Here is a 72,089-nt window from a genome sequence, read left to right as displayed (position 1 = left end):
CCTCCTCCATTATATATTTATATGCCCCTTCTAGGCTCTGACACACTCATCCCTCTAAGGCCATGATTATCATGGGCACATGCTTGGTCATCCACAGTGCGTGCGAGCGATGCAGAGCCGCCTTGGACCTCAGTGCAGGGATTGCTGCATACCCCAGCATCTGTCACCCACAAACAATACACACACTAATACTCCCCACAATACACACTATAATACCTCCTCAATACTAATCTCTCCAATAATATTATAGCTCCAAACACAATATACACAACACCCTTACACAAGATACACAATCTAGTACTCTCCTCTGCACCTCTACACACAATATAATACTCCCACACACACAATATACACACTACCCTCCTACCCCCATAAAATACAACCAATAATACACACACACTTTGTGGATGTTGGGACCAGCTCCCGGCATGCACCAGTGAAAGAGAGAGGCCAGCAGAAGCTCGGAAGAACTCCCTCTCTCCATCCGTGCCTCCCTCCGTTTCCCATCTTCTCCCTGTCTCTCTCCCTCCCTTTCCTTGCATCTCCCTGCGTCTTTACGTATACCCAGTCAGTGACGGCTCTGGTCACGTGATGCCTTAATATGGGCTTATCCATATATGTTCATCCACGTCACTAATGTGATGCCCGCACTGTTGCGGAGCTGGTACTTACGACGCGCACTTATTGTTTTATCAGTACTGCGTACCTGACTCTACCGGCCTACTTTCAACACTAGTACAATAAGTGCTTCACTACGAGTGAGTGGGGAATATTGGCATCACACAGTCACTGTTGAATATGCCATTCAATCCATTTTGAAAATAGTAATGCAATGTGGTTTTGTTTTGTTTGCTTTTTGCAGTAATGAAGAATGGATAAGTTATATTAAAATTAAATTGGAGGGGAACTGGATTCAGCATTTCATCATGAACTCTGCACTTGTGAGAATTTACCTTCTTGAATGCCCTGACAGGTACACGCAACTTTAAGACTATAATCTGCTGTGCAAGCTTTCGTGCTATACCTCCCCCTCAGGTTTTGATTTATACATTTGCTCCCTCAAGTCATGTCCTCTAATATTTGAAAGCTCTCTCCTAGCATTTTCTCTCTACCACAGAACGTCATCCCAATGTAACCTCTCTCTTGTTCTCTCTGCTTGCTGTTTCCTCACTCCTCTGTTAAACTTTTCTAATTTCTCTAACTTCCACACTCCTGCTTTTATCCACATGTTCTCCTCTTTCCTTCCCCTACCTTTGCATGTGTCTACACACTGCACCATTTGTACAGACCTCTATTGCAGCTATTTCTGCACTGCTCAATGAAAAGCACTCATGTACATCCTATTCTCTGCGCCCCCTCTCTCTGCGCCCCCTCTCTCTCTGCACCCCTCTCTCTCTGCGCCCCCTCTCTCTCTGCGCCCCCTCTCTCTCTGCGCCCCCTCTCTCTCTGCGCCCCCTCTCTCTCTGCGCCCCCTCTCTCTCTGCGCCCCCTCTCTCTCTGCGCCCCCTCTTTCTGCGCCCCCTCTCTCTGCGCCCCCTCTCTCTGCGCCTATCTGTCTCATTCTCTCTACGTCCCTCTCTCTCTACATAGAGCTATCTCTGGCTCTCTCTACACCTATCTCTGTGTCTCCTTCTATGTTTGCTGATGTGTGGGATATCTCTTATAATCTTGAACCTGCTCATATACACATCGGGTCTCCCTGCCTCTGCCTCCCTGCTAAGAGTGTTAACCTATCTAATGTAATCCACATTCCTTTCCTTACTTTTCTCTTCCCTTCTCCTATGCCCTCTGGAATGTCCGTTCTCTGACTAACAAGGCTCTAGTTGTACATGACCTCTTCTGCTCTCATCATTCACAATCAGTCATTCCCCTCACCCCATCTTACCTGTCCCACTGATTTTCCTCTGCTTAATTAAACTCTCCTCTGACATCTACTCTAACCTCTCTGCTCTCTCTCTCTCTCTTTCTGCTTAAACTGACAATCTTATTAACTCTTACAATGCTATCCTCTATATGCCCCTTCAAGCTCTGACACACTCGTCCCTCTAACCCACACCCTTGGCTAAATTCCCAAACATGTTCATCACACTTCCACTCGCTGTTCTTAATGCCTATGAAGGAAATCTCACACTTGATGTTTGATTTTTCTACAGTAAAAATGTCTCCAGTCCTGTATAAAGCTGCTCTCTGGGGCCAAACCACACTACTTTTTTTCCCACATTCATCAACACACAAATTTAATTTACGCTGTCTTTTTTCCCCTGTATTTGACTCCCTCCACTAACCTTCTTCTCACACTTGCCATCCTTCCTTCACTTCTCCTCAAGCATTTGACTACTTCAGAGGCAAGGTGGATGCCACCCACAAGGAGATTCCTTCTGTCCCTTCCCCCTTCTCTCCTTCTACCTAATTCTCCTTCTGCATTTGACTCCTTTTCTTCTCTTACAGAGCTGGAAGCTAATCATCTTCTCTTCTCCCTCTACCACATGCCCTCTAGATCGTATCCCCTCACACCTTACTGCATCTCTTAGTCCCCACTCTCACCCACATCTTCAAGTCCTCCCTATTCTCTGGCTCTTTACCCTCTTACTTTAAGCCTGTAGTGGTCACCCTTTTCTCAGAAACAACCTACACCCTATGTGCCTTACTAACTACCGCCCTATATCCCTCCTGCTGTTTGTCTCCTAATTGCTAGAATGTCAACATTCTTAAATCACATGCCCTCCTGGATCCTTTACAACCTGCCTTTCGTACAGCTCGTTCTACAGACTGTGCTTAAAGCAAATTCCCAAGGTCACTTTTCCCTACTAATCCTACTTGATCTATCTGCTGCGTTTGATGCTCTCAATCACTCTCCTCCTTCATATTCTAAACTCTCTCTTGGTATCCGTAACACAGTTCTATCCTGGTTTTCATCATAACTTTCCTGTCACACATTCTCCATCTCTGTTGCTAACATGTCTTCGTCTTCTATTGATCTGTCTGTGGGTATACATCAGGGCTCTGTTCTGAGATCTCTCTTTCTCTCTACATACTATCATTTGGTGACCTCATCAACTCTTTGTGACAATCCTATAAATAACAAATACAAATATCAGGTCATGGGAATAAGTGATTTGGACATAAAAGTAACATTTCGGAAGTGTGGACAACTAATACATCTTGTAGATTGCCTTTACAGTGTGATGTCATTGATTCAGTAGATTGTGTGCAGACCAGGACTGCAGTACAGTGTCACTCACATGGATGACTTGCGTGGTAGAAGCTCAAGAACAAGGATGTCAAACTCCAGTCCTCGAGGGCAGCAAACAGGCCAGGTTTTCAGGATATCCCTACTGAAAACCTGGCCTGTTTGGGACCCTCGAGGACTGGAGTTTGACATGCATGCTCTAGAAGGAGCACAGCTGTGGGTGGGAGGTGGATTTGCTTTGCATCAAATGGTTTGGAGCAAGGTTTATTGTATGTATTATCATAATAACAATGCAATGCTTAACTTTTATTTCAGGAGGGATGACTGCAGAACAGAAGTGAATATTGAAGCCATGTGTTCCTTTTCTTGCAAAAGAGAAAATTTGAAGGACAGTTGAAGAGAAGGAAAATTACTACACAGAGACAGATAAGCAATGTGTATATTTCTCATTTACCATTTAGTATTTGTCGTTTTATTGACTCCACACAATCCGGCTGCTACGGGTTTCACATTGAATATTTTCATCTCTACTCTACCCCTTCCTGTGATCTGAACCATGCAAGTTTTCGTTGATTCAATACATCATGAGTAGAGGGTGGCTACAGTATGAAGTAAAGACCCAAGGACCACATCTACTACCATTCATAACAAGAACATGTGCAGTAGCGCACAGCTGCAGTTCTATGTGATTGTTATGAAAGGTTGAGGTGGTTCAATTCTATGAATCTGGAGTGGGATGGATCCTGTTTGCATCATATGGTTTCATCTAGGCCAGTAGATTATATAACTCTCAGTACAGGTTACACATGGCATCAGTATTAGTGATTTAAAGAGGAGGAAAGCTTCAATGTGGAGAACAAAGCCAAGTAATGTTGAAGTTACTCCTTTTACCATTTACTTGGTCAGTCTGTACTGTCTACTCTCCACACAGCTGCTAAGGATCTTCCATTTTAAATACTTTCACCTCCTATTCTGCACTGCTTTGCTGCCCATTATTCAGAGATGCGTTCCAGTCATGTTTAGCACTCTGAATCTCTCTGCAGTCATTGGTTCAGCACATCATGGGTAGAGCATGGCTACAGATACAGCAAGCTATTATTATTTTACCGGCTGATCACCCATAATATTGCATTAAAACATAGAATATCACTTAATTTCCAAAAGATTCAGTGATGCTGATAATGCAGAATCTCACAACATTTCCCATCATAATGCCATAATGCACAAGTGGGAGAAATAATCCTTGCTATATCTGTACATTGTGTGACGTATTACCTCAATGACCAATGAGAGCAAGTACATCTTCTGTATAGAGCGGCTGTGTTATGATGCAGTTATTGATCATCATTGACATAATCACAAGAATCTTATGCAAAGGGAAATTGTCCGCAGCGAAGTGAGATTTCAGCCCCCAAACGTCTGTAATATTAATGCAATGTCTTACTTTTGTTGCAGTGAACACTGAAGAGACGGATCTACTACAACACTGTACAGAATGAGCATACGCTACAAGCAGCAAAATGATCTTGCAGTTGACAGTATGTTGTTCTGGTAATGTGCACAATTATTATTTATGGGCTACACACCACAGTGCTGGACATATTCTGTTAACTTCAACTCTACTCCTAACATGGAGATGTCTTCCTGGTGTTACTGATTCAGTACATCATATGCACAGTGTGGTTATGATATGATGGATTGATTTAATGAACCCACCAACCAATGATGACATCTGCATCATCTTCTGTAAAGTGCAGCTACAGCATGATATTATCAGCATTTGGTGCGGTATAATCAGAGGTATCTATGTGCTTTTGTGCCTGTTTTAAGTCCTCCAGCTTAACGCCCCTACACCTCCCACTACAAAGGCATACTTACTTATGCATACACTGACATCTGGCATACCTACACACACCCCAGGGCCACTTCCTTCCCCTGATGTCAGGGAGAGGATGGGCATGCAGAGTGCAGTAAGTCTCCACGTTACTCTGGCCAACAGTCTTGGCCTACCTCCAGCATCTGTCACCCACAACATCTGTTCCCTCCTTGTAAAGTGCTGAACTATCTCACCTGGGTCAGTGCTATAGCTGATCACAGTGCCCGATCAGGATGTCACTGTGACAGGCAGCAGTGCAGATTGACCGGTCAATCAATGCAGTGCCGCAACATATGCACTAAATGAGATTTCCGTGCCCCCAGTCCGGTTACTCCCTGGGCAGTGACCCTGCTCACACCCTCCCCTAGTGCCACCTCTGATCACAATTATCTCTCTTGGAGAGTGTAGCAAATTGGAGTTGGGGGAATCTCACCTCTGCCATGCATGGTCACAATCTGGGCACAGGACCCAAATAGTGGGCAATGTGGCACTTCTTACAGTAGAGAATAAGTAACTTTATTCTTTACTTGTGTATTAAGGACCTTATTTGCATTAAATTCAGTCCACATGGGACCAAGACTTTCTGGCTTACTGAACAAAGTGGAATTGTTTCGTAGAGGGTGGAGAATTGTATTTTATCTGAAATTACCCCCTCTGCACAAAATACAAACAATTATACCCATACAAGTACCTTGTGGAAGTTGTTGCCCTCTATCTTCCTGTGGTCTCTCCCTGTTTCTCACCGTGCCTCCTCCCATTTCCTTGCACCTCTGCGTCTCCGCATATATCCCTATACTCAGAGCCGGCTCCGGTCAGTGACATGGGATGCCCAAATATGAGCATACCCATATATGGGCATCCATGCCACTGACCGAAGCCCGCTCTGTTGCGGATATGGAGAGAGACTGGGAGATTTACATCCCCTTATAATTCATATGGTGCATAGTACCGGCACGTATTGTTTTACCGGTACTGTGTACCTTCCTACTTTCACACTGGTACAGTATATGCTGCAGTGGGACTGAGAGGGATATATTGGTAACACATAGTCATTGTTGGGGGAATTCAATCCATTTTGAAAATAGTAATGAAATGTTTTTTACTTTTCTTTTTTTTCAGTAATGAAGAATGAAACATTTCTGTTAAAATTGAATTGGAGGTGAACTGGATTCATCATCAACTCTGCACCAGTGTGAATTGATGTTCTTTAATGTTCTGATAAGGTACATGCAACATCTCTTCCTCAACCCCTGCACCACTCTCTGCCTCTTGCCTCTCTCTCTCCACCTCCCTGCTAAGCGTATTAACCCATCTAATGTAATCCACATTCCATGTCTCACTTTACTCTTCACTTCTCACGTGCCCTCTGGAATGACTGCTCTCTGACTAACAAGGTCTATTTGTACATGACCTCTTCTGCTCTCATCCACCACCTCTCATTCCCCTCACCCCTTTCCTACTCGATACCTCAGCTTAATTGAACTCTCTCCTCTGACATCTACCCTTATCTCTAACCTCTCCTCACTTTCTGCTTAAACTAACTATCTTGTTAACTTTTACAATGCTATCATCTCCTCCTCCTCCCTCCTCCTCCTCCCTCCTCCATCATATATATGCCCCTTCTAGGCTCTGACACACTCATCCCTCTAAGGCCATGATTATCATGGGCACATGCTTGGTCATCCACAGTGTGTGCGAGCGATGCAGAGCCGCCTCGGACCTCAGTGCAGGGATTGCTGCATACCCCCAGCATCTGTCACCCACAAACAATACACACACTAATACTCCCCACAATACACACTATAATACCTCCTCAATACTAATCTCCCCAATAATATTATAGCTCCAAACACAATATACACAACACCCTTACACAAGATACACAATCTAGTACTCTCCTCTGCACCTCTACACACAATATAATACTCCCACACACACAATATACACACTACCCTCCTACCCCCATAAAATACAACCAATAATACACACACACTTTGTGGATGTTGGGACCAGCTCCCGGCATGCACCAGTGAAAGAGAGAGGCCCGCAGAAGCTCGGAAGAACTCCCTCCATCCGTGCCTTCCTCCGTTTCACATCTTCTCCCTGTCTCTCTCCCTCCCTTTCCTTGCATCTCCCTGCGTCTTTACGTATACCCAGTCAGTGACGGCTCTGGTCACGTGATGCCTTAATATGGGCTTATCCATATATGTTCATCCACGTCACTAATGTGATGCCCGCACTGTTGCGGAGCTGGTACTTACGACGGGCACTTATTGTTTTATCAGTACTGCATACCTGACTCTACCGGCCTACTTTCAACACTAGTACAATATGTGCTTCACTACGAGTGAGTGGGGAATATTGGCATCACACAGTCACTGTTGAATATGCCATTCAATCCATTTTGAAAATAGTAATGCAATGTGGTTTTGTTTTGTTTGCTTTTTGCAGTAATGAAGAATGGAAAAGTTATATTAAAATTAAATTGGAGGGGGACTAGATTCAGCATTTCATCATGAACTCTGCACTTGTGAGAATTTAACTTCTTGAATACCCTGACAGGTACACGCAACATTAAGACTATAATCTGCTGTGCAAGCTTTCGTGCTATACCTCCCCCTCAGGTTTTGATTTATACATTTGCTCCCTCAATTCATGTCCTCTAATATTTGAAAGCTCTCTCCTAGCATTTTCTCTTTACCACAGAACGTCATCCCAATGTAACCTCTCTCTTGTTCTTTCTGCTTGCTGTTTCCTCACTCCTCTGTTAAACTTTTCTAATTTCTCTAACTTCCACACTCCTGCTTTTATCCACATGTTCTCCTCTTTCCTTCCCCTACCTTTGCATGTGTCTACACACTGCACCATTTGTACAGACCTCTATTGCAGCTATTTCTGCACTGCTCAATGAAAAGCACTCTTTAATATCCTATTCTCTGTGCCCCCTCTCTCTGCGCCCCCTCTTTTGGCGCCTCCTCTCTCTGCGCCCCCTCTCTCTGCGCCTATCTGTCTCATTCTCTCTACGTCCCTCTCTCTCTACATAGAGCTATCTCTGTCTCTCTCTACACCTATCTCTGTGTCTCCTTCTATGTTTGCTGATGTGTGGGATATCTCTTATAATCTTGAACCTGCTCATATACACATCGGGCCTCCCTGCCTCTGCCTCCCTGCTAAGAGTGTTAACCTATCTAATGTAATCCACATTCCTTTCCTTACTTTTCTCTTCCCTTCTCCTATGCCATCTGGAATGCCCGTTCTCTGACTAACAAGGCTCTAGTTGTACATGACCTCTTCTGCTCTCATCATTCACAATCAGTCATTCCCCTCACCCCATCTTACCTGTCCCACTGATTTTCCTCTGCTTAATTAAACTCTCCTCTGACATCTACTCTAACCTCTCTCTCTCTTTCCGCTTAAACTAACAATCTTATTAACTCTTACAATGCTATCCTCCTATCTATATGCCCCCTCTAGGCTCTGACACACTTGTCCCTCTAGCCCACACCCTTGGCTAAATTCCCAAACATGTTCATCACACTTCCACTCGCTGTTCTTAATGCCTATGAAGGAAATCACACAATTGATATTTGATTTTTCTACAGTAAAAATGTCTCCAGTCCTGTATAAAGCTGCTCTCTGGGGCCAAACCACACTACTTTTTTTTCACATTCATCAACACTCAAATTTAATTTACGCTGTCTTTTTTTCCCTGTATTTGACTCCCTCCACTAACCTTCTCCTCACACTTGCCATCCTTCCTTCACTTCTCCTCAAGCATTTGACTACTTCAGAGGCAAGGTGGATGCCACCCACAAGGAGATTCCTTCTGTCCCTTCCCCCTTCTCTCCTTCTACCTAATTCTCCTTCTGCATTTGACTCCTTTTCTTCTCTTACAGAGCTGGAAGCTAATCATCTTCTCTTCTCCCTCTACCACATGCCCTCTAGATCGTATCCCCTCACACCTTACTGCATCTCTTAGTCCCCACTCTCACCCACATCTTCAATTCCTCCCTATTCTCTGGCTCTTTACCCTCTTACTTTAAGCCTGTAGTGGTCACCCTTTTCTCAGAAACAACCTACACCCTATGTGCCTTACTAACTACCGCCCTGTATCCCTCCTGCTGTTTGTCTCCTAATTGCTAGAATGTCAACATTCTTAAATCACATTCCCTCCTGGATCCTTTACAACCTGCCTTTCGTACAGCTCGTTCTACAGACTGTGCTTAAAGCAAATTCCCAAGGTCACTTTTCCCTACTAATCCTACTTGATCTATCTGCTGCGTTTGATGCTCTCAATCACTCTCCTCCTTCATATTCTAAACTCTCTCTTGGTATCCGTAACACAGTTCTATCCTGGTTTTCATCATAACTTTCCTGTCACACATTCTCCATCTCTGTTGCTAACATGTCTTCGTCTTCTATTGATCTGTCTGTGGGTATACATCAGGGCTCTGTTCTGAGATCTCTCTTTCTCTCTACATACTATCATTTGGTGACCTCATCAACTCTTTGTGACAATCCTATAAATAACAAATACAAATATCAGGTCATGGGAATAAGTGATTTGGACATAAAAGTAACATTTCGGAAGTGTGGACAACTAATACATCTTGTAGATTGCCTTTACAGTGTGATGTCATTGATTCAGTAGATTGTGTGCAGACCAGGACTGCAGTACAGTGTCACTCACATGGATGACTTGCGTGGTAGAAGCTCAAGAACAAGGATGTCAAACTCCAGTCCTCGAGGGCAGCAAACAGGCCAGGTTTTCAGGATATCCCTACTGAAAACCTGGCCTGTTTGGGACCCTCGAGGACTGGAGTTTGACATGCATGCTCTAGAAGGAGCACAGCTGTGGGTGGGAGGTGGATTTGCTTTGCATCAAATGGTTTGGAGCAAGGTTTATTGTATGTATTATCATAATAACAATGCAATGCTTAACTTTTATTTCAGGAGGGATGACTGCAGAACAGAAGTGAATATTGAAGCCATGTGTTCCTTTTCTTGCAAAAGAGAAAATTTGAAGGACAGTTGAAGAGAAGGAAAATTACTACACAGAGACAGATAAGCAATGTGTATATTTCTCATTTACCATTTAGTATTTGTCGTTTTATTGACTCCACACAATCCGGCTGCTACGGGTTTCACATTGAATATTTTCATCTCTACTCTACCCCTTCCTGTGATCTGAACCATGCAAGTTTTCGTTGATTCAATACATCATGAGTAGAGGGTGGCTACAGTATGAAGTAAAGACCCAAGGACCACATCTACTACCATTCATAACAAGAACATGTGCAGTAGCGCACAGCTGCAGTTCTATGTGATTGTTATGAAAGGTTGAGGTGGTTCAATTCTATGAATCTGGAGTGGGATGGATCCTGTTTGCATCATATGGTTTCATCTAGGCCAGTAGATTATATAACTCTCAGTACAGGTTACACATGGCATCAGTATTAGTGATTTAAAGAGGAGGAAAGCTTCAATGTGGAGAACAAAGCCAAGTAATGTTGAAGTTACTCCTTTTACCATTTACTTGGTCAGTCTGTACTGTCTACTCTCCACACAGCTGCTAAGGATCTTCCATTTTAAATACTTTCACCTCCTATTCTGCACTGCTTTGCTGCCCATTATTCAGAGATGCGTTCCAGTCATGTTTAGCACTCTGAATCTCTCTGCAGTCATTGGTTCAGCACATCATGGGTAGAGCATGGCTACAGATACAGCAAGCTATTATTATTTTACCGGCTGATCACCCATAATATTGCATTAAAACATAGAATATCACTTAATTTCCAAAAGATTCAGTGATGCTGATAATGCAGAATCTCACAACATTTCCCATCATAATGCCATAATGCACAAGTGGGAGAAATAATCCTTGCTATATCTGTACATTGTGTGACGTATTACCTCAATGACCAATGAGAGCAAGTACATCTTCTGTATAGAGCGGCTGTGTTATGATGCAGTTATTGATCATCATTGACATAATCACAAGAATCTTATGCAAAGGGAAATTGTCCGCAGCGAAGTGAGATTTCAGCCCCCAAACGTCTGTAATATTAATGCAATGTCTTACTTTTGTTGCAGTGAACACTGAAGAGACGGATCTACTACAACACTGTACAGAATGAGCATACGCTACAAGCAGCAAAATGATCTTGCAGTTGACAGTATGTTGTTCTGGTAATGTGCACAATTATTATTTATGGGCTACACACCACAGTGCTGGACATATTCTGTTAACTTCAACTCTACTCCTAACATGGAGATGTCTTCCTGGTGTTACTGATTCAGTACATCATATGCACAGTGTGGTTATGATATGATGGATTGATTTAATGAACCCACCAACCAATGATGACATCTGCATCATCTTCTGTAAAGTGCAGCTACAGCATGATATTATCAGCATTTGGTGCGGTATAATCAGAGGTATCTATGTGCTTTTGTGCCTGTTTTAAGTCCTCCAGCTTAACGCCCCTACACCTCCCACTACACAGGCATACTTACTTATGCATACACTGACATCTGGCATACCTACACACACCCCAGGGCCACTTCCTTCCCCTGATGTCAGGGAGAGGATGGGCATGCAGAGTGCAGTAAGTCTCCACGTTACTCTGGCCAACAGTCTTGGCCTACCTCCAGCATCTGTCACCCACAACATCTGTTCCCTCCTTGTAAAGTGCTGAACTATCTCACCTGGGTCAGTGCTATAGCTGATCACAGTGCCCGATCAGGATGTCACTGTGACAGGCAGCAGTGCAGATTGACCGGTCAATCAATGCAGTGCCGCAACATATGCACTAAATGAGATTTCCGTGCCCCCAGTCCGGTTACTCCCTGGGCAGTGACCCTGCTCACACCCTCCCCTAGTTCCACCTCTGATCACAATTATCTCTCTTGGAGAGTGTAGCAAATTGGAGTTGGGGGAATCTCACCTCTGCCATGCATGGTCACAATCTGGGCACAGGACCCAAATAGTGGGCAATGTGGCACTTCTTACAGTAGAGAATAAGTAACTTTATTCTTTACTTGTGTATTAAGGACCTTATTTGCATTAAATTCAGTCCACATGGGACCAAGACTTTCTGGCTTACTGAACAAAGTGGAATTGTTTCGTAGAGGGTGGAGAATTGTATTTTATCTGAAATTACCCCCTCTGCACAAAATACAAACAATTATACCCATACAAGTACCTTGTGGAAGTTGTTGCCCTCTATCTTCCTGTGGTCTCTCCCTGTTTCTCACCGTGCCTCCTCCCATTTCCTTGCACCTCTGCGTCTCCGCATATATCCCTATACTCAGAGCCGGCTCCGGTCAGTGACATGGGATGCCCAAATATGAGCATACCCATATATGGGCATCCATGCCACTGACCGGAGCCCGCTCTGTTGCGGATATGGAGAGAGACTGGGAGATTTACATCCCCTTATAATTCATATGGTGCATAGTACCGGCACGTATTGTTTTACCGGTACTGTGTACCTTCCTACTTTCACACTGGTACAGTATATGCTGCAGTGGGACTGAGAGGGATATATTGGTAACACATAGTCATTGTTGGGGGAATTCAATCCATTTTGAAAATAGTAATGAAATGTTTTTTACTTTTCTTTTTTTTCAGTAATGAAGAATGAAACATTTCTGTTAAAATTGAATTGGAGGTGAACTGGATTCATCATCAACTCTGCACCAGTGTGAATTGATGTTCTTTAATGTTCTGATAAGGTACATGCAACATCTCTTCCTCAACCCCTGCACCACTCTCTGCCTCTTGCCTCTCTCTCTCCACCTCCCTGCTAAGCGTATTAACCCATCTAATGTAATCCACATTCCATGTCTCACTTTACTCTTCACTTCTCACGTGCCCTCTGGAATGACTGCTCTCTGACTAACAAGGTCTATTTGTACATGACCTCTTCTGCTCTCATCCACCACCTCTCATTCCCCTCACCCCTTTCCTACTCGATACCTCAGCTTAATTGAACTCTCTCCTCTGACATCTACCCTTATCTCTAACCTCTCCTCACTTTCTGCTTAAACTAACTATCTTGTTAACTTTTACAATGCTATCATCTCCTCCTCCTCCCTCCTCCTCCTCCCTCCTCCATCATATATATGCCCCTTCTAGGCTCTGACACACTCATCCCTCTAAGGCCATGATTATCATGGGCACATGCTTGGTCATCCACAGTGTGTGCGAGCGATGCAGAGCCGCCTCGGACCTCAGTGCAGGGATTGCTGCATACCCCCAGCATCTGTCACCCACAAACAATACACACACTAATACTCCCCACAATACACACTATAATACCTCCTCAATACTAATCTCCCCAATAATATTATAGCTCCAAACACAATATACACAACACCCTTACACAAGATACACAATCTAGTACTCTCCTCTGCACCTCTACACACAATATAATACTCCCACACACACAATATACACACTACCCTCCTACCCCCATAAAATACAACCAATAATACACACACACTTTGTGGATGTTGGGACCAGCTCCCGGCATGCACCAGTGAAAGAGAGAGGCCCGCAGAAGCTCGGAAGAACTCCCTCCATCCGTGCCTTCCTCCGTTTCACATCTTCTCCCTGTCTCTCTCCCTCCCTTTCCTTGCATCTCCCTGCGTCTTTACGTATACCCAGTCAGTGACGGCTCTGGTCACGTGATGCCTTAATATGGGCTTATCCATATATGTTCATCCACGTCACTAATGTGATGCCCGCACTGTTGCGGAGCTGGTACTTACGACGGGCACTTATTGTTTTATCAGTACTGCGTACCTGACTCTACCGGCCTACTTTCAACACTAGTACAATATGTGCTTCACTACGAGTGAGTGGGGAATATTGGCATCACACAGTCACTGTTGAATATGCCATTCAATCCATTTTGAAAATAGTAATGCAATGTGGTTTTGTTTTGTTTGCTTTTTGCAGTAATGAAGAATGGAAAAGTTATATTAAAATTAAATTGGAGGGGGACTAGATTCAGCATTTCATCATGAACTCTGCACTTGTGAGAATTTAACTTCTTGAATACCCTGACAGGTACACGCAACATTAAGACTATAATCTGCTGTGCAAGCTTTCGTGCTATACCTCCCCCTCAGGTTTTGATTTATACATTTGCTCCCTCAATTCATGTCCTCTAATATTTGAAAGCTCTCTCCTAGCATTTTCTCTTTACCACAGAACGTCATCCCAATGTAACCTCTCTCTTGTTCTTTCTGCTTGCTGTTTCCTCACTCCTCTGTTAAACTTTTCTAATTTCTCTAACTTCCACACTCCTGCTTTTATCCACATGTTCTCCTCTTTCCTTCCCCTACCTTTGCATGTGTCTACACACTGCACCATTTGTACAGACCTCTATTGCAGCTATTTCTGCACTGCTCAATGAAAAGCACTCTTTAATATCCTATTCTCTGTGCCCCCTCTCTCTGCGCCCCCTCTTTTGGCGCCTCCTCTCTCTGCGCCCCCTCTCTCTGCGCCTATCTGTCTCATTCTCTCTACGTCCCTCTCTCTCTACATAGAGCTATCTCTGTCTCTCTCTACACCTATCTCTGTGTCTCCTTCTATGTTTGCTGATGTGTGGGATATCTCTTATAATCTTGAACCTGCTCATATACACATCGGGCCTCCCTGCCTCTGCCTCCCTGCTAAGAGTGTTAACCTATCTAATGTAATCCACATTCCTTTCCTTACTTTTCTCTTCCCTTCTCCTATGCCATCTGGAATGCCCGTTCTCTGACTAACAAGGCTCTAGTTGTACATGACCTCTTCTGCTCTCATCATTCACAATCAGTCATTCCCCTCACCCCATCTTACCTGTCCCACTGATTTTCCTCTGCTTAATTAAACTCTCCTCTGACATCTACTCTAACCTCTCTCTCTCTTTCCGCTTAAACTAACAATCTTATTAACTCTTACAATGCTATCCTCCTATCTATATGCCCCCTCTAGGCTCTGACACACTTGTCCCTCTAGCCCACACCCTTGGCTAAATTCCCAAACATGTTCATCACACTTCCACTCGCTGTTCTTAATGCCTATGAAGGAAATCACACAATTGATATTTGATTTTTCTACAGTAAAAATGTCTCCAGTCCTGTATAAAGCTGCTCTCTGGGGCCAAACCACACTACTTTTTTTTCACATTCATCAACACTCAAATTTAATTTACGCTGTCTTTTTTTCCCTGTATTTGACTCCCTCCACTAACCTTCTCCTCACACTTGCCATCCTTCCTTCACTTCTCCTCAAGCATTTGACTACTTCAGAGGCAAGGTGGATGCCACCCACAAGGAGATTCCTTCTGTCCCTTCCCCCTTCTCTCCTTCTACCTAATTCTCCTTCTGCATTTGACTCCTTTTCTTCTCTTACAGAGCTGGAAGCTAATCATCTTCTCTTCTCCCTCTACCACATGCCCTCTAGATCGTATCCCCTCACACCTTACTGCATCTCTTAGTCCCCACTCTCACCCACATCTTCAATTCCTCCCTATTCTCTGGCTCTTTACCCTCTTACTTTAAGCCTGTAGTGGTCACCCTTTTCTCAGAAACAACCTACACCCTATGTGCCTTACTAACTACCGCCCTGTATCCCTCCTGCTGTTTGTCTCCTAATTGCTAGAATGTCAACATTCTTAAATCACATTCCCTCCTGGATCCTTTACAACCTGCCTTTCGTACAGCTCGTTCTACAGACTGTGCTTAAAGCAAATTCCCAAGGTCACTTTTCCCTACTAATCCTACTTGATCTATCTGCTGCGTTTGATGCTCTCAATCACTCTCCTCCTTCATATTCTAAACTCTCTCTTGGTATCCGTAACACAGTTCTATCCTGGTTTTCATCATAACTTTCCTGTCACACATTCTCCATCTCTGTTGCTAACATGTCTTCGTCTTCTATTGATCTGTCTGTGGGTATACATCAGGGCTCTGTTCTGATATCTCTCTTTCTCTCTACATACTATCATTTGGTGACCTCATCAACTCTTTGTGACAATCCTATAAATAACAAATACAAATATCAGGTCATGGGAATAAGTGATTTGGACATAAAAGTAACATTTCGGAAGTGTGGACAACTAATACATCTTGTAGATTGCCTTTACAGTGTGATGTCATTGATTCAGTAGATTGTGTGCAGACCAGGACTGCAGTACAGTGTCACTCACATGGATGACTTGCGTGGTAGAAGCTCAAGAACAAGGATGTCAAACTCCAGTCCTCGAGGGCAGCAAACAGGCCAGGTTTTCAGGATATCCCTACTGAAAACCTGGCCTGTTTGGGACCCTCGAGGACTGGAGTTTGACATGCATGCTCTAGAAGGAGCACCGCTGTGGGTGGGAGGTGGATTTGCTTTGCATCAAATGGTTTGGAGCAAGGTTTATTGTATGTATTATCATAATAACAATGCAATGCTTAACTTTTATTTCAGGAGGGATGACTGCAGAACAGAAGTGAATATTGAAGCCATGTGTTCCTTTTCTTGCAAAAGAGAAAATTTGAAGGACAGTTGAAGAGAAGGAAAATTACTACACCGAGACAGATAAGCAATGTGTATATTTCTCATTTACCATTTAGTATTTGTCGTTTTATTGACTCCACACAATCCGGCTGCTACGGGTTTCACATTGAATATTTTCATCTCTACTCTACCCCTTCCTGTGATCTGAACCATGCAAGTTTTCGTTGATTCAATACATCATGAGTAGAGGGTGGCTACAGTATGAAGTAAAGACCCAAGGACCACATCTACTACCATTCATAACAAGAACATGTGCAGTAGCGCACAGCTGCAGTTCTATGTGATTGTTATGAAAGGTTGAGGTGGTTCAATTCTATGAATCTGGAGTGGGATGGATCCTGTTTGCATCATATGGTTTCATCTAGGCCAGTAGATTATATAACTCTCAGTACAGGTTACACATGGCATCAGTATTAGTGATTTAAAGAGGAGGAAAGCTTCAATGTGGAGAACAAAGCCAAGTAATGTTGAAGTTACTCCTTTTACCATTTACTTGGTCAGTCTGTACTGTCTACTCCCCACACAGCTGCTAAGGGTCTTCCATTTTAAATACTTTCACCTCCTATTCTGCACTGCTTTGCTGCCCATTATTCAGAGATGCGTTCCAGTCATGTTTACCACTCTGAATCTCTCTGCAGTCATTGGTTCAGCACATCATGGGTAGAGCATGGCTACAGATACAGCAAGCTATTATTATTTTACCGGCTGATCATCCATAATATTGCATTAAAACATAGAATATCACTTAATTTCCAAAAGATTCAGTGATGCTGATAATGCAGAATCTCACAACATTTCCCATCATAATGCCATAATGCACCAGAGGAAGAAATAATCCTTGCTATATCTGTACATTGTGTGACGTATTACCTCCATGACCATTGAGAGCAAGTACATCTTCTGTATAGAGCGGCTGTGTTATGATGTAGTTATTGATCATCATTGACATAATCACAAGAATCTTATGCAAAGGGAAATTGTCCGCAGCGAAGTGAGATTTCAGCCCCCAAACGTCTGTAATATTAATGCAATGTCTTACTTTTGTTGCAGTGAACACTGAAGAGATGGATCTACTACAACACTGCACAGGACGAGCATACACTACAAGCAGCAAAATGATCTTGCAGTTGACAGTATGTTGTTCTGGTAATGTGCACAATTATTATTTATGGGCTACACACCACAGTGCTGGACATATTCTGTTAACTTCAACTCTACCCCTAACATGGAGATGTCTTCCTGGTGTTACTGATTCAGTACATCATATGCACAATGTGGCTATGATATGATGGATTGATTTAATGAACCCACCAACAACTGATGACATCTGCATCATCTTCTGTAAAGTGCAGCTACAGCATGATATTATCAGCATTTGGTGCGGTATAATCAGAGGTATCTATGTGCTTTTGTGCCTGGTTTAAGTCCTCCAGATTAACGCCCCTACACCTCCCACTCCACAGGCATACTTACTTATGCATACACTGTCATCTGGCATACCTACACACACCCCAGGGCCACTTCCTTCCCCTGATGTCAGGGAGAGGATGGGCATGCAGAGTGCAGTAAGTCTCCACATTACTCTGGCCAACAGTCTTGGCCTACCCCCAGCATCTGTCACCCACAACATCTGTTCCCTCCTTGTAAAGTGCTGAACTATCTCACCTGGGTCAGTGCTATAGCTGATCACAGTGCCCGATCATGATGTCACTGTGACAGGCAGCAGTGCAGATTGACCGGTCAATCAATGCAGTGCCGCAACATATGCACTAAATGAGATTTCCGTGCCCCCAGTCAGGTAACTCCCTGGGCAGCGACCCTGCTCACCCACTCCCCTAGTTCCACCTCTGATCACAATTATCTCTCTTGGAGAGTGTAGCAAATTGGAGTTGGGGGAATCTCACCTCTGCCATGCATGGTCACAATCTGGGCACAGGACCCAAATAGTGGGCAATGTGGCACTTCTTACAGTAGAGAATAAGTAACTATATTCTTTACTTGTGTATTAAGGACCTTATTTGCATTAAATTCAGTCCACATGGGACCAAGACTTTCTGGCTTACTGAACAAAGTGGAATTGTTTCGTAGAGGGTGGAGAATTGTATTTTATCTGAAATTACCCCCTCTGCACAAAATACAAACAATTATACCCATACAAGTACCTTGTGGAAGTTGTTGCCCTCTATCTTCCTGTGGTCTCTCCCTGTTTCTCACCGTGCCTCCTCCCATTTCCTTGCACCTCTGCGTCTCCGCATATATCCCTATACTCAGAGCCGGCTCCGGTCAGTGACATGGGATGCCCAAATATGAGCATACCCATATATGGGCATCCATGCCACTGACCGGAGCCCGCTCTGTTGCGGATATGGAGAGAGACTGGGAGATTTACATCCCCTTATAATTCATATGGTGCATAGTACCGGCACGTATTGTTTTACCGGTACTGTGTACCTTCCTACTTTCACACTGGTACAGTATATGCTGCAGTGGGACTGAGAGGGATATATTGGTAACACATAGTCATTGTTGGGGGAACTCAATCCATTTTGAAAATAGTAATGCAATGTTTTTTACTTTTCTTTTTTTTCAGTAATGAAGAATGAAAAATTTCTGTTAAAATTGAATTGGAGGTGAACTGGATTCATCATCAACTCTGCACCAGTGTGAATTGATGTTCTTTAATGTTCTGATAAGGTACATGCAACATCTCTTCCTCAACCCCTGCACCACTCTCTGCCTCTTGCCTCTCTCTCTCCACCTCCCTGCTAAGCGTATTAACCCATCTAATGTAATCCACATTCCATGTCTCACTTTACTCTTCACTTCTCACGTGCCCTCTGGAATGTCTGCTCTCTGACTAACAAGGTCTATTTGTACATGACCTCTTCTGCTCTCATCATCCACCACCTCTCATTCCCCTCACCCCTGTCCTACTCGATACCTCAGCTTAATTGAACTCTCTCCTCTGACATCTACCCTTATCTCTAACCTCTCCTCACTTTCTGCTTAAACTAACTATCTTGTTAACTTTTACAATGCTATCATCTCCTCCCTCCTCCATCATATATATGCCCCTTCTAGGCTCTGACACACTCATCCCTCTAAGGCCATGATTATCATGGGCACATGCTTGGTCGTCCACAGTGTGTGCGAGCGATGCAGAGCCGCCTCGGACCTCAGTGCAGGGATTGCTGCATACCCCCAGCATCTGTCACCCACAAACAATACACACACTAATACTCCCCACAATACACACTATAATACCTCCTCAATACTAATCTCCCCAATAATATTATAGCTCCAAACACAATATACACAACACCCTTACACAAGATACACAATCTAGTACTCTCCTCTGCACCTCTACACACAATATAATACTCCCACACACACAATATACACACTACCCTCCTACCCCCATAAAATACAACCAATAATACACACATACTTTGTGGATGTTGGGACCAGCTCCCAGCATGCACCAGTGAAAGAGAGAGGCCCGCAGAAGCTCGGAAGAACTCCCTCTCTCCATCCGTGCCTTCCTCCGTTTCACATCTTCTCCCTGTCTCTCTCCCTCCCTTTCCTTGCATCTCCCTGCGTCTTTACGTATACCCAGTCAGTGACGGCTCTGGTCACGTGATGCCTTAATATGGGCTTATCCATATATGTTCATCCACGTCACTAATGTGATGCCCGCACTGTTGCGGAGCTGGTACTTACGACGGGCACTTATTGTTTTATCAGTACTGCATACCTGACTCTACCGGCCTTCTTTCAACACTAGTACAATATGTGCTTCACTACGAGTGAGTGGGGAATATTGGCATCACACAATCACTGTAGAATATGCCATTCAATCCATTTTGAAAATAGTAATGCAATGTGGTTTTGTTTTGTTTGCTTTTTGCAGTAATGAAGAATGGAAAAGTTATATTAAAATTAAATTGGAGGGGAACTAGATTCAGCATTTCATCATGAACTCTGCACTTGTGAGAATTTAACTTCTTGAATACCCTGACAGGTACACGCAACATTAAGACTATAATCTGCTGTGCAAGCTTTCGTGCTATACCTCCCCCTCAGGTTTTGATTTATACATTTGCTCCCTCAATTCATGTCCTCTAATATATGAAAGCTCTCTCCTAGCATTTTCTCTTTACCACAGAACGTCATCCCAATGTAACCTCTCTCTTGTTCTTTCTGCTTGCTGTTTCCTCACTCCTCTGTTAAACTTTTCTAATTTCTCTAACTTCCACACTCCTGCTTTTATCCACATGTTCTCCTCTTTCCTTCCCCTACCTTTGCATGTGTCTACACACTGCACCATTTGTACAGACCTCTATTGCAGCTATTTCTGCACTGCTCAATGAAAAGCACTCATGTACATCCTATTCTCTGCGCCCCCTCTCTCTGCGCCCCCTCTCTCTCTGCACCCCTCTCTCTCTGCGCCCCCTCTCTCTCTGCGCCCCCTCTCTCTCTGCGCCCCCTCTCTCTCTGCGCCCCCTCTCTCTCTGCGCCCCCTCTCTCTCTGCGCCCCCTCTCTCTCTGCGCCCCCTCTCTCTCTGCGCCCCCTCTCTCTCTGCGCCCCCTCTTTCTGCGCCCCCTCTCTCTGCGCCCCCTCTCTCTGCGCCTATCTGTCTCATTCTCTCTACGTCCCTCTCTCTCTACATAGAGCTATCTCTGGCTCTCTCTACACCTATCTCTGTGTCTCCTTCTATGTTTGCTGATGTGTGGGATATCTCTTATAATCTTGAACCTGCTCATATACACATCGGGTCTCCCTGCCTCTGCCTCCCTGCTAAGAGTGTTAACCTATCTAATGTAATCCACATTCCTTTCCTTACTTTTCTCTTCCCTTCTCCTATGCCCTCTGGAATGTCCGTTCTCTGACTAACAAGGCTCTAGTTGTACATGACCTCTTCTGCTCTCATCATTCACAATCAGTCATTCCCCTCACCCCATCTTACCTGTCCCACTGATTTTCCTCTGCTTAATTAAACTCTCCTCTGACATCTACTCTAACCTCTCTGCTCTCTCTCTCTCTCTTTCTGCTTAAACTGACAATCTTATTAACTCTTACAATGCTATCCTCTATATGCCCCTTCAAGCTCTGACACACTCGTCCCTCTAACCCACACCCTTGGCTAAATTCCCAAACATGTTCATCACACTTCCACTCGCTGTTCTTAATGCCTATGAAGGAAATCTCACACTTGATGTTTGATTTTTCTACAGTAAAAATGTCTCCAGTCCTGTATAAAGCTGCTCTCTGGGGCCAAACCACACTACTTTTTTTTCCACATTCATCAACACACAAATTTAATTTACGCTGTCTTTTTTCCCCTGTATTTGACTCCCTCCACTAACCTTCTTCTCACACTTGCCATCCTTCCTTCACTTCTCCTCAAGCATTTGACTACTTCAGAGGCAAGGTGGATGCCACCCACAAGGAGATTCCTTCTGTCCCTTCCCCCTTCTCTCCTTCTACCTAATTCTCCTTCTGCATTTGACTCCTTTTCTTCTCTTACAGAGCTGGAAGCTAATCATCTTCTCTTCTCCCTCTACCACATGCCCTCTAGATCGTATCCCCTCACACCTTACTGCATCTCTTAGTCCCCACTCTCACCCACATCTTCAAGTCCTCCCTATTCTCTGGCTCTTTACCCTCTTACTTTAAGCCTGTAGTGGTCACCCTTTTCTCAGAAACAACCTACACCCTATGTGCCTTACTAACTACCGCCCTATATCCCTCCTGCTGTTTGTCTCCTAATTGCTAGAATGTCAACATTCTTAAATCACATGCCCTCCTGGATCCTTTACAACCTGCCTTTCGTACAGCTCGTTCTACAGACTGTGCTTAAAGCAAATTCCCAAGGTCACTTTTCCCTACTAATCCTACTTGATCTATCTGCTGCGTTTGATGCTCTCAATCACTCTCCTCCTTCATATTCTAAACTCTCTCTTGGTATCCGTAACACAGTTCTATCCTGGTTTTCATCATAACTTTCCTGTCACACATTCTCCATCTCTGTTGCTAACATGTCTTCGTCTTCTATTGATCTGTCTGTGGGTATACATCAGGGCTCTGTTCTGAGATCTCTCTTTCTCTCTACATACTATCATTTGGTGACCTCATCAACTCTTTGTGACAATCCTATAAATAACAAATACAAATATCAGGTCATGGGAATAAGTGATTTGGACATACACTGGCGACACACTTTATTCGAGCTCGGCTAGTCCCACGAATTCTGGTATACCCGGGTGTATTGAGGTTTGTGACTGTTTTCTGCCCGAGTGCATTGAGGTATTTTCCATGCAGGGATTGAAGCATTTTATTCCCGCTGGCTGCAATACTGCACAGTATATATATATATACTGCATTACAATTCATGAATTTATGCCATCTGGTAGACACGCGAAGCATTGCAGCCTATTAAATCCTAATCATTATCATTTCACAGATCAGCCGCCCGTCAGCCAGGCATGAACCCAGGCTGGGAAGGCAAACGCAACGGGGCTTGTCAGAGGTGAGGAGCGGCGCATTCCAGGTATCTGCCAGGTACATACTGGGTATTTGCTCGAATAAAGTGTGTCGGTGCAGTAAAAGTAACATTTCGGAAGTGTGGACAACTAATACATCTTGTAGATTGCCTTTACAGTGTGATGTCATTGATTCAGTAGATTGTGTGCAGACCAGGACTGCAGTACAGTGTCACTCACATGGATGACTTGCGTGGTAGAAGCTCAAGAACAAGGATGTCAAACTCCAGTCCTCGAGGGCAGCAAACAGGCCAGGTTTTCAGGATATCCCTACTGAAAACCTGGCCTGTTTGGGACCCTCGAGGACTGGAGTTTGACATGCATGCTCTAGAAGGAGCACAGCTGTGGGTGGGAGGTGGATTTGCTTTGCATCAAATGGTTTGGAGCAAGGTTTATTGTATGTATTATCATAATAACAATGCAATGCTTAACTTTTATTTCAGGAGGGATGACTGCAGAACAGAAGTGAATATTGAAGCCATGTGTTCCTTTTCTTGCAAAAGAGAAAATTTGAAGGACAGTTGAAGAGAAGGAAAATTACTACACAGAGACAGATAAGCAATGTGTATATTTCTCATTTACCATTTAGTATTTGTCGTTTTATTGACTCCACACAATCCGGCTGCTACGGGTTTCACATTGAATATTTTCATCTCTACTCTACCCCTTCCTGTGATCTGAACCATGCAAGTTTTCGTTGATTCAATACATCATGAGTAGAGGGTGGCTACAGTATGAAGTAAAGACCCAAGGACCACATCTACTACCATTCATAACAAGAACATGTGCAGTAGCGCACAGCTGCAGTTCTATGTGATTGTTATGAAAGGTTGAGGTGGTTCAATTCTATGAATCTGGAGTGGGATGGATCCTGTTTGCATCATATGGTTTCATCTAGGCCAGTAGATTATATAACTCTCAGTACAGGTTACACATGGCATCAGTATTAGTGATTTAAAGAGGAGGAAAGCTTCAATGTGGAGAACAAAGCCAAGTAATGTTGAAGTTACTCCTTTTTCCATTTACTTGGTCAGTCTGTACTGTCTACTCTCCACACAGCTGCTAAGGATCTTCCATTTTAAATACTTTCACCTCCTATTCTGCACTGCTTTGCTGCCCATTATTCAGAGATGCGTTCCAGTCATGTTTAGCACTCTGAATCTCTCTGCAGTCATTGGTTCAGCACATCATGGGTAGAGCATGGCTACAGATACAGCAAGCTATTATTATTTTACCGGCTGATCACCCATAATATTGCATTAAAACATAGAATATCACTTAATTTCCAAAAGATTCAGTGATGCTGATAATGCAGAATCTCACAACATTTCCCATCATAATGCCATAATGCACAAGTGGGAGAAATAATCCTTGCTATATCTGTACATTGTGTGACGTATTACCTCAATGACCAATGAGAGCAAGTACATCTTCTGTATAGAGCGGCTGTGTTATGATGCAGTTATTGATCATCATTGACATAATCACAAGAATCTTATGCAAAGGGAAATTGTCCGCAGCGAAGTGAGATTTCAGCCCCCAAACGTCTGTAATATTAATGCAATGTCTTACTTTTGTTGCAGTGAACACTGAAGAGACGGATCTACTACAACACTGTACAGAATGAGCATACGCTACAAGCAGAAAAATGATCTTGCAGTTGACAGTATGTTGTTCTGGTAATGTGCACAATTATTATTTATGGGCTACACACCACAGTGCTGGACATATTCTGTTAACTTCAACTCTACTCCTAACATGGAGATGTCTTCCTGGTGTTACTGATTCAGTACATCATATGCACAGTGTGGTTATGATATGATGGATTGATTTAATGAACCCACCAACCAATGATGACATCTGCATCATCTTCTGTAAAGTGCAGCTACAGCATGATATTATCAGCATTTGGTGCGGTATAATCAGAGGTATCTATGTGCTTTTGTGCCTGTTTTAAGTCCTCCAGCTTAACGCCCCTACACCTCCCACTACACAGGCATACTTACTTATGCATACACTGACATCTGGCATACCTACACACACCCCAGGGCCACTTCCTTCCCCTGATGTCAGGGAGAGGATGGGCATGCAGAGTGCAGTAAGTCTCCACGTTACTCTGGCCAACAGTCTTGGCCTACCTCCAGCATCTGTCACCCACAACATCTGTTCCCTCCTTGTAAAGTGCTGAACTATCTCACCTGGGTCAGTGCTATAGCTGATCACAGTGCCCGATCAGGATGTCACTGTGACAGGCAGCAGTGCAGATTGACCGGTCAATCAATGCAGTGCCGCAACATATGCACTAAATGAGATTTCCGTGCCCCCAGTCAGGTTACTCCCTGGGCAGTGACCCTGCTCACACCCTCCCCTAGTTCCACCTCTGATCACAATTATCTCTCTTGGAGAGTGTAGCAAATTGGAGTTGGGGGAATCTCACCTCTGCCATGCATGGTCACAATCTGGGCACAGGACCCAAATAGTGGGCAATGTGGCACTTCTTACAGTAGAGAATAAGTAACTTTATTCTTTACTTGTGTATTAAGGACCTTATTTGCATTAAATTCAGTCCACATGGGACCAAGACTTTCTGGCTTACTGAACAAAGTGGAATTGTTTCGTAGAGGGTGGAGAATTGTATTTTATCTGAAATTACCCCCTCTGCACAAAATACAAACAATTATACCCATACAAGTACCTTGTGGAAGTTGTTGCCCTCTATCTTCCTGTGGTCTCTCCCTGTTTCTCACCGTGCCTCCTCCCATTTCCTTGCACCTCTGCGTCTCCGCATATATCCCTATACTCAGAGCCGGCTCCGGTCAGTGACATGGGATGCCCAAATATGAGCATACCCATATATGGGCATCCATGCCACTGACCGGAGCCCGCTCTGTTGCGGATATGGAGAGAGACTGGGAGATTTACATCCCCTTATAATTCATATGGTGCATAGTACCGGCACGTATTGTTTTACCGGTACTGTGTACCTTCCTACTTTCACACTGGTACAGTATATGCTGCAGTGGGACTGAGAGGGATATATTGGTAACACATAGTCATTGTTGGGGGAATTCAATCCATTTTGAAAATAGTAATGAAATGTTTTTTACTTTTCTTTTTTTTCAGTAATGAAGAATGAAACATTTCTGTTAAAATTGAATTGGAGGTGAACTGGATTCATCATCAACTCTGCACCAGTGTGAATTGATGTTCTTTAATGTTCTGATAAGGTACATGCAACATCTCTTCCTCAACCCCTGCACCACTCTCTGCCTCTTGCCTCTCTCTCTCCACCTCCCTGCTAAGCGTATTAACCCATCTAATGTAATCCACATTCCATGTCTCACTTTACTCTTCACTTCTCACGTGCCCTCTGGAATGACTGCTCTCTGACTAACAAGGTCTATTTGTACATGACCTCTTCTGCTCTCATCCACCACCTCTCATTCCCCTCACCCCTTTCCTACTCGATACCTCAGCTTAATTGAACTCTCTCCTCTGACATCTACCCTTATCTCTAACCTCTCCTCACTTTCTGCTTAAACTAACTATCTTGTTAACTTTTACAATGCTATCATCTCCTCCTCCTCCCTCCTCCTCCTCCCTCCTCCATCATATATATGCCCCTTCTAGGCTCTGACACACTCATCCCTCTAAGGCCATGATTATCATGGGCACATGCTTGGTCATCCACAGTGTGTGCGAGCGATGCAGAGCCGCCTCGGACCTCAGTGCAGGGATTGCTGCATACCCCCAGCATCTGTCACCCACAAACAATACACACACTAATACTCCCCACAATACACACTATAATACCTCCTCAATACTAATCTCCCCAATAATATTATAGCTCCAAACACAATATACACAACACCCTTACACAAGATACACAATCTAGTACTCTCCTCTGCACCTCTACACACAATATAATACTCCCACACACACAATATACACACTACCCTCCTACCCCCATAAAATACAACCAATAATACACACACACTTTGTGGATGTTGGGACCAGCTCCCGGCATGCACCAGTGAAAGAGAGAGGCCCGCAGAAGCTCGGAAGAACTCCCTCCATCCGTGCCTTCCTCCGTTTCACATCTTCTCCCTGTCTCTCTCCCTCCCTTTCCTTGCATCTCCCTGCGTCTTTACGTATACCCAGTCAGTGACGGCTCTGGTCACGTGATGCCTTAATATGGGCTTATCCATATATGTTCATCCACGTCACTAATGTGATGCCCGCACTGTTGCGGAGCTGGTACTTACGACGGGCACTTATTGTTTTATCAATACTGCGTACCTGACTCTACCGGCCTACTTTCAACACTAGTACAATATGTGCTTCACTACGAGTGAGTGGGGAATATTGGCATCACACAGTCACTGTTGAATATGCCATTCAATCCATTTTGAAAATAGTAATGCAATGTGGTTTTGTTTTGTTTGCTTTTTGCAGTAATGAAGAATGGAAAAGTTATATTAAAATTAAATTGGAGGGGGACTAGATTCAGCATTTCATCATGAACTCTGCACTTGTGAGAATTTAACTTCTTGAATACCCTGACAGGTACACGCAACATTAAGACTATAATCTGCTGTGCAAGCTTTCGTGCTATACCTCCCCCTCAGGTTTTGATTTATACATTTGCTCCCTCAATTCATGTCCTCTAATATTTGAAAGCTCTCTCCTAGCATTTTCTCTTTACCACAGAACGTCATCCCAATGTAACCTCTCTCTTGTTCTTTCTGCTTGCTGTTTCCTCACTCCTCTGTTAAACTTTTCTAATTTCTCTAACTTCCACACTCCTGCTTTTATCCACATGTTCTCCTCTTTCCTTCCCCTACCTTTGCATGTGTCTACACACTGCACCATTTGTACAGACCTCTATTGCAGCTATTTCTGCACTGCTCAATGAAAAGCACTCTTTAATATCCTATTCTCTGTGCCCCCTCTCTCTGCGCCCCCTCTTTTGGCGCCTCCTCTCTCTGCGCCCCCTCTCTCTGCGCCTATCTGTCTCATTCTCTCTACGTCCCTCTCTCTCTACATAGAGCTATCTCTGTCTCTCTCTACACCTATCTCTGTGTCTCCTTCTATGTTTGCTGATGTGTGGGATATCTCTTATAATCTTGAACCTGCTCATATACACATCGGGCCTCCCTGCCTCTGCCTCCCTGCTAAGAGTGTTAACCTATCTAATGTAATCCACATTCCTTTCCTTACTTTTCTCTTCCCTTCTCCTATGCCATCTGGAATGCCCGTTCTCTGACTAACAAGGCTCTAGTTGTACATGACCTCTTCTGCTCTCATCATTCACAATCAGTCATTCCCCTCACCCCATCTTACCTGTCCCACTGATTTTCCTCTGCTTAATTAAACTCTCCTCTGACATCTACTCTAACCTCTCTCTCTCTTTCCGCTTAAACTAACAATCTTATTAACTCTTACAATGCTATCCTCCTATCTATATGCCCCCTCTAGGCTCTGACACACTTGTCCCTCTAGCCCACACCCTTGGCTAAATTCCCAAACATGTTCATCACACTTCCACTCGCTGTTCTTAATGCCTATGAAGGAAATCACACAATTGATATTTGATTTTTCTACAGTAAAAATGTCTCCAGTCCTGTATAAAGCTGCTCTTTGGGGCCAAACCACACTACTTTTTTTTCACATTCATCAACACTCAAATTTAATTTACGCTGTCTTTTTTTCCCTGTATTTGACTCCCTCCACTAACCTTCTCCTCACACTTGCCATCCTTCCTTCACTTCTCCTCAAGCATTTGACTACTTCAGAGGCAAGGTGGATGCCACCCACAAGGAGATTCCTTCTGTCCCTTCCCCCTTCTCTCCTTCTACCTAATTCTCCTTCTGCATTTGACTCCTTTTCTTCTCTTACAGAGCTGGAAGCTAATCATCTTCTCTTCTCCCTCTACCACATGCCCTCTAGATCGTATCCCCTCACACCTTACTGCATCTCTTAGTCCCCACTCTCACCCACATCTTCAATTCCTCCTTATTCTCTGGCTCTTTACCCTCTTACTTTAAGCCTGTAGTGGTCACCCTTTTCTCAGAAACAACCTACACCCTATGTGCCTTACTAACTACCGCCCTGTATCCCTCCTGCTGTTTGTCTCCTAATTGCTAGAATGTCAACATTCTTAAATCACATTCCCTCCTGGATCCTTTACAACCTGCCTTTCGTACAGCTCGTTCTACAGACTGTGCTTAAAGCAAATTCCCAAGGTCACTTTTCCCTACTAATCCTACTTGATCTATCTGCTGCGTTTGATGCTCTCAATCACTCTCCTCCTTCATATTCTAAACTCTCTCTTGGTATCCGTAACACAGTTCTATCCTGGTTTTCATCATAACTTTCCTGTCACACATTCTCCATCTCTGTTGCTAACATGTCTTCGTCTTCTATTGATCTGTCTGTGGGTATACATCAGGGCTCTGTTCTGAGATCTCTCTTTCTCTCTACATACTATCATTTGGTGACCTCATCAACTCTTTGTGACAATCCTATAAATAACAAATACAAATATCAGGTCATGGGAATAAGTAATTTGGACATAAAAGTAACATTTCGGAAGTGTGGACAACTAATACATCTTGTAGATTGCCTTTACAGTGTGATGTCATTGATTCAGTAGATTGTGTGCAGACCAGGACTGCAGTACAGTGTCACTCACATGGATGACTTGCGTGGTAGAAGCTCAAGAACAAGGATGTCAAACTCCAGTCCTCGAGGGCAGCAAACAGGCCAGGTTTTCAGGATATCCCTACTGAAAACCTGGCCTGTTTGGGACCCTCGAGGACTGGAGTTTGACATGCATGCTCTAGAAGGAGCACAGCTGTGGGTGGGAGGTGGATTTGCTTTGCATCAAATGGTTTGGAGCAAGGTTTATTGTATGTATTATCATAATAACAATGCAATGCTTAACTTTTATTTCAGGAGGGATGACTGCAGAACAGAAGTGAATATTGAAGCCATGTGTTCCTTTTCTTGCAAAAGAGAAAATTTGAAGGACAGTTGAAGAGAAGGAAAATTACTACACAGAGACAGATAAGCAATGTGTATATTTCTCATTTACCATTTAGTATTTGTCGTTTTATTGACTCCATACAATCCGGCTGCTACGGGTTTCACATTGAATATTTTCATCTCTACTCTACCCCTTCCTGTGATCTGAACCATGCAAGTTTTCGTTGATTCAATACATCATGAGTAGAGGGTGGCTACAGTATGAAGTAAAGACCCAAGGACCACATCTACTACCATTCATAACAAGAACATGTGCAGTAGCGCACAGCTGCAGTTCTATGTGATTGTTATGAAAGGTTGAGGTGGTTCAATTCTATGAATCTGGAGTGGGATGGATCCTGTTTGCATCATATGGTTTCATCTAGGCCAGTAGATTATATAACTCTCAGTACAGGTTACACATGGCATCAGTATTAGTGATTTAAAGAGGAGGAAAGCTTCAATGTGGAGAACAAAGCCAAGTAATGTTGAAGTTACTCCTTTTACCATTTACTTGGTCAGTCTGTACTGTCTACTCTCCACACAGCTGCTAAGGATCTTCCATTTTAAATACTTTCACCTCCTATTCTGCACTGCTTTGCTGCCCATTATTCAGAGATGCGTTCCAGTCATGTTTACCACTCTGAATCTCTCTGCAGTCATTGGTTCAGCACATCATGGGTAGAGCATGGCTACAGATACAGCAAGCTATTATTATTTTACCGGCTGATCACCCATAATATTGCATTAAAACCTAGAATATCACTTAATTTCCAAAAGATTCAGTGATGCTGATAATGCAGAATCTCACAACATTTCCCATCATAATGCCATAATGCACAAGTGGGAGAAATAATCCTTGCTATATCTGTACATTGTGTGACGTATTACCTCAATGACCAATGAGAGCAAGTACATCTTCTGTATAGAGCGGCTGTGTTATGATGCAGTTATTGATCATCATTGACATAATCACAAGAATCTTATGCAAAGGGAAATTGTCCGCAGCGAAGTGAGATTTCAGCCCCCAAACGTCTGTAATATTAATGCAATGTCTTACTTTTGTTGCAGTGAACACTGAAGAGACGGATCTACTACAACACTGTACAGGATGAGCATATGCTACAAGCAGCAAAATGATCTTGCAGTTGACAGTATGTTGTTCTGGTAATGTGCACAATTATTATTTATGGGCTACACACCACAGTGCTGGACATATTCTGTTAACTTCAACTCTACTCCTAACATGGAGATGTCTTCCTGGTGTTACTGATTCAGTACATCATATGCACAGTGTGGTTATGATATGATGGATTGATTTAATGAACCCACCAACCAATGATGACATCTGCATCATCTTCTGTAAAGTGCAGCTACAGCATGATATTATCAGCATTTGGTGCGGTATAATCAGAGGTATCTATGTGCTTTTGTGCCTGTTTTAAGTCCTCCAGCTTAACGCCCCTACACCTCCCACTACACAGGCATACTTACTTATGCATACACTGACATCTGGCATACCTACACACACCCCAGGGCCACTTCCTTCCCCTGATGTCAGGGAGAGGATGGGCATGCAGAGTGCAGTAAGTCTCCACGTTACTCTGGCCAACAGTCTTGGCCTACCTCCAGCATCTGTCACCCACAACATCTGTTCCCTCCTTGTAAAGTGCTGAACTATCTCACCTGGGTCAGTGCTATAGCTGATCACAGTGCCCGATCAGGATGTCACTGTGACAGGCAGCAGTGCAGATTGACCGGTCAATCAATGCAGTGCCGCAACATATGCACTAAATGAGATTTCCGTGCCCCCAGTCAGGTTACTCCCTGGGCAGTGACCCTGCTCACACCCTCCCCTAGTTCCACCTCTGATCACAATTATCTCTCTTGGAGAGTGTAGCAAATTGGAGTTGGGGGAATCTCACCTCTGCCATGCATGGTCACAATCTGGGCACAGGACCCAAATAGTGGGCAATGTGGCACTTCTTACAGTAGAGAATAAGTAACTTTATTCTTTACTTGTGTATTAAGGACCTTATTTGCATTAAATTCAGTCCACATGGGACCAAGACTTTCTGGCTTACTGAACAAAGTGGAATTGTTTCGTAGAGGGTGGAGAATTGTATTTTATCTGAAATTACCCCCTCTGCACAAAATACAAACAATTATACCCATACAAGTACCTTGTGGAAGTTGTTGCCCTCTATCTTCCTGTGGTCTCTCCCTGTTTCTCACCGTGCCTCCTCCCATTTCCTTGCACCTCTGCGTCTCCGCATATATCCCTATACTCAGAGCCGGCTCCGGTCAGTGACATGGGATGCCCAAATATGAGCATACCCATATATGGGCATCCATGCCACTGACCGGAGCCCGCTCTGTTGCGGATATGGAGAGAGACTGGGAGATTTACATCCCCTTATAATTCATATGGTGCATAGTACCGGCACGTATTGTTTTACCGGTACTGTGTACCTTCCTACTTTCACACTGGTACAGTATATGCTGCAGTGGGACTGAGAGGGATATATTGGTAACACATAGTCATTGTTGGGGGAATTCAATCCATTTTGAAAATAGTAATGAAATGTTTTTTACTTTTCTTTTTTTTCAGTAATGAAGAATGAAACATTTCTGTTAAAATTGAATTGGAGGTGAACTGGATTCATCATCAACTCTGCACCAGTGTGAATTGATGTTCTTTAATGTTCTGATAAGGTACATGCAACATCTCTTCCTCAACCCCTGCACCACTCTCTGCCTCTTGCCTCTCTCTCTCCACCTCCCTGCTAAGCGTATTAACCCATCTAATGTAATCCACATTCCATGTCTCACTTTACTCTTCACTTCTCACGTGCCCTCTGGAATGACTGCTCTCTGACTAACAAGGTCTATTTGTACATGACCTCTTCTGCTCTCATCCACCACCTCTCATTCCCCTCACCCCTTTCCTACTCGATACCTCAGCTTAATTGAACTCTCTCCTCTGACATCTACCCTTATCTCTAACCTCTCCTCACTTTCTGCTTAAACTAACTATCTTGTTAACTTTTACAATGCTATCATCTCCTCCTCCTCCCTCCTCCTCCTCCCTCCTCCATCATATATATGCCCCTTCTAGGCTCTGACACACTCATCCCTCTAAGGCCATGATTATCATGGGCACATGCTTGGTCATCCACAGTGTGTGCGAGCGATGCAGAGCCGCCTCGGACCTCAGTGCAGGGATTGCTGCATACCCCCAGCATCTGTCACCCACAAACAATACACACACTAATACTCCCCACAATACACACTATAATACCTCCTCAATACTAATCTCCCCAATAATATTATAGCTCCAAACACAATATACACAACACCCTTACACAAGATACACAATCTAGTACTCTCCTCTGCACCTCTACACACAATATAATACTCCCACACACACAATATACACACTACCCTCCTACCCCCATAAAATACAACCAATAATACACACACACTTTGTGGATGTTGGGACCAGCTACCGGCATGCACCAGTGAAAGAGAGAGGCCCGCAGAAGCTCGGAAGAACTCCCTCCATCCGTGCCTTCCTCCGTTTCACATCTTCTCCCTGTCTCTCTCCCTCCCTTTCCTTCCATCTCCCTGCGTCTTTACGTATACCCAGTCAGTGACGGCTCTGGTCACGTGATGCCTTAATATGGGCTTATCCATATATGTTCATCCACGTCACTAATGTGATGCCCGCACTGTTGCGGAGCTGGTACTTACGACCGGCACTTATTGTTTTATCAGTACTGCGTACCTGACTCTACCGGCCTACTTTCAACACTAGTACAATATGTGCTTCACTACGAGTGAGTGGGGAATATTGGCATCACACAGTCACTGTTGAATATGCCATTCAATCCATTTTGAAAATAGTAATGCAATGTGGTTTTGTTTTGTTTGCTTTTTGCAGTAATGAAGAATGGAAAAGTTATATTAAAATTAAATTGGAGGGGGACTAGATTCAGCATTTCATCATGAACTCTGCACTTGTGAGAATTTAACTTCTTGAATACCCTGACAGGTACACGCAACATTAAGACTATAATCTGCTGTGCAAGCTTTCGTGCTATACCTCCCCCTCAGGTTTTGATTTATACATTTGCTCCCTCAATTCATGTCCTCTAATATTTGAAAGCTCTCTCCTAGCATTTTCTCTTTACCACAGAACGTCATCCCAATGTAACCTCTCTCTTGTTCTTTCTGCTTGCTGTTTCCTCACTCCTCTGTTAAACTTTTCTAATTTCTCTAACTTCCACACTCCTGCTTTTATCCACATGTTCTCCTCTTTCCTTCCCCTACCTTTGCATGTGTCTACACACTGCACCATTTGTACAGACCTCTATTGCAGCTATTTCTGCACTGCTCAATGAAAAGCACTCTTTAATATCCTATTCTCTGTGCCCCCTCTCTCTGCGCCCCCTCTTTTGGCGCCTCCTCTCTCTGCGCCCCCTCTCTCTGCGCCTATCTGTCTCATTCTCTCTACGTCCCTCTCTCTCTACATAGAGCTATCTCTGTCTCTCTCTACACCTATCTCTGTGTCTCCTTCTATGTTTGCTGATGTGTGGGATATCTCTTATAATCTTGAACCTGCTCATATACACATCGGGCCTCCCTGCCTCTGCCTCCCTGCTAAGAGTGTTAACCTATCTAATGTAATCCACATTCCTTTCCTTACTTTTCTCTTCCCTTCTCCTATGCCATCTGGAATGCCCGTTCTCTGACTAACAAGGCTCTAGTTGTACATGACCTCTTCTGCTCTCATCATTCACAATCAGTCATTCCCCTCACCCCATCTTACCTGTCCCACTGATTTTCCTCTGCTTAATTAAACTCTCCTCTGACATCTACTCTAACCTCTCTCTCTCTTTCCGCTTAAACTAACAATCTTATTAACTCTTACAATGCTATCCTCCTATCTATATGCCCCCTCTAGGCTCTGACACACTTGTCCCTCTAGCCCACACCCTTGGCTAAATTCCCAAACATGTTCATCACACTTCCACTCGCTGTTCTTAATGCCTATGAAGGAAATCACACAATTGATATTTGATTTTTCTACAGTAAAAATGTCTCCAGTCCTGTATAAAGCTGCTCTTTGGGGCCAAACCACACTACTTTTTTTTCACATTCATCAACACTCAAATTTAATTTACGCTGTCTTTTTTTCCCTGTATTTGACTCCCTCCACTAACCTTCTCCTCACACTTGCCATCCTTCCTTCACTTCTCCTCAAGCATTTGACTACTTCAGAGGCAAGGTGGATGCCACCCACAAGGAGATTCCTTCTGTCCCTTCCCCCTTCTCTCCTTCTACCTAATTCTCCTTCTGCATTTGACTCCTTTTCTTCTCTTACAGAGCTGGAAGCTAATCATCTTCTCTTCTCCCTCTACCACATGCCCTCTAGATCGTATCCCCTCACACCTTACTGCATCTCTTAGTCCCCACTCTCACCCACATCTTCAATTCCTCCTTATTCTCTGGCTCTTTACCCTCTTACTTTAAGCCTGTAGTGGTCACCCTTTTCTCAGAAACAACCTACACCCTATGTGCCTTACTAACTACCGCCCTGTATCCCTCCTGCTGTTTGTCTCCTAATTGCTAGAATGTCAACATTCTTAAATCACATTCCCTCCTGGATCCTTTACAACCTGCCTTTCGTACAGCTCGTTCTACAGACTGTGCTTAAAGCAAATTCCCAAGGTCACTTTTCCCTACTAATCCTACTTGATCTATCTGCTGCGTTTGATGCTCTCAATCACTCTCCTCCTTCATATTCTAAACTCTCTCTTGGTATCCGTAACACAGTTCTATCCTGGTTTTCATCATAACTTTCCTGTCACACATTCTCCATCTCTGTTGCTAACATGTCTTCGTCTTCTATTGATCTGTCTGTGGGTATACATCAGGGCTCTGTTCTGAGATCTCTCTTTCTCTCTACATACTATCATTTGGTGACCTCATCAACTCTTTGTGACAATCCTATAAATAACAAATACAAATATCAGGTCATGGGAATAAGTGATTTGGACATAAAAGTAACATTTCGGAAGTGTGGACAACTAATACATCTTGTAGATTGCCTTTACAGTGTGATGTCATTGATTCAGTAGATTGTGTGCAGACCAGGACTGCAGTACAGTGTCACTCACATGGATGACTTGCGTGGTAGAAGCTCAAGAACAAGGATGTCAAACTCCAGTCCTCGAGGGCAGCAAACAGGCCAGGTTTTCAGGATATCCCTACTGAAAACCTGGCCTGTTTGGGACCCTCGAGGACTGGAGTTTGACATGCATGCTCTAGAAGGAGCACAGCTGTGGGTGGGAGGTGGATTTGCTTTGCATCAAATGGTTTGGAGCAAGGTTTATTGTATGTATTATCATAATAACAATGCAATGCTTAACTTTTATTTCAGGAGGGATGACTGCAGAACAGAAGTGAATATTGAAGCCATGTGTTCCTTTTCTTGCAAAAGAGAAAATTTGAAGGACAGTTGAAGAGAAGGAAAATTACTACACAGAGACAGATAAGCAATGTGTATATTTCTCATTTACCATTTAGTATTTGTCGTTTTATTGACTCCACACAATCCGGCTGCTACGGGTTTCACATTGAATATTTTCATCTCTACTCTACCCCTTCCTGTGATCTGAACCATGCAAGTTTTCGTTGATTCAATACATCATGAGTAGAGGGTGGCTACAGTATGAAGTAAAGACCCAAGGACCACATCTACTACCATTCATAACAAGAACATGTGCAGTAGCGCACAGCTGCAGTTCTATGTGATTGTTATGAAAGGTTGAGGTGGTTCAATTCTATGAATCTGGAGTGGGATGGATCCTGTTTGCATCATATGGTTTCATCTAGGCCAGTAGATTATATAACTCTCAGTACAGGTTACACATGGCATCAGTATTAGTGATTTAAAGAGGAGGAAAGCTTCAATGTGGAGAACAAAGCCAAGTAATGTTGAAGTTACTCCTTTTACCATTTACTTGGTCAGTCTGTACTGTCTACTCTCCACACAGCTGCTAAGGATCTTCCATTTTAAATACTTTCACCTCCTATTCTGCACTGCTTTGCTGCCCATTATTCAGAGATGCGTTCCAGTCATGTTTACCACTCTGAATCTCTCTGCAGTCATTGGTTCAGCACATCATGGGTAGAGCATGGCTACAGATACAGCAAGCTATTATTATTTTACCGGCTGATCACCCATAATATTGCATTAAAACCTAGAATATCACTTAATTTCCAAAAGATTCAGTGATGCTGATAATGCAGAATCTCACAACATTTCCCATCATAATGCCATAATGCACAAGTGGGAGAAATAATCCTTGCTATATCTGTACATTGTGTGACGTATTACCTCAATGACCAATGAGAGCAAGTACATCTTCTGTATAGAGCGGCTGTGTTATGATGCAGTTATTGATCATCATTGACATAATCACAAGAATCTTATGCAAAGGGAAATTGTCCGCAGCGAAGTGAGATTTCAGCCCCCAAACGTCTGTAATATTAATGCAATGTCTTACTTTTGTTGCAGTGAACACTGAAGAGACGGATCTACTACAACACTGTACAGGATGAGCATATGCTACAAGCAGCAAAATGATCTTGCAGTTGACAGTATGTTGTTCTGGTAATGTGCACAATTATTATTTATGGGCTACACACCACAGTGCTGGACATATTCTGTTAACTTCAACTCTACTCCTAACATGGAGATGTCTTCCTGGTGTTACTGATTCAGTACATCATATGCACAGTGTGGTTATGATATGATGGATTGATTTAATGAACCCACCAACCAATGATGACATCTGCATCATCTTCTGTAAAGTGCAGCTACAGCATGATATTATCAGCATTTGGTGCGGTATAATCAGAGGTATCTATGTGCTTTTGTGCCTGTTTTAAGTCCTCCAGCTTAACGCCCCTACACCTCCCACTACACAGGCATACTTACTTATGCATACACTGACATCTGGCATACCTACACACACCCCAGGGCCACTTCCTTCCCCTGATGTCAGGGAGAGGATGGGCATGCAGAGTGCAGTAAGTCTCCACGTTACTCTGGCCAACAGTCTTGGCCTACCTCCAGCATCTGTCACCCACAACATCTGTTCCCTCCTTGTAAAGTGCTGAACTATCTCACCTGGGTCAGTGCTATAGCTGATCACAGTGCCCGATCAGGATGTCACTGTGACAGGCAGCAGTGCAGATTGACCGGTCAATCAATGCAGTGCCGCAACATATGCACTAAATGAGATTTCCGTGCCCCCAGTCAGGTTACTCCCTGGGCAGTGACCCTGCTCACACCCTCCCCTAGTTCCACCTCTGATCACAATTATCTCTCTTGGAGAGTGTAGCAAATTGGAGTTGGGGGAATCTCACCTCTGCCATGCATGGTCACAATCTGGGCACAGGACCCAAATAGTGGGCAATGTGGCACTTCTTACAGTAGAGAATAAGTAACTTTATTCTTTACTTGTGTATTAAGGACCTTATTTGCATTAAATTCAGTCCACATGGGACCAAGACTTTCTGGCTTACTGAACAAAGTGGAATTGTTTCGTAGAGGGTGGAGAATTGTATTTTATCTGAAATTACCCCCTCTGCACAAAATACAAACAATTATACCCATACAAGTACCTTGTGGAAGTTGTTGCCCTCTATCTTCCTGTGGTCTCTCCCTGTTTCTCACCGTGCCTCCTCCCATTTCCTTGCACCTCTGCGTCTCCGCATATATCCCTATACTCAGAGCCGGCTCCGGTCAGTGACATGGGATGCCCAAATATGAGCATACCCATATATGGGCATCCATGCCACTGACCGGAGCCCGCTCTGTTGCGGATATGGAGAGAGACTGGGAGATTTACATCCCCTTATAATTCATATGGTGCATAGTACCGGCACGTATTGTTTTACCGGTACTGTGTACCTTCCTACTTTCACACTGGTACAGTATATGCTGCAGTGGGACTGAGAGGGATATATTGGTAACACATAGTCATTGTTGGGGGAATTCAATCCATTTTGAAAATAGTAATGAAATGTTTTTTACTTTTCTTTTTTTTCAGTAATGAAGAATGAAACATTTCTGTTAAAATTGAATTGGAGGTGAACTGGATTCATCATCAACTCTGCACCAGTGTGAATTGATGTTCTTTAATGTTCTGATAAGGTACATGCAACATCTCTTCCTCAACCCCTGCACCACTCTCTGCCTCTTGCCTCTCTCTCTCCACCTCCCTGCTAAGCGTATTAACCCATCTAATGTAATCCACATTCCATGTCTCACTTTACTCTTCACTTCTCACGTGCCCTCTGGAATGACTGCTCTCTGACTAACAAGGTCTATTTGTACATGACCTCTTCTGCTCTCATCCACCACCTCTCATTCCCCTCACCCCTTTCCTACTCGATACCTCAGCTTAATTGAACTCTCTCCTCTGACATCTACCCTTATCTCTAACCTCTCCTCACTTTCTGCTTAAACTAACTATCTTGTTAACTTTTACAATGCTATCATCTCCTCCTCCTCCCTCCTCCTCCTCCCTCCTCCATCATATATATGCCCCTTCTAGGCTCTGACACACTCATCCCTCTAAGGCCATGATTATCATGGGCACATGCTTGGTCATCCACAGTGTGTGCGAGCGATGCAGAGCCGCCTCGGACCTCAGTGCAGGGATTGCTGCATACCCCCAGCATCTGTCACCCACAAACAATACACACACTAATACTCCCCACAATACACACTATAATACCTCCTCAATACTAATCTCCCCAATAATATTATAGCTCCAAACACAATATACACAACACCCTTACACAAGATACACAATCTAGTACTCTCCTCTGCACCTCTACACACAATATAATACTCCCACACACACAATATACACACTACCCTCCTACCCCCATAAAATACAACCAATAATACACACACACTTTGTGGATGTTGGGACCAGCTACCGGCATGCACCAGTGAAAGAGAGAGGCCCGCAGAAGCTCGGAAGAACTCCCTCCATCCGTGCCTTCCTCCGTTTCACATCTTCTCCCTGTCTCTCTCCCTCCCTTTCCTTGCATCTCCCTGCGTCTTTACGTATACCCAGTCAGTGACGGCTCTGGTCACGTGATGCCTTAATATGGGCTTATCCATATATGTTCATCCACGTCACTAATGTGATGCCCGCACTGTTGCGGAGCTGGTACTTACGACGGGCACTTATTGTTTTATCAGTACTGCGTACCTGACTCTACCGGCCTACTTTCAACACTAGTACAATATGTGCTTCACTACGAGTGAGTGGGGAATATTGGCATCACACAGTCACTGTTGAATATGCCATTCAATCCATTTTGAAAATAGTAATGCAATGTGGTTTTGTTTTGTTTGCTTTTTGCAGTAATGAAGAATGGAAAAGTTATATTAAAATTAAATTGGAGGGGGACTAGATTCAGCATTTCATCATGAACTCTGCACTTGTGAGAATTTAACTTCTTGAATACCCTGACAGGTACACGCAACATTAAGACTATAATCTGCTGTGCAAGCTTTCGTGCTATACCTCCCCCTCAGGTTTTGATTTATACATTTGCTCCCTCAATTCATGTCCTCTAATATTTGAAAGCTCTCTCCTAGCATTTTCTCTTTACCACAGAACGTCATCCCAATGTAACCTCTCTCTTGTTCTTTCTGCTTGCTGTTTCCTCACTCCTCTGTTAAACTTTTCTAATTTCTCTAACTTCCACACTCCTGCTTTTATCCACATGTTCTCCTCTTTCCTTCCCCTACCTTTGCATGTGTCTACACACTGCACCATTTGTACAGACCTCTATTGCAGCTATTCCCCCTCTTTTGGCGCCTCCTCTCTCTGCGCCCCCTCTCTCTGCGCCTATCTGTCTCATTCTCTCTACGTCCCTCTCTCTCTACATAGAGCTATCTCTGTCTCTCTCTACACCTATCTCTGTGTCTCCTTCTATGTTTGCTGATGTGTGGGATATCTCTTATAATCTTGAACCTGCTCATATACACATCGGGCCTCCCTGCCTCTGCCTCCCTGCTAAGAGTGTTAACCTATCTAATGTAATCCACATTCCTTTCCTTACTTTTCTCTTCCCTTCTCCTATGCCATCTGGAATGTCCGTTCTCTGACTAACAAGGCTCTAGTTGTACATGACCTCTTCTGCTCTCATCATTCACAATCAGTCATTCCCCTCACCCCATCTTACCTGTCCCACTGATTTTCCACTGCTTAATTAAACTCTCCTCTGACATCTACTCTAACCTCTCTCTCTCTTTCCGCTTAAACTAACAATCTTATTAACTCTTACAATGCTATCCTCCTATCTATATGCCCCCTCTAGGCTCTGACACACTTGTCCCTCTAGCCCACACCCTTGGCTAAATTCCCAAACATGTTCATCACACTTCCACTCGCTGTTCTTAATGCCTATGAAGGAAATCACACAATTGATATTTGATTTTTCTACAGTAAAAATGTCTCCAGTCCTGTATAAAGCTGCTCTCTGGGGCCAAACCACACTACTTTTTTTTCCACATTCATCAACACACAAATTTAATTTACGCTGTCTTTTTTCCCCTGTATTTGACTCCCTCCACTAACCTTCTTCTCACACTTGCCATCCTTCCTTCACTTCTCCTCAAGCATTTGACTACTTCAGAGGCAAGGTGGATGCCACCCACAAGGAGATTCCTTCTGTCCCTTCCCCCTTCTCTCCTTCTACCTAATTCTCCTTCTGCGTTTGACTCCTTTTCTTCTCTTACAGAGCTGGAAGCTAATCATCTTCTCTTCTCCCTCTACCACATGCCCTCTAGATCGTATCCCCTCACACCTTACTGCATCTCTTAGTCCCCACTCTCACCCACATCTTCAATTCCTCCCTATTCTCTGGCTCTTTACCCTCTTACTTTAAGCCTGTAGTGGTCACCCTTTTCTCAGAAACAACCTACACCCTATGTGCCTTACTAACTACCGCCCTGTATCCCTCCTGCTGTTTGTCTCCTAATTGCTAGAATGTCAACATTCTTAAATCACATTCCCTCCTGGATCCTTTACAACCTGCCTTTCGTACAGCTCGTTCTACAGACTGTGCTTAAAGCAAATTCCCAAGGTCACTTTTCCCTACTAATCCTACTTGATCTATCTGCTGCGTTTGATGCTCTCAATCACTCTCCTCCTTCATATTCTAAACTCTCTCTTGGTATCCGTAACACAGTTCTATCCTGGTTTTCATCATAACTTTCCTGTCACACATTCTCCATCTCTGTTGCTAACATGTCTTCGTCTTCTATTGATCTGTCTGTGGGTATACATCAGGGCTCTGTTCTGAGATCTCTCTTTCTCTCTACATACTATCATTTGGTGACCTCATCAACTCTTTGTGACAATCCTATAAATAACAAATACAAATATCAGGTCATGGGAATAAGTGATTTGGACATAAAAGTAACATTTCGGAAGTGTGGACAACTAATACATCTTGTAGATTGCCTTTACAGTGTGATGTCATTGATTCAGTAGATTGTGTGCAGACCAGGACTGCAGTACAGTGTCACTCACATGGATGACTTGCGTGGTAGAAGCTCAAGAACAAGGATGTCAAACTCCAGTCCTCGAGGGCAGCAAACAGGCCAGGTTTTCAGGATATCCCTACTGAAAACCTGGCCTGTTTGGGACCCTCGAGGACTGGAGTTTGACATGCATGCTCTAGAAGGAGCACAGCTGTGGGTGGGAGGTGGATTTGCTTTGCATCAAATGGTTTGGAGCAAGGTTTATTGTATGTATTATCATAATAACAATGCAATGCTTAACTTTTATTTCAGGAGGGATGACTGCAGAACAGAAGTGAATATTGAAGCCATGTGTTCCTTTTCTTGCAAAAGAGAAAATTTGAAGGACAGTTGAAGAGAAGGAAAATTACTACACAGAGACAGATAAGCAATGTGTATATTTCTCATTTACCATTTAGTATTTGTCGTTTTATTGACTCCACACAATCCGGCTGCTACGGGTTTCACATTGAATATTTTCATCTCTACTCTACCCCTTCCTGTGATCTGAACCATGCAAGTTTTCGTTGATTCAATACATCATGAGTAGAGGGTGGCTACAGTATGAAGTAAAGACCCAAGGACCACATCTACTACCATTCATAACAAGAACATGTGCAGTAGCGCACAGCTGCAGTTCTATGTGATTGTTATGAAAGGTTGAGGTGGTTCAATTCTATGAATCTGGAGTGGGATGGATCCTGTTTGCATCATATGGTTTCATCTAGGCCAGTAGATTATATAACTCTCAGTACAGGTTACACATGGCATCAGTATTAGTGATTTAAAGAGGAGGAAAGCTTCAATGTGGAGAACAAAGCCAAGTAATGTTGAAGTTACTCCTTTTACCATTTACTTGGTCAGTCTGTACTGTCTACTCTCCACACAGCTGCTAAGGATCTTCCATTTTAAATACTTTCACCTCCTATTCTGCACTGCTTTGCTGCCCATTATTCAGAGATGCGTTCCAGTCATGTTTACCACTCTGAATCTCTCTGCAGTCATTGGTTCAGCACATCATGGGTAGAGCATGGCTACAGATACAGCAAGCTATTATTATTTTACCGGCTGATCACCCATAATATTGCATTAAAACATAGAATATCACTTAATTTCCAAAAGATTCAGTGATGCTGATAATGCAGAATCTCACAACATTTCCCATCATAATGCCATAATGCACAAGTGGGAGAAATAATCCTTGCTATATCTGTACATTGTGTGACGTATTACCTCAATGACCAATGAGAGCAAGTACATCTTCTGTATAGAGCGGCTGTGTTATGATGCAGTTATTGATCATCATTGACATAATCACAAGAATCTTATGCAAAGGGAAATTGTCCGCAGCGAAGTGAGATTTCAGCCCCCAAACGTCTGTAATATTAATGCAATGTCTTACTTTTGTTGCAGTGAACACTGAAGAGACGGATCTACTACAACACTGTACAGGATGAGCATATGCTACAAGCAGCAAAATGATCTTGCAGTTGACAGTATGTTGTTCTGGTAATGTGCACAATTATTATTTATGGGCTACACACCACAGTGCTGGACATATTCTGTTAACTTCAACTCTACTCCTAACATGGAGATGTCTTCCTGGTGTTACTGATTCAGTACATCATATGCACAGTGTGGTTATGATATGATGGATTGATTTAATGAACCCACCAACCAATGATGACATCTGCATCATCTTCTGTAAAGTGCAGCTACAGCATGATATTATCAGCATTTGGTGCGGTATAATCAGAGGTATCTATGTGCTTTTGTGCCTGTTTTAAGTCCTCCAGCTTAACGCCCCTACACCTCCCACTACACAGGCATACTTACTTATGCATACACTGACATCTGGCATACCTACACACACCCCAGGGCCACTTCCTTCCCCTGATGTCAGGGAGAGGATGGGCATGCAGAGTGCAGTAAGTCTCCACGTTACTCTGGCCAACAGTCTTGGCCTACCTCCAGCATCTGTCACCCACAACATCTGTTCCCTCCTTGTAAAGTGCTGAACTATCTCACCTGGGTCAGTGCTATAGCTGATCACAGTGCCCGATCAGGATGTCACTGTGACAGGCAGCAGTGCAGATTGACCGGTCAATCAATGCAGTGCCGCAACATATGCACTAAATGAGATTTCCGTGCCCCCAGTCAGGTTACTCCCTGGGCAGTGACCCTGCTCACACCCTCCCCTAGTTCCACCTCTGATCACAATTATCTCTCTTGGAGAGTGTAGCAAATTGGAGTTGGGGGAATCTCACCTCTGCCATGCATGGTCACAATCTGGGCACAGGACCCAAATAGTGGGCAATGTGGCACTTCTTACAGTAGAGAATAAGTAACTTTATTCTTTACTTGTGTATTAAGGACCTTATTTGCATTAAATTCAGTCCACATGGGACCAAGACTTTCTGGCTTACTGAACAAAGTGGAATTGTTTCGTAGAGGGTGGAGAATTGTATTTTATCTGAAATTACCCCCTCTGCACAAAATACAAACAATTATACCCATACAAGTACCTTGTGGAAGTTGTTGCCCTCTATCTTCCTGTGGTCTCTCCCTGTTTCTCACCGTGCCTCCTCCCATTTCCTTGCACCTCTGCGTCTCCGCATATATCCCTATACTCAGAGCCGGCTCCGGTCAGTGACATGGGATGCCCAAATATGAGCATACCCATATATGGGCATCCATGCCACTGACCGGAGCCCGCTCTGTTGCGGATATGGAGAGAGACTGGGAGATTTACATCCCCTTATAATTCATATGGTGCATAGTACCGGCACGTATTGTTTTACCGGTACTGTGTACCTTCCTACTTTCACACTGGTACAGTATATGCTGCAGTGGGACTGAGAGGGATATATTGGTAACACATAGTCATTGTTGGGGGAATTCAATCCATTTTGAAAATAGTAATGAAATGTTTTTTACTTTTCTTTTTTTTCAGTAATGAAGAATGAAACATTTCTGTTAAAATTGAATTGGAGGTGAACTGGATTCATCATCAACTCTGCACCAGTGTGAATTGATGTTCTTTAATGTTCTGATAAGGTACATGCAACATCTCTTCCTCAACCCCTGCACCACTCTCTGCCTCTTGCCTCTCTCTCTCCACCTCCCTGCTAAGCGTATTAACCCATCTAATGTAATCCACATTCCATGTCTCACTTTACTCTTCACTTCTCACGTGCCCTCTGGAATGACTGCTCTCTGACTAACAAGGTCTATTTGTACATGACCTCTTCTGCTCTCATCCACCACCTCTCATTCCCCTCACCCCTTTCCTACTCGATACCTCAGCTTAATTGAACTCTCTCCTCTGACATCTACCCTTATCTCTAACCTCTCCTCACTTTCTGCTTAAACTAACTATCTTGTTAACTTTTACAATGCTATCATCTCCTCCTCCTCCCTCCTCCTCCTCCCTCCTCCATCATATATATGCCCCTTCTAGGCTCTGACACACTCATCCCTCTAAGGCCATGATTATCATGGGCACATGCTTGGTCATCCACAGTGTGTGCGAGCGATGCAGAGCCGCCTCGGACCTCAGTGCAGGGATTGCTGCATACCCCCAGCATCTGTCACCCACAAACAATACACACACTAATACTCCCCACAATACACACTATAATACCTCCTCAATACTAATCTCCCCAATAATATTATAGCTCCAAACACAATATACACAACACCCTTACACAAGATACACAATCTAGTACTCTCCTCTGCACCTCTACACACAATATAATACTCCCACACACACAATATACACACTACCCTCCTACCCCCATAAAATACAACCAATAATACACACACACTTTGTGGATGTTGGGACCAGCTACCGGCATGCACCAGTGAAAGAGAGAGGCCCGCAGAAGCTCGGAAGAACTCCCTCCATCCGTGCCTTCCTCCGTTTCACATCTTCTCCCTGTCTCTCTCCCTCCCTTTCCTTGCATCTCCCTGCGTCTTTACGTATACCCAGTCAGTGACGGCTCTGGTCACGTGATGCCTTAATATGGGCTTATCCATATATGTTCATCCACGTCACTAATGTGATGCCCGCACTGTTGCGGAGCTGGTACTTACGACGGGCACTTATTGTTTTATCAGTACTGCGTACCTGACTCTACCGGCCTACTTTCAACACTAGTACAATATGTGCTTCACTACGAGTGAGTGGGGAATATTGGCATCACACAGTCACTGTTGAATATGCCATTCAATCCATTTTGAAAATAGTAATGCAATGTGGTTTTGTTTTGTTTGCTTTTTGCAGTAATGAAGAATGGAAAAGTTATATTAAAATTAAATTGGAGGGGGACTAGATTCAGCATTTCATCATGAACTCTGCACTTGTGAGAATTTAACTTCTTGAATACCCTGACAGGTACACGCAACATTAAGACTATAATCTGCTGTGCAAGCTTTCGTGCTATACCTCCCCCTCAGGTTTTGATTTATACATTTGCTCCCTCAATTCATGTCCTCTAATATTTGAAAGCTCTCTCCTAGCATTTTCTCTTTACCACAGAACGTCATCCCAATGTAACCTCTCTCTTGTTCTTTCTGCTTGCTGTTTCCTCACTCCTCTGTTAAACTTTTCTAATTTCTCTAACTTCCACACTCCTGCTTTTATCCACATGTTCTCCTCTTTCCTTCCCCTACCTTTGCATGTGTCTACACACTGCACCATTTGTACAGACCTCTATTGCAGCTATTCCCCCTCTTTTGGCGCCTCCTCTCTCTGCGCCCCCTCTCTCTGCGCCTATCTGTCTCATTCTCTCTACGTCCCTCTCTCTCTACATAGAGCTATCTCTGTCTCTCTCTACACCTATCTCTGTGTCTCCTTCTATGTTTGCTGATGTGTGGGATATCTCTTATAATCTTGAACCTGCTCATATACACATCGGGCCTCCCTGCCTCTGCCTCCCTGCTAAGAGTGTTAACCTATCTAATGTAATCCACATTCCTTTCCTTACTTTTCTCTTCCCTTCTCCTATGCCATCTGGAATGTCCGTTCTCTGACTAACAAGGCTCTAGTTGTACATGACCTCTTCTGCTCTCATCATTCACAATCAGTCATTCCCCTCACCCCATCTTACCTGTCCCACTGATTTTCCACTGCTTAATTAAACTCTCCTCTGACATCTACTCTAACCTCTCTCTCTCTTTCCGCTTAAACTAACAATCTTATTAACTCTTACAATGCTATCCTCCTATCTATATGCCCCCTCTAGGCTCTGACACACTTGTCCCTCTAGCCCACACCCTTGGCTAAATTCCCAAACATGTTCATCACACTTCCACTCGCTGTTCTTAATGCCTATGAAGGAAATCACACAATTGATATTTGATTTTTCTACAGTAAAAATGTCTCCAGTCCTGTATAAAGCTGCTCTCTGGGGCCAAACCACACTACTTTTTTTTCACATTCATCAACACTCAAATTTAATTTACGCTGTCTTTTTTTCCCTGTATTTGACTCCCTCCACTAACCTTCTCCTCACACTTGCCATCCTTCCTTCACTTCTCCTCAAGCATTTGACTACTTCAGAGGCAAGGTGGATGCCACCCACAAGGAGATTCCTTCTGTCCCTTCCCCCTTCTCTCCTTCTACCTAATTCTCCTTCTGCATTTGACTCCTTTTCTTCTCTTACAGAGCTGGAAGCTAATCATCTTCTCTTCTCCCTCTACCACATGCCCTCTAGATCGTATCCCCTCACACCTTACTGCATCTCTTAGTCCCCACTCTCACCCACATCTTCAATTCCTCCCTATTCTCTGGCTCTTTACCCTCTTACTTTAAGCCTGTAGTGGTCACCCTTTTCTCAGAAACAACCTACACCCTATGTGCCTTACTAACTACCGCCCTGTATCCCTCCTGCTGTTTGTCTCCTAATTGCTAGAATGTCAACATTCTTAAATCACATTCCCTCCTGGATCCTTTACAACCTGCCTTTCGTACAGCTCGTTCTACAGACTGTGCTTAAAGCAAATTCCCAAGGTCACTTTTCCCTACTAATCCTACTTGATCTATCTGCTGCGTTTGATGCTCTCAATCACTCTCCTCCTTCATATTCTAAACTCTCTCTTGGTATCCGTAACACAGTTCTATCCTGGTTTTCATCATAACTTTCCTGTCACACATTCTCCATCTCTGTTGCTAACATGTCTTCGTCTTCTATTGATCTGTCTGTGGGTATACATCAGGGCTCTGTTCTGAGATCTCTCTTTCTCTCTACATACTATCATTTGGTGACCTCATCAACTCTTTGTGACAATCCTATAAATAACAAATACAAATATCAGGTCATGGGAATAAGTGATTTGGACATAAAAGTAACATTTCGGAAGTGTGGACAACTAATACATCTTGTAGATTGCCTTTACAGTGTGATGTCATTGATTCAGTAGATTGTGTGCAGACCAGGACTGCAGTACAGTGTCACTCACATGGATGACTTGCGTGGTAGAAGCTCAAGAACAAGGATGTCAAACTCCAGTCCTCGAGGGCAGCAAACAGGCCAGGTTTTCAGGATATCCCTACTGAAAACCTGGCCTGTTTGGGACCCTCGAGGACTGGAGTTTGACATGCATGCTCTAGAAGGAGCACAGCTGTGGGTGGGAGGTGGATTTGCTTTGCATCAAATGGTTTGGAGCAAGGTTTATTGTATGTATTATCATAATAACAATGCAATGCTTAACTTTTATTTCAGGAGGGATGACTGCAGAACAGAAGTGAATATTGAAGCCATGTGTTCCTTTTCTTGCAAAAGAGAAAATTTGAAGGACAGTTGAAGAGAAGGAAAATTACTACACAGAGACAGATAAGCAATGTGTATATTTCTCATTTACCATTTAGTATTTGTCGTTTTATTGACTCCACACAATCCGGCTGCTACGGGTTTCACATTGAATATTTTCATCTCTACTCTACCCCTTCCTGTGATCTGAACCATGCAAGTTTTCGTTGATTCAATACATCATGAGTAGAGGGTGGCTACAGTATGAAGTAAAGACCCAAGGACCACATCTACTACCATTCATAACAAGAACATGTGCAGTAGCGCACAGCTGCAGTTCTATGTGATTGTTATGAAAGGTTGAGGTGGTTCAATTCTATGAATCTGGAGTGGGATGGATCCTGTTTGCATCACATGGTTTCATCTAGGCCAGTAGATTATATAACTCTCAGTACAGGTTACACATGGCATCAGTATTAGTGATTTAAAGAGGAGGAAAGCTTCAATGTGGAGAACAAAGCCAAGTAATGTTGAAGTTACTCCTTTTACCATTTACTTGGTCAGTCTGTACTGTCTACTCTCCACACAGCTGCTAAGGATCTTCCATTTTAAATACTTTCACCTCCTATTCTGCACTGCTTTGCTGCCCATTATTCAGAGATGCGTTCCAGTCATGTTTAGCACTCTGAATCTCTCTGCAGTCATTGGTTCAGCACATCATGGGTAGAGCATGGCTACAGATACAGCAAGCTATTATTATTTTACCGGCTGATCATCCATAATATTGCATTAAAACATAGAATATCACTTAATTTCCAAAAGATTCAGTGATGCTGATAATGCAGAATCTCACAACATTTCCCATCATAATGCCATAATGCACGAGTGGGAGAAATAATCCTTGCTATATCTGTACATTGTGTGACGTATTACCTCAATGACCAATGAGAGCAAGTACATCTTCTGTATAGAGCGGCTGTGTTATGATGCAGTTATTGATCATCATTGACATAATCACAAGAATCTTATGCAAAGGGAAATTGTCCGCAGCGAAGTGAGATTTCAGCCCCCAAACGTCTGTAATATTAATGCAATGTCTTACTTTTGTTGCAGTGAACACTGAAGAGACGGATCTACTACAACACTGTACAGGATGAGCATACGCTACAAGCAGCAAAATGATCTTGCAGTTGACAGTATGTTGTTCTGGTAATGTGCACAATTATTATTTATGGGCTACACACCACAGTGCTGGACATATTCTGTTAACTTCAACTCTACTCCTAACATGGAGATGTCTTCCTGGTGTTACTGATTCAGTACATCATATGCACAGTGTGGTTATGATATGATGGATTGATTTAATGAACCCACCAACCAATGATGACATCTGCATCATCTTCTGTAAAGTGCAGCTACAGCATGATATTATCAGCATTTGGTGCGGTATAATCAGAGGTATCTATGTGCTTTTGTGCCTGTTTTAAGTCCTCCAGCTTAACGCCCCTACACCTCCCACTACACAGGCATACTTACTTATGCATACACTGACATCTGGCATACCTACACACACCCCAGGGCCACTTCCTTCCCCTGATGTCAGGGAGAGGATGGGCATGCAGAGTGCAGTAAGTCTCCACGTTACTCTGGCCAACAGTCTTGGCCTACCTCCAGCATCTGTCACCCACAACATCTGTTCCCTCCTTGTAAAGTGCTGAACTATCTCACCTGGGTCAGTGCTATAGCTGATCACAGTGCCCGATCAGGATGTCACTGTGACAGGCAGCAGTGCAGATTGACCGGTCAATCAATGCAGTGCCGCAACATATGCACTAAATGAGATTTCCGTGCCCCCAGTCAGGTTACTCCCTGGGCAGTGACCCTGCTCACACCCTCCCCTAGTTCCACCTCTGATCACAATTATCTCTCTTGGAGAGTGTAGCAAATTGGAGTTGGGGGAATCTCACCTCTGCCATGCATGGTCACAATCTGGGCACAGGACCCAAATAGTGGGCAATGTGGCACTTCTTACAGTAGAGAATAAGTAACTTTATTCTTTACTTGTGTATTAAGGACCTTATTTGCATTAAATTCAGTCCACATGGGACCAAGACTTTCTGGCTTACTGAACAAAGTGGAATTGTTTCGTAGAGGGTGGAGAATTGTATTTTATCTGAAATTACCCCCTCTGCACAAAATACAAACAATTATACCCATACAAGTACCTTGTGGAAGTTGTTGCCCTCTATCTTCCTGTGGTCTCTCCCTGTTTCTCACCGTGCCTCCTCCCATTTCCTTGCACCTCTGCGTCTCCGCATATATCCCTATACTCAGAGCCGGCTCCGGTCAGTGACATGGGATGCCCAAATATGAGCATACCCATATATGGGCATCCATGCCACTGACCGGAGCCCGCTCTGTTGCGGATATGGAGAGAGACTGGGAGATTTACATCCCCTTATAATTCATATGGTGCATAGTACCGGCACGTATTGTTTTACCGGTACTGTGTACCTTCCTACTTTCACACTGGTACAGTATATGCTGCAGTGGGACTGAGAGGGATATATTGGTAACACATAGTCATTGTTGGGGGAATTCAATCCATTTTGAAAATAGTAATGAAATGTTTTTTACTTTTCTTTTTTTTCAGTAATGAAGAATGAAACATTTCTGTTAAAATTGAATTGGAGGTGAACTGGATTCATCATCAACTCTGCACCAGTGTGAATTGATGTTCTTTAATGTTCTGATAAGGTACATGCAACATCTCTTCCTCAACCCCTGCACCACTCTCTGCCTCTTGCCTCTCTCTCTCCACCTCCCTGCTAAGCGTATTAACCCATCTAATGTAATCCACATTCCATGTCTCACTTTACTCTTCACTTCTCACGTGCCCTCTGGAATGACTGCTCTCTGACTAACAAGGTCTATTTGTACATGACCTCTTCTGCTCTCATCCACCACCTCTCATTCCCCTCACCCCTTTCCTACTCGATACCTCAGCTTAATTGAACTCTCTCCTCTGACATCTACCCTTATCTCTAACCTCTCCTCACTTTCTGCTTAAACTAACTATCTTGTTAACTTTTACAATGCTATCATCTCCTCCTCCTCCCTCCTCCTCCTCCCTCCTCCATCATATATATGCCCCTTCTAGGCTCTGACACACTCATCCCTCTAAGGCCATGATTATCATGGGCACATGCTTGGTCATCCACAGTGTGTGCGAGCGATGCAGAGCCGCCTCGGACCTCAGTGCAGGGATTGCTGCATACCCCCAGCATCTGTCACCCACAAACAATACACACACTAATACTCCCCACAATACACACTATAATACCTCCTCAATACTAATCTCCCCAATAATATTATAGCTCCAAACACAATATACACAACACCCTTACACAAGATACACAATCTAGTACTCTCCTCTGCACCTCTACACACAATATAATACTCCCACACACACAATATACACACTACCCTCCTACCCCCATAAAATACAACCAATAATACACACACACTTTGTGGATGTTGGGACCAGCTACCGGCATGCACCAGTGAAAGAGAGAGGCCCGCAGAAGCTCGGAAGAACTCCCTCCATCCGTGCCTTCCTCCGTTTCACATCTTCTCCCTGTCTCTCTCCCTCCCTTTCCTTGCATCTCCCTGCGTCTTTACGTATACCCAGTCAGTGACGGCTCTGGTCACGTGATGCCTTAATATGGGCTTATCCATATATGTTCATCCACGTCACTAATGTGATGCCCGCACTGTTGCGGAGCTGGTACTTACGACGGGCACTTATTGTTTTATCAGTACTGCGTACCTGACTCTACCGGCCTACTTTCAACACTAGTACAATATGTGCTTCACTACGAGTGAGTGGGGAATATTGGCATCACACAGTCACTGTTGAATATGCCATTCAATCCATTTTGAAAATAGTAATGCAATGTGGTTTTGTTTTGTTTGCTTTTTGCAGTAATGAAGAATGGAAAAGTTATATTAAAATTAAATTGGAGGGGGACTAGATTCAGCATTTCATCATGAACTCTGCACTTGTGAGAATTTAACTTCTTGAATACCCTGACAGGTACACGCAACATTAAGACTATAATCTGCTGTGCAAGCTTTCGTGCTATACCTCCCCCTCAGGTTTTGATTTATACATTTGCTCCCTCAATTCATGTCCTCTAATATTTGAAAGCTCTCTCCTAGCATTTTCTCTTTACCACAGAACGTCATCCCAATGTAACCTCTCTCTTGTTCTTTCTGCTTGCTGTTTCCTCACTCCTCTGTTAAACTTTTCTAATTTCTCTAACTTCCACACTCCTGCTTTTATCCACATGTTCTCCTCTTTCCTTCCCCTACCTTTGCATGTGTCTACACACTGCACCATTTGTACAGACCTCTATTGCAGCTATTCCCCCTCTTTTGGCGCCTCCTCTCTCTGCGCCCCCTCTCTCTGCGCCTATCTGTCTCATTCTCTCTACGTCCCTCTCTCTCTACATAGAGCTATCTCTGTCTCTCTCTACACCTATCTCTGTGTCTCCTTCTATGTTTGCTGATGTGTGGGATATCTCTTATAATCTTGAACCTGCTCATATACACATCGGGCCTCCCTGCCTCTGCCTCCCTGCTAAGAGTGTTAACCTATCTAATGTAATCCACATTCCTTTCCTTACTTTTCTCTTCCCTTCTCCTATGCCATCTGGAATGTCCGTTCTCTGACTAACAAGGCTCTAGTTGTACATGACCTCTTCTGCTCTCATCATTCACAATCAGTCATTCCCCTCACCCCATCTTACCTGTCCCACTGATTTTCCACTGCTTAATTAAACTCTCCTCTGACATCTACTCTAACCTCTCTCTCTCTTTCCGCTTAAACTAACAATCTTATTAACTCTTACAATGCTATCCTCCTATCTATATGCCCCCTCTAGGCTCTGACACACTTGTCCCTCTAGCCCACACCCTTGGCTAAATTCCCAAACATGTTCATCACACTTCCACTCGCTGTTCTTAATGCCTATGAAGGAAATCACACAATTGATATTTGATTTTTCTACAGTAAAAATGTCTCCAGTCCTGTATAAAGCTGCTCTCTGGGGCCAAACCACACTACTTTTTTTTCCACATTCATCAACACACAAATTTAATTTACGCTGTCTTTTTTCCCCTGTATTTGACTCCCTCCACTAACCTTCTTCTCACACTTGCCATCCTTCCTTCACTTCTCCTCAAGCATTTGACTACTTCAGAGGCAAGGTGGATGCCACCCACAAGGAGATTCCTTCTGTCCCTTCCCCCTTCTCTCCTTCTACCTAATTCTCCTTCTGCGTTTGACTCCTTTTCTTCTCTTACAGAGCTGGAAGCTAATCATCTTCTCTTCTCCCTCTACCACATGCCCTCTAGATCGTATCCCCTCACACCTTACTGCATCTCTTAGTCCCCACTCTCACCCACATCTTCAATTCCTCCCTATTCTCTGGCTCTTTACCCTCTTACTTTAAGCCTGTAGTGGTCACCCTTTTCTCAGAAACAACCTACACCCTATGTGCCTTACTAACTACCGCCCTGTATCCCTCCTGCTGTTTGTCTCCTAATTGCTAGAATGTCAACATTCTTAAATCACATTCCCTCCTGGATCCTTTACAACCTGCCTTTCGTACAGCTCGTTCTACAGACTGTGCTTAAAGCAAATTCCCAAGGTCACTTTTCCCTACTAATCCTACTTGATCTATCTGCTGCGTTTGATGCTCTCAATCACTCTCCTCCTTCATATTCTAAACTCTCTCTTGGTATCCGTAACACAGTTCTATCCTGGTTTTCATCATAACTTTCCTGTCACACATTCTCCATCTCTGTTGCTAACATGTCTTCGTCTTCTATTGATCTGTCTGTGGGTATACATCAGGGCTCTGTTCTGAGATCTCTCTTTCTCTCTACATACTATCATTTGGTGACCTCATCAACTCTTTGTGACAATCCTATAAATAACAAATACAAATATCAGGTCATGGGAATAAGTGATTTGGACATAAAAGTAACATTTCGGAAGTGTGGACAACTAATACATCTTGTAGATTGCCTTTACAGTGTGATGTCATTGATTCAGTAGATTGTGTGCAGACCAGGACTGCAGTACAGTGTCACTCACATGGATGACTTGCGTGGTAGAAGCTCAAGAACAAGGATGTCAAACTCCAGTCCTCGAGGGCAGCAAACAGGCCAGGTTTTCAGGATATCCCTACTGAAAACCTGGCCTGTTTGGGACCCTCGAGGACTGGAGTTTGACATGCATGCTCTAGAAGGAGCACAGCTGTGGGTGGGAGGTGGATTTGCTTTGCATCAAATGGTTTGGAGCAAGGTTTATTGTATGTATTATCATAATAACAATGCAATGCTTAACTTTTATTTCAGGAGGGATGACTGCAGAACAGAAGTGAATATTGAAGCCATGTGTTCCTTTTCTTGCAAAAGAGAAAATTTGAAGGACAGTTGAAGAGAAGGAAAATTACTACACAGAGACAGATAAGCAATGTGTATATTTCTCATTTACCATTTAGTATTTGTCGTTTTATTGACTCCACACAATCCGGCTGCTACGGGTTTCACATTGAATATTTTCATCTCTACTCTACCCCTTCCTGTGATCTGAACCATGCAAGTTTTCGTTGATTCAATACATCATGAGTAGAGGGTGGCTACAGTATGAAGTAAAGACCCAAGGACCACATCTACTACCATTCATAACAAGAACATGTGCAGTAGCGCACAGCTGCAGTTCTATGTGATTGTTATGAAAGGTTGAGGTGGTTCAATTCTATGAATCTGGAGTGGGATGGATCCTGTTTGCATCATATGGTTTCATCTAGGCCAGTAGATTATATAACTCTCAGTACAGGTTACACATGGCATCAGTATTAGTGATTTAAAGAGGAGGAAAGCTTCAATGTGGAGAACAAAGCCAAGTAATGTTGAAGTTACTCCTTTTACCATTTACTTGGTCAGTCTGTACTGTCTACTCTCCACACAGCTGCTAAGGATCTTCCATTTTAAATACTTTCACCTCCTATTCTGCACTGCTTTGCTGCCCATTATTCAGAGATGCGTTCCAGTCATGTTTACCACTCTGAATCTCTCTGCAGTCATTGGTTCAGCACATCATGGGTAGAGCATGGCTACAGATACAGCAAGCTATTATTATTTTACCGGCTGATCACCCATAATATTGCATTAAAACATAGAATATCACTTAATTTCCAAAAGATTCAGTGATGCTGATAATGCAGAATCTCACAACATTTCCCATCATAATGCCATAATGCACAAGTGGGAGAAATAATCCTTGCTATATCTGTACATTGTGTGACGTATTACCTCAATGACCAATGAGAGCAAGTACATCTTCTGTATAGAGCGGCTGTGTTATGATGCAGTTATTGATCATCATTGACATAATCACAAGAATCTTATGCAAAGGGAAATTGTCCGCAGCGAAGTGAGATTTCAGCCCCCAAACGTCTGTAATATTAATGCAATGTCTTACTTTTGTTGCAGTGAACACTGAAGAGACGGATCTACTACAACACTGTACAGGATGAGCATATGCTACAAGCAGCAAAATGATCTTGCAGTTGACAGTATGTTGTTCTGGTAATGTGCACAATTATTATTTATGGGCTACACACCACAGTGCTGGACATATTCTGTTAACTTCAACTCTACTCCTAACATGGAGATGTCTTCCTGGTGTTACTGATTCAGTACATCATATGCACAGTGTGGTTATGATATGATGGATTGATTTAATGAACCCACCAACCAATGATGACATCTGCATCATCTTCTGTAAAGTGCAGCTACAGCATGATATTATCAGCATTTGGTGCGGTATAATCAGAGGTATCTATGTGCTTTTGTGCCTGTTTTAAGTCCTCCAGCTTAACGCCCCTACACCTCCCACTACACAGGCATACTTACTTATGCATACACTGACATCTGGCATACCTACACACACCCCAGGGCCACTTCCTTCCCCTGATGTCAGGGAGAGGATGGGCATGCAGAGTGCAGTAAGTCTCCACGTTACTCTGGCCAACAGTCTTGGCCTACCTCCAGCATCTGTCACCCACAACATCTGTTCCCTCCTTGTAAAGTGCTGAACTATCTCACCTGGGTCAGTGCTATAGCTGATCACAGTGCCCGATCAGGATGTCACTGTGACAGGCAGCAGTGCAGATTGACCGGTCAATCAATGCAGTGCCGCAACATATGCACTAAATGAGATTTCCGTGCCCCCAGTCAGGTTACTCCCTGGGCAGTGACCCTGCTCACACCCTCCCCTAGTTCCACCTCTGATCACAATTATCTCTCTTGGAGAGTGTAGCAAATTGGAGTTGGGGGAATCTCACCTCTGCCATGCATGGTCACAATCTGGGCACAGGACCCAAATAGTGGGCAATGTGGCACTTCTTACAGTAGAGAATAAGTAACTTTATTCTTTACTTGTGTATTAAGGACCTTATTTGCATTAAATTCAGTCCACATGGGACCAAGACTTTCTGGCTTACTGAACAAAGTGGAATTGTTTCGTAGAGGGTGGAGAATTGTATTTTATCTGAAATTACCCCCTCTGCACAAAATACAAACAATTATACCCATACAAGTACCTTGTGGAAGTTGTTGCCCTCTATCTTCCTGTGGTCTCTCCCTGTTTCTCACCGTGCCTCCTCCCATTTCCTTGCACCTCTGCGTCTCCGCATATATCCCTATACTCAGAGCCGGCTCCGGTCAGTGACATGGGATGCCCAAATATGAGCATACCCATATATGGGCATCCATGCCACTGACCGGAGCCCGCTCTGTTGCGGATATGGAGAGAGACTGGGAGATTTACATCCCCTTATAATTCATATGGTGCATAGTACCGGCACGTATTGTTTTACCGGTACTGTGTACCTTCTTACTTTCACACTGGTACAGTATGTGCTGCAGTGGGACTGAGAGGGATATATTGGTAACACATAGTCATTGGTGGGGGAATTCAATCCATTTTGAAAATAGTAATGCATTGTTTTTTACTTTTTTTTTGCAGTAATGAAGAATGAAAAAGTTCTGTTAAAATTGAATTGGACGTGAACTGGATTCAGCATTTCATCATCAACTCTGCACCAGTGTGAATTGACGTTCTTTAATGTTCTGACAAGGTACATGCAACATCTCTTCCTCTACCCCTACACCACCCTCTGCCTCTTGCCTCTCTCTCCACCTCCCTGCTAAGCGTATTAACCCATCTAATGTAATCCACATTCCTTGTCTCACTTTACTCTTCCCTTCTCACGTGCCCTCTGGAATGTCTGCTCTACGACTAACATGGTCTATTTGTACATGACCTCTTCTGCTCTCATCATCCACCACTTCTCATTCCCCTCACCCCTGTCCTACTCGATACCTCAGCTTAATTGAACTCTCTCCTCTGACATCTACCCTTATCTCTAACCTCTCCTCACTTTCTGCTTAAACTAACTATCTTGTTAACTCTTACAATGCTATCATCTCCTCCTCCCTCCTCCTCCATCATCTATATGCCCCTTCTAGGCTCTGACACACTCATCCCTCTAAGGCCGTGATTATCATGGGCACACGCTTGGTCGTCCACAGTGCGTGCGAGCGATGCAGGGCCTCCCCGTCGCCTCGGACCTCAGTGCGGGGATTGCTGGAGCGACAGGCATGCGCTAACTTTGCCTTCTGTTGTGTGCTTACTATAGACGCAGCCTAAACCATGCATTGGTTTAATTCACAAGCACGCTCTCATCACACTTCATCACATCACACTGCTGCTCTTAACACCTATGGAGGAAATCTCACAGTCTGATTTTCTACACTAAACCTTTGTCCTGTTCTGTAAAACTCTGCTCCTTTTTTTAAGGTCAAACACTACTTTTTCCTCACTCATCAACACTCCAATTTCATTCACACTGTCTTCTATGTATTTGAGTCCCACCACTGACTTTCTCCTCCCACTTAACATCCATCCTTTATTTCTCCTCAAGCCTTTGCTCACTTGAGGCAAGGTGGATGCCATCCACAAGTAGATTCGTTCTCTCCCTTCCCCCTCTCTCTTTTTCTATCTAGATCTCATTGCACTCTTGACTCCTTTTCTCCTGTCACAAAGCTGGAACCTGATCTTCTCTTCTCCCTCTACCACATGCCCTCTCAATCCTATATTCTCACTCTCACCCACATCTTCAATTCCTCCATATCCTTTGGCTCTTTCAACTCTTCCTTTTAAGCATGCAGTGGTCACCCCTATTCTCAAAAATAACCTTGACCTTGTGTGAATTTCTAACTATCGCCCTGTATCCGTCCTACCATTTGCCTCCTAATTGCTAGAACGTCTTGTGATCTCCCGTTTGATCAACATTCTTAAATCACATGCTCCTCTGGGCCCTTCACAATCTGCCTTTCCCAATGTAACCAATTATGTACATAAAGAAAATTCCCAAGGTCCATTTTACTTACTAATCCTGCTTGATCTCTCTTCTGCTTTTGATACTGTCAATCACTCTTCTCATTCATATTCTAAACTCTTTCTTCGTATCCGCAGCAAACTTATATCCTGGTTTTCATCATACTTCTCCATCACACATTCTCCATCTCTGTTGCTAACGTGTCTTTGTCTCCTGTTGTTTTGTCTGTTGGTATACCTCAGGACTCTGTTCTGGGACCTCTCTCACTACATACTATCACTAGTTGACCTTATCAACTATTTTGGCCCTTGATATCATCTCTATGCAGATGATACACACACCTATCCACCCTACCGTCACTCCTGCCATTTAGTTCCTAGTTTCGGGTCGCCTCCTGGCTATATCCTCCATGGATGACACTCTTCTGCCTTAAACCTAATGTCTAAAACTGAGCTCCTCATATTTCCCCCTAAATCTGGCCTAATATCACCTTTCTCCATCGCAGTAAACAGTACTACCATCATCCTGTCATGAAAGCACATTGCCTAGGAGTAACATTTGACTCTTCCCTTTCCATCTTCATTCACGACACTGGCTAAAGTTTGTCGATTCTTTCTCTGTAATATTTCCAAGATTTGCCCTTTTCTCTGTCAATCTACTGCTAAAACGCCAATGCATGCCCTTATCGTATGGGTTAACATACTGCTAACAGGGCTCCCTGCTTCACAACTTTCTCATTTGCAATCTATCCAAAACTCTGCTGCTTGAATAATTTCCCTTTCTCCCACAACAGTATCTGCTCATCTCCTCCTCCTCCTTAAATCCCTCTCCTTGCTTCCCATCAAGTTTCAGATCACCTACAAAGTTCTCCTCCTTACCTTTTTGTTAAGGTTCTCTATTAGTGGTGTACCGAGTACCCGGCGTTACCCGACACATTTCCAGCTACCCGGACATTACTCGAAACCGGCCACTGAGAAGTGGACTTGGCCGGGTAATACCCGGCGTCGGGTAATGTCAGGGCAGCTGGAAATAATCTTTTATACTTACCTTTCCTAAGACATCTAGGATCAGCAGCAGCAGTCCTCTGATGTTGGCAGCATCAGAGGTGTCTTCACCTGGCGGGGGGAGCTGCAGGAATCACTTCCACAGCACCGAAGCAGGTAAGCTGTGTCTGTGAGCCTGCAGCTCCCCCGCCGGCTGAAGACACCACAGATGCTGCCACCGTCACAGGACTGCTGCTGATCCTAGATGTCACCGCCACCCGGAAGGTAAGTGCCAAACCGTGTACCCGACCGGGTAGAACCTTTCATTTTGGCCGGGTACCCGTTACCCATTTTTTTATAGTTGAGGACCCAGTCCAACACTATTCTCTATTCATCTGCTCCTTCCTACATATCATCTTTGGTCTCGTTATGCCCTTCCTCGTCTCCTAAGCTCTACTAATAACTGTCTCCATTATACTTCTTACACCTCTACTGCGCACTCGCTCTCTTGCCTGAAACCCTTTCCCATCAATTTACCTGTGAAACTCACACACACTCAGTATATGCCAACATACCCTCTTCCACCCACATTTAAGATCAACCTTAAAATTCACAACTTAAATGAAGCATTTCAATAGCTTTTACTCGTTGCTACTGTCACTCATTCAGTCACTAACTATTGTTCCCAAGAAGTGCTTTATACTACAAGTACCCACCATTAAGGACAAGCATTGTCATCTACTGCACTTGTTCCCCCACCTGTTGTCTCTCTGTAAGTCTCCTTACATTTCTCTTAGATTGTAAACTACCCAGGACAGGGATTTACTTTCCTATTGTCTGTTTTTGTTTGTTGAACTTATTGTATAATAATTTCCTGTACTTTTTGGTCTCTCTTGTAAAGCGCTGAGTACACAATGGGTGGTATATAAATAGAGATATATGCAGAGTCTAGAGACAAGGCACACGTGTATAGGTAGCTACAGTTTATCCGGGACCGTATGCATCCTTGAAGTGCCTGTCCCAGTTATTTTCTATTGATTGCAATGTAGGAGTGTCTGTCCTGTCTTATTTTTTTTATTATTATTATCATTATTATTATTATATATACAAAGATATATACAAAGATTGTTTCCTGTCGTTAGCATGACATTGTGTGACACAGTGTGATGTCATTGATTCAGTAGATTGTGTGCAGACCGGGACTGCAGTACAGTTTCACTGACATGAATAACTTGTGTGGTAGAAGCTCTAGAAGGAGCACAGCTGTGGGAGGGAGGTGGATTTGCTTTGTATCACATGGTTTGGAGCAAGGTTCATTGTATGTATCGTCAATAATAATTATAATAATAATAATGCAATGCTTAACTTTTTTATTTCAAGAGGAAAGACTGCAGAACAGAAGTGAATATTGAAGCCATGTGTTCATTTTCTTGCAAAATAGAAAATTGAAGGACAGTTGAAGAGGAGGAAAATGACTACACAGAGACAGATAAGCAATGTGTATATTTCTCATTTAGTATTTGTCGTTTTATTGACTCCAAAAAATCCGGCTGCTAAGGGTTTCGCATTGGACATATTCACCTCTACTCCACCCCTTCCTGTGATCTGTACCATGCAGATTTTTGTTGATTCAATACATCATGAATAGAGTGTGGCTACAGTATGAAGTACTGACCCAAGGACCACATCTACTACCATTCATAACAAGAACATGTGCAGTAGCGCACTGCTGCAGTTCTATGTTATTGCTATGAAAGGTTGAGGTGGTGCAATCATATGAATCTTGAGTGGGAGGGATCCTGTTTGCATCATTTAATTTGATCTAGGCCAGTAGAGTATATAACTCTCAGTACAGGTTACATATGGCATCAGTATTAGTGATTTAAAGAACAGAAAAACAGGAGTGGAGAACAAAACCAAGTAATGTTGAAGTTACTACTTTTTACTATTTACTTGGTCAGTCTGTACTGTCTACTCCCCACACAGCTGCTAAGGGTTTCCATTTGAGATACATTCACCTTCTACTCTGCACTACTGTGCTACCCTCTATTCAGAGATGAGTTCAAGTCATGTTTACCACTCTAAATCGCTCTGCAGTCATTGATTCAGCACATCATGGGTAGAGCATGGCTATAGATACAGCAAGCTTTATTTTACCCTAATATTGCATTAAAAAATAGAATATCACTCAGTTTCCTACAGATTTACTGATGCTGATAATGCAGAATCTCACCCTCCCATCATAATACACCAGAGGAAGAAATAATCCTTGCTATATATGTACATTGTGTGACATATTGCCTCCATGACCATTGATGGCAAATACATATTCTGTATAGAGCAGCTGTGTTATGATGTAGTTGTTATTGATCATCATTGAGATATAATCACAAGAATCTTATGCAAAGGGAAACTGTCATTAGCATAGTGGGATTTCAGCCCCCAAACTTCTGTAATATTAATGCAATGTCTTACTTTTATTGCAGTGAACACCGAAGAGACGGATCTACTACAACACTGCACAGGACAAGAGTATACACTACAAGCAGCAAAATGATCATGCAGTTGACAATATGTTGTTCTGGTAATGTGCACAATTATTATGTATGGGCTCCACACCACAGTGCTGGACATATTTTGTTAACTTCAACACTACCCCTACCATGGAGATGTCTTCCTGTGATTGGTGTTACTGATTCAGTACATCATATGCACAGTGTGGCTATTATATGATGGATTGATTTAATGAACCCACCAAACACTGATGACATCTGTATCATCTTCTGTAAAGTGCATCTACAGCAGGATATTATCAGCATTTGGGGTGATATAATCAGAGGCATCTATGTGCTTTTGTGCTGGGTAAAGTCCTCCAGCTGAACCGCCCCCCGCCCCCCACCCCCCTACACCTCCTGCCACACAGGCAAACTTACTTACACACACAGCACACTTACTTATGCACACTGACACTTGGCATACCTACACACACACACCCCACAGCCACTGGCATGCATGCAGAGTCCTGGGCATGCAGGATGGGCATGCAGAGTACAGAATATCTCCACCTTGCTCTGGCCCGTACTCTTGGCCTACCCCCAGCATCTGTCACCCACAACCTCTGTTCCCTCCCTGTAAATTGCTGCACTAACACACCTTGGTCAGCGCTGCAACCGATCACAGCACCGGATCATGTCACTGTGATAGGAAGCAGTGCTAATTGACCGGTCAATCAATGCCACGTGGCAACATACGCACCAAAAGAGATTTCCATGCCCCCTGAGAGGCTACTCCCTGGGCAGTGACCCTGCTCATCTTCCACCTCTGATCACAATATTCTCTCTTGGAGAGTGTAGCAAATTGGAGTTGGGGGAATTTCACCTCTGCAGTGCATGTAGAGTCCTGTATGCAGAGTACAGAAAGTCTCCACCTTAGTCTGGCCCGTACTCTTGGCCTACCCACAGCATCTGTCACCCACAAATAATACATACACTAATACTCCCCACAATACACACTTTAATACCTCCTCAATAATAATCTCCCCAATAATATTATAGTCTTAAACACAATATACACAATACCCCCTAACACAAGATACCCAATCTAACACTCTCCTCTGCACCTCAACATAATATACACACTATAATACCCTACACACAATATAATACTCCCACACACACACACAATATACACACTATCCTCCTACCACCATAAAACACAACCAATAATACACACACACTTTGTGGATGTTGGGACCAGCTCCTTGCATGCACCAGTGAAAGAGAGAGGCCTGCCATCCGTGCCTCCCTCCGTTTCCCATCTTCTCCCTGTCTCCCTCCCTTTCTTTGCATCTCCCTGCATCTTTGCGTATACCCAGTCAGTGACGGCTCCGGTCACGTGATGCCTTAATATGGGCTTATCCATATATCTGTTGCAGAGATGGAGAGAGACCTGGAGATTTTACATTTCCTTATAATTCATATTGGTACTTAGTACGGGCACTTATTGTTTTATCAGTACTGGGTACCTGACCGTACTGGCCTACGAGTGAGAAGGCAATATTGGCATCACACAGTTACTGTTGAATATGTCATTCAATCCATTTTGAAAATAGTAATGCAATGTGGTTTTGTTTTGTTTGCTTTTTGCAGTAATGAAGAATGAAAAAGTTATATTAAAATTAAATTGGAGGGGAACTGGATTCAGCATTTCTTCATGAACTCTGCACTTGTGAGCATTGACCTTCTTGAGTGCCCTGACAGGTACACGCAACTTTAAGACTATAATCTTCATCAACTGCTGTGCAAGCTTTCGTGCTATACCTCCCCCTCCGGTTTTGATTTATACATTTGCTCTCTCAATTCATGTCCTCTAATATCTGGAGGCTCTCTCCTAGCATTTCTCTCTACCACAGCACGTCATCCCAATGTAACCTCTCTCTTGTTCTTTCTGTTTACTGTTTCCTCACTCCTCTGTAAAACTTTTCTAATTTCTCTAACTTCCACACTCCTGCTTTTATCCACATGTTCTATACACTTTCCTTCCCCTACCTTTGCATGTGTCTACACAAAGCACCATTTGTACAGACCTCTATTGCAGCTATTTCTGCACTGCTCAATGAAATGCACTCCTGCACATCCTATTCTCTTCCACCTTCCCTCATTCTCTACGCCCCCCTCTCAAAGCCCCCTCTCTCTATGTCTCCTCTCTCTACGCCTATCTGTCTCATTCTCTTGACGCCCTTCTCTCTCTACATATCCCTATCTCTGTCTCTCTCTACACCTATCTCTGTGTATCCTTCTATGCTCGCTGATGTTGGGGGATATCTCTTATAATCTTGGACCGGCTCATATACACATCAGGCCTCCCTACTAAGAGTGTTAACCTATCTAATGTAATCCACATTCCTTTCCTTACTTTTCTCTTCCCTTCTCCTGTGCCCTCTGGAATGTCCACTCTTACTAACAAGGCTCTAGTTGTACATAACCTCTTCTGCTCTCATCAGTCACAATCAGTCATTCCCCTCACCGCATCTTACCTGTCCCACTGATTTGCCTCTGCTTAATTAAACTCTCCTCTGACATCTACTCTAACCTCTCTTCTCTCTTCTCTCTCTTTCTTTCTGCTTAAACTAACAATCTTATTAACTCTTACAATGCTATCCTCCTATCTATATGCCCCCTATAGGCTCTGACACACTCATCCCTCTAACCCACACCTTTGGCTAAATTCCCAAACACACTCATCACACTTCCACTCGCTGTTCTTAATACCTACGGAGGAAATCTCACACTTTGTTTGATTTTTCTACAGTAAAAATGTCTCCTGTCCTGTATAAAGCTGCTCTCTAGGGCTAAATACACTACTTTTTTCCACACTCATCAACACTCAAATTTAATTTACGCTGTTTTTTTTCTCTGTATTTGACTCCCTCCACTGACCTTCTCCTCCCACTTGCCATCCTTCCTTCACTTCTCCTCAAGCATTTGACTACTTCAGAGGCAAGGTGGATGCCACCCAAAAGGAGATTCCTTCTGTCCCTTCCCCCTTCTCTCCTTCTACCCAAATCTCCTTCTGCACTTGACTCCTTTTCTTCTCTTACAGAGCTGGAAGCTAATCATCTTCTATTCTCCCTCTACCACATGCCCTCTAGATCGTATCCCCTCACACCTTACTGCATCTCTTAGTCCCCACTCTCACCCACATCTTCAATTTCTCCCTATTCTCTGGATTTTTGCCCTCTTACTTTAAGCCTGTAGCGGTCACCCTTTTGTCAGAAACAAACTACACCATATGTGCCTTACTAACTACCGCTCTGTATCCCTCATGCTGTTTGCCTTCTAATTGCTAGTGTCAACATTCTTAAATCACATGCCCTCCTGGATCCTTTACAACCTGCCTTTCGTACAGCACGTTCTACAGACTGTGCTTAAAGCTAATTCCCAAGGTTTTTCCCTACTAATCCTACTTGATCTATCGGCTGCGTTTGATGCTCTCAATCACTCTCCTCCTTCATATTCTAAACTCTCTCTTGGTATCAGTAACAAAGTTCTATCCTGGTTTTCATCATAACTTTCCTGTCACACATTCTCCATCTCTGTTGCTAACATGTCTTCGTCTTCTATTGATCTGTCTGTGGGTATACATCAGGGCTCTGTTCTGAGATCTCTCTTTCTCTCTACATACTATCATTTGGTGACTTCATCAATGCTTTTGGCCTTAGATATAATCTCTATGCGGATGATACACACACAAATCTATCCACCCCTGTTCTCACTCCTGCAATCCAGTCCCTACTCTTGGGTTGTCTCCTGGCTATATGCTCATGGATGGCACTCCACTGCCTTAAACTTAATGTCTAACACTGGGCTCATATTATCCCCTTTCTCCATCACAGTAAACAGTACTACCATCTATCTTGTCATCAAACATGTTGCATAGGAGTAACATTTGGCTCTTCAATTCCATCTCCATTCACATGCACGGCTATGGGTAAAATGTGTTGCCTCTTTCTCTGTAATATTGCCAAGATCTTCCCTTTCCCCTCTCAACCTACTGCTAAAACTCCAATGTATACTGTTATCCTATAGGTTATTTTAACATACTACTAACAGGCCTCCATGCTTCACAACTTTCTCCTATGCAAAACTCTGCTGCTTGAATTATCTCACTTTCTCCCACAACAGTCTCTGCTCATCTCCTTAAATCCCTGTCCTGGCATCCCATCAAGTTTTTGTATCACCTACAAAGTTCTCCTCCTTACCTTTTTGTTAAGGCTCTCCATTAATCTGCTCCTTCTTGCATATCATCTTTGATCTCTCGTTATGCCCTTGCTTGTCTCTTGCACTATAACCATAACTGTCTCCTGTAAACTTCTTTCACCTCTACTGTTCTCTCACTTGCCTGAAACCATTTTCCATCACTGCACCGTACATGTGAAACTTCCTCACACTCAGTATATGCCAACATAACCTCTTCCACCCACATGTAAGACCAATCTTAAAATTCACGACTTAAATCAAGCATTTAAAAAACTTTGACTCGTGGCTACTGTCCCACACCCACAGTCACTGCTAACAACTATTGTTCCCAAGATGTGCTTTCTACTAATTGTACCCACCATTAAGGACAAGCATTGTCATCTACTGCACTTCTTCCCCCAACTGCTGCCTCTCTTTAAGTCTTCTAACATTTCTATTAGATTGTAAAGTTCCCAGGGCAAGGATTTACTTTCCTATAATCTGTTTTTATTTGTCGCACTTATTTTTTAATTATTTTTCCCCTCTCCCCTAATGATATACATATAGGTTTTCCTGTCATTTGCATGACAGAGTTATTATGGTTAACTATTGCATCATGTAGACTGCCTTTTCAGTGTGATGTAATTGATTCAGTACTTTGTGTGCAGACTGTGACTGCAGTACAGTGTCACGAACATTAATGACTTGTGTGGTAGAAGCTCTAGAAGGAACACAGCTATGGGAGGGAGGTGGATTTACTTTGGATCACATGGTTTGGCGCAAGGTTCATTATATGTATGATCATAACCATGCAATGCTTAACTTTTATTTCAGGAGGGAAGAACAGTGAATATTGAAGCCATGTGTTTCTTTTCTGTCAGAAGAGAAATTTTGAAAGACAGTTGAAGAGGAGGAAAATGACTACACAGAGACAGATAAGCAATGTGTATATTTCTCATTTAGTATTTGTCGTTTTGTTGACTCCACACAATCCAGCTGCTAAGGGTTTCGCATTGGACATATTCCCCTCTACTCTACCCTTCCTGTGATCTGTACCATGCAGGTTTTTGTTGATTCAATACATCATGAGTAGAGTGTGGCTGCTGTATGAAGTATTGACCCAAGGACCACATCTACTACCATTCATAACAAGAACATGTGCAGTAGCGCACTGCTGTAGTTCTATGTGTTTTATTAAAGGTTGAAGTGGTGCAATCATATGAATCTGGAGTGGGATGAATCCTGTTTGCATCATATGGTTTCATCTAGGCCAGTAGAGTATATCTCTCAGTACAGGTTACACATGGCATCAGTAGTAGTGATTTAAAGAACAGAAAAAACAAGAGAAACTTCAATGTTGATAACAAAGCCAAGTAATGTTGAAGATACTCCTTTAACTATTTATTTGATCAGTCTGTACTGTCTACTCCCCACACAGCTACTAAGTCTTCCATTTGAGATACATTCACCTCCTACTCTGCACTGCTGTTCTGTCCTCTATTCAGAGATGAGTTCCAGTCATGTTTACCACTCTGAATCACTCTGCAGTCATTGATTCAGCACATCATGGGTAGAGCATGGCTACAGATACAGTAAGCTTTATTTTACCGGCTGATCATCCATAATATTGCATTAAAACATAGAATATTACTCAGTTTCCAAAAGATTCAGTGATGCTAATAATGCAGAATCTTACAACACATCCCATCATAATGCACCAGAGGAAGAAATAATCCTTGCTACACTACCGACACGTTTTATTGAAGCACGGCTAGCACCGCAAGCCGGGGGATGCCCCGGCGTGCTAGCCGCACTCCCTCAGCGTGCCGCGCATCACCGATGCACGGTCACGCGTCATCGGGTGCCTGCGCCCCCTGCACGCGCGTCCAGGGCTCCCCGAGGGAGCACTGGTGTCCCGCGATGTGGGGGACAGCGGCAGGGGGTTCCGGGGGACCCGACGGACCCGGCAGCGGAAGGGAGAAAGCCCCGATCGGAGGGCGCTCCTCCGCTGCTTCGGCGTGCGCCCGGCACCCTCCGGCGCGCGCCAGGTTACTGCTGCGGCCAAGAACGGGCAAATGCTCGAATAAACTCGGCCGCAGCAGTATATCTGTACATTGTGTGACGTTTGGCCTCCATGACCATTGATAGCAAATACATATTTTGTATTGAGCGGCTGTGTTATGATGTAGTTGTTATTGATCATCATTGAGATATAATCACAAGAATCTTATGCAAAGGGAAAATGTCTGCAGCATAGTGGGATTTCAGCTCCCAAACTTCTGTAATATTAATGCAATGTCTTACTTTTATTGCAGTGAACACTGAAGAGACGGATCTACGACAACACTGCACAGGACAAGAGCAAACACTACAAGCAGCAAAATGATCTTGCAGTTGCAAGTATGTTCTGTAATGTGCACAATTATTATTTATGGGCTACACACCACAGTGCTGGACATATTCTGTTAACTTCTACCCCTACCATGGAGATGTCTTCCTGTGATTGATTCAGTACATCATATGCACAGTGTGGCTATGATATGATGGATGGATTTAATGAACCCACCACCCACTGACATCTGCATCATCTTCTGTAAAGTGCAGCAGGATATTATCAGCATTTGGGGTGGTATAATCTGGGGCATCTATGTGCTTTTGTGCCTGGATAAGTTCCTCCAGCTGAACCACCCCCCTATACCTGCCACACAGGCATACTTACAGAGCACACTTACTTATGCACACTGACACTTGGAATACACACACACACACACACACACACAGACACTGTCATGCATGCAGTGTCCTGTATGCAGAGTACAGAAAGTCTCCACCTTACTCTGGCCCGTACTCATGGCCTATCCCCAGCATCTGTCATCCACAACCTCTGTTCCCTCCCTGTAAAGTGCTGCACTAACACACCTGGGTCAGCGCTGCAGCTGATCACAGTGCCGGATCATGATGTCAATGGGATAGGCAGCAGAGCTGATTGACAAGTCAATCAATGCAGCTCCGCAATATATGCACCAAAAGAGATTTCTGTACCCCCTGTCAGGCTACTCCCTGGGCAGCGACCCTTCTCACCCCTCTCATTCCACCTCTGATCACAATAATCTCTCTTGGAGTGTGTAGCAAATTGGAGTTGGGGGAATCTCACCTCTGTAGTGCATGGTCACAATCTGGGCACTGTACCCAAATATTGGGCAATGTGGCACGTCTTACAGTAGAGAATAGAATAAGTAACTATATTCTTTACTTGTGTATTAAGGAACTTATTTGCAATAAAAATTCAGTCCACCTGGGACCAAGACTTTCTGGTTTTCTGAACAAAGTGGAATTGTTTTCCTATAATTTTATATTCTCTGAAATGTAACATCACAATAAAGTACTCCTATTTTTTTCCTTTGTGCTTTTTTATGGACTATTCCTTTATGTATTTCACTTAATGGGACTAATTACCTTACGATTAGATTTCACTTGTATTTTCTTGGGTTACTCTTTGGAATTTCTCTCTGTGTTCATTTATACTATCTTATTTAGAGCAGTCTTTGCCATTGGACCCCATTTCTTGCCAGAGAGATCTGTAACACAGAGTATTGAAGAGAGTACAGAACAGTGGTGAAGTAGATTTTTATGCTTCTAGGCAGCCTCCCTTCTCACCATGTATTCTGCCCCCGACGGTCTCTTGCACTGCTCCCTCCTACACCCACTCTCCTCACTCTCCCCTCCCCGCTATCACTCAATGACCCCCTCTCATTCAATCCTGCTCCCTTACTCCCCCCTCACTCATTCTTCCTTCTGCACACACAATCCTCCCGAATATCACTCCCAAACAACACACACACTAATTCTCCCCACAATACACACTATAATACCTCCTTGTGACGATAGCTTCCACAGGCTTATTAATATTACACAAAAATAATTGGGTTTGAACTGAACGAGGCTTAAGATATAATAAATTGTATTTATTCCTTAGAATATAGGTGAACACAACAGATAATACAGTAACGAACAAGAAGTACACTTACTTAAGGGTTGGGGAATGAGAAGTATGATGTAGCATTTCTTTCAGCAGTGAGGAAATCATTCAGGTGATATCAGGTAACCATATCAGCAAACGAAGACAAAGGATATATGGGTGGACAGCAGTTTATAAACCATTCTCCTTCTATTCTTAACCTTAAGCACAGGGGATTGGTTTACAATTACCTCCAGCCACTCACTAACGTGGGAAAGCATTCTGACCCATGCCCCCCTGCTAGTTGGCACATGCGCAGTAGAACTCTGGGGGTCTCATTTCTGAAGCCCCACATTTACGTCAG

The 72,089-nt window shown here is 43.5% G+C and overlaps 2 long non-coding RNA genes across 2 annotated transcripts; both read left to right on the top strand.

Moving 5' to 3' along the window:
• Positions 1 to 20,545: 20,545 nt before the first annotated feature.
• LOC142485384 (uncharacterized) lies at positions 20,546 to 31,319 on the top strand. The gene is made up of 7 exons (XR_012798433.1): positions 20,546 to 20,644; positions 23,610 to 23,729; positions 24,750 to 24,845; positions 26,290 to 26,393; positions 27,622 to 27,732; positions 30,124 to 30,243; positions 31,264 to 31,319. It is a non-coding gene; the product is annotated as an uncharacterized LOC142485384 (long non-coding RNA).
• Positions 31,320 to 47,111: 15,792 nt separating this feature from the next.
• On the top strand, positions 47,112 to 71,075 carry LOC142485383 (uncharacterized). Its single transcript, XR_012798432.1, has 13 exons — positions 47,112 to 47,213; positions 49,543 to 49,662; positions 50,683 to 50,778; positions 52,223 to 52,326; positions 53,555 to 53,665; positions 55,996 to 56,115; positions 57,136 to 57,231; positions 58,673 to 58,784; positions 62,411 to 62,530; positions 63,517 to 63,614; positions 65,179 to 65,289; positions 68,602 to 68,711; positions 70,083 to 71,075. It is a non-coding gene; the product is annotated as an uncharacterized LOC142485383 (long non-coding RNA).
• Positions 71,076 to 72,089: the final 1,014 nt, after the last annotated feature.

This window comes from Ascaphus truei, unplaced genomic scaffold (genome assembly GCF_040206685.1).
Source record: "Ascaphus truei isolate aAscTru1 unplaced genomic scaffold, aAscTru1.hap1 HAP1_SCAFFOLD_578, whole genome shotgun sequence".
Classification (NCBI taxonomy): Eukaryota; Metazoa; Chordata; class Amphibia; order Anura; family Ascaphidae; genus Ascaphus; species Ascaphus truei.
This window is presented reverse-complemented; position numbering and strand designations above follow the sequence as displayed.